Consider the following 72,089-nt stretch of genomic DNA (forward strand, 5'->3'; position numbering starts at 1 on the left):
TTCCAATTTGCCTTGATTCATGGACCTGACATTCCAGGTTCCTATGCAATATTGCTCTTTATAGCATCGGACCTTGCTTCTATCACCAGTCACATCCACAGCGGGGTATTGTTTTTGCTTTGGCTCCATCCCTTCATTCTTTCTGGAGTTATTTCTCCACTGATCTCCAGTAGCATACTGGGCACCTACTGACCTGGGGAGTTCCTCTTTCAGTGTCCTATCATTTTGCCTTTTCATACTGTTCATGGGGTTCTCAAGGCAAGAATACTGAAGTGGTTTGCCATTCCCTTCTCCAGTGGACCACATTCTGTCAGACCTCTCCACCATGACCTGCCCATCTTGGGTTGCCCCGCGGGCATGGCTTAGTTTCATTGAGTTAGACAAGGCTGTGGTCCTAGTGTGATTAGATTGACTAGTTTTCTGTGAATATGGTTTCAGTGTGTCTGCCCTCTGATGCCCTCTTGCAACACCTACCATCTTACTTGGGTTTTTCTTAACTTGGGTGTGGGGTATCTCTTCATGGCTGCTCCTTACCTTGGATGAGGGGTATCTCCTCCTCTCCCCCCCCCCCGCCCCCACCCTTCCTAGGCCCCTGGGCAACCACTCCTTGGGCATAGGGTTGCTCCTCCCGGTCGCCACCCTGGCCTTGGGTGCCACCCCTGGCCTCGGACAATCTGCTTATCAAATTCTTGCCCTCCAGCTATCTCCACACCCTCCACCCCCACCCACCTGCACACCCAATAAAAGAAACAATCATTTAAGTAGTCCATACCAAACCTCTGTCAATCCTGTCTACCTTTTATTCCTCTAAAGTACCTGTGAGTGAAGTGGGTGAGAGAAGTCAAGTCTCTCAGTCCTGTCCAACTCTTTGCAACCCCATGGACTGCAGCCTAACCAGGGTCCTCCGTCCGTGGGATTTTCCAGGCAAGAATACTGGAGTGGGTTGCCATTTCCTTCTCCAAAAGTATCTGTACCACCCACAATTATCCTCTATGTAAAACTCCTCTCACTCAACTTATTGCTATATAAGGAGAATAAGGAGCCGGGGGGGGGGGGGGGTGGTGGCTTCCCTGGTGCTCAGCAGTAGAGAATCCCCCTGCAATGCAGGAGACCTGAGTTCAAATCCTGGATCAGGAAGATCCCCTGGAGAAGGAAAAGGGAACCCACTGCAGGATTCTGGCCTGGAGAATCCCATGGACAGAGGAGCCTGGTGGGCTACAGTCCACGGAGTCACAAAGAGTCAGACAAGACTGAACGACTAAGCAGAGCACATAAGGAAAATAGAACTAACCAGCGGTGAGTGCACATTCCATTTGTTGCCATGGAAATGCGTATGTTGAGAAACTCCAAATAATTTCAAATGTATGAGGTTATTGAAATAATTCCAAACACCCACCTGTCTTTCATGACTTGCTGGGTTAGAATAAACCACATATATTATCCATGCATCCAACCTACCAACAAATATCCCAAGCTCTGCAGAGGCCCAGGGGATACACTGATAACAAATGTCTGCCCTCCGGGGGTTCACCTTCAAATGGGGAAGACCAACCAAACCTGCTCATTGTGATGCCAGTCAGTGCTGAGTGATGCAAAGAAAAATACCACCAGATCCAGAGACGGAGGGGGCTGGAGACCCGGGGGTCAGGGACGAATGAGCAGGTGAGTGTGGACTACCCGGACGACTGAGGAAAGGTGTCTAGGAGGCTCCGGAAGGAAACCCGAGTCCCCTGTGTCTGCCGTAACCGACGGGAAGGGCTGGGGAAGCCACTCAGGAAGAGAACAGAGCCACGGGCAGGCTTGGGTTTCATTCTGAGTCATGTGAGGTCACTGGTGGTTCGAGCAAGGACCGAGGTAGCACTGTCTCTCTCGGGAAAAGACAGGTGTGGCAGCACGTGGAGGCGAGGCTGAAGGGGAAGAGGTTAAAGTGGGGAGGGGGCGGCTGGAAGGAGGGTGTCCTCTGGGTGTGGTGGCGGCCTGGCTTAGGGTGGCAGTGATGGGGGTGCCTGGAGACAGCCCCGCGTCCGGTGTGTTCTGAAGGGAACAGAAGGAGCAGGCTTGCTCTTGGATTAGACAGGGATGAAAGACGGGCACAGAGGCACTGAAAGGGCTTGGTCCCTCCCTGAGTGGACCACCAGGGGGTGCGTGCTGCGCTCAGATGCCAGCGGGGGCTCTGGTGCAGACGCGAGAGGCAGTGGGGAGGGACACACCTGGCTCGGAGCAGAGCCAGGGCGAGGCTTGGGGCGGGGCCAGTGTGGACAGAGGCCTGAACACTGGGATCCTGCTGCTTCCTGCCGGGTCGGAGGCATGGAACTAAAAGATCCACCTGCTCTTGCCGGGGGTCCTAGTGAAAAGCCCTGGGGTGCTGAGAAGGTAATCAGTCTACTGCGCATGCTGCCTGTGGAGCAGGAAGCTCTTGGCTCAGTTAGCGACAAGGTCAAGGGTTCGATCCCCATGTGGGCCGCTCTTTGGTCGCCTCTGCAAGGAGGCTGCCCACTGTTTTCGGGCTTCCCAGGTGGCTCTGCGGTTGAGAATCCGCCTGCCAGTGCAAGGGCGCGGCTTCCATCCCCGGGTCCTAAGATCCCCTGGAGTAGGAAACGGCAACCCACTCGTGTTCCTGCCTGGAAAATTCCATGGACAGAGGAGCCTGGCAGGCTACGGTCCACAGGGTCACAGACTCGGACACGACCACAACCGAGCGAGCGTGTGATGGGATCCCTGCTGCCCTTTTGAGGCTCTTTTTGGTCCCTCCGAATTCCAAATAGTGTCTAGGAGCCTTAGCTGACTTCTCGCTCTTTTGAGTTGAGTCACCTGGTGTACTCCGGAGGCCCTCAGCTTTCTCCTCCTACTCCCGAGCCTGCGGGACAGGAGGCTGGGGCCATGCCAGACGGCTCTGCCCACTGCAGCCTGTGGGACCACAGACATGCGGCAGTTTGATGTGTGTACAAAGGTCACGATGAAATTTCAGTGACAAGGCGAAACCACAGAAAAGAAATGTGATTTTTTTTTTCCTTCTCAGGTACGACTTTTCACAAACTCAAGAGGTTGGAAATCTTTTCACACAAGTATGTCCCATTCAACGTGGGATGGCTCCTCTCGGCCCTCCAGCGCCTGCAGAGCCACCGCTCCCCGGGTGGCGCCTCCCGGCGCCCCTGACCTTGGACGCAGGGTAGCTCCTCTCGGCCGCGCTTAGTGAGCCGCAATCTGATCAAACTAGGACCACAGGCTTGTCTAACTCAATGAAACCAAGCCATGCCTGCGGAGCCACCCAAGAAGGGCGGTCATGGTGGAGAGGTCTGACAGAATGTGGTCCACTGGAGAAGGGAATGGCAAACCACTTCAGTATTCGTGCCTTGAGAACCCCATGAACAGTATGAAAAGGCAAAATGATAGGACACTGAAAGAGGAACTCCCCAGGTCAGTAGGTGCCCAGTATGCTACTGGAGATCAGTGGAGAAATAACTCCAGAAAGAATGAAGGGATGGAGCCAAAGCAAAAACAATACCCCGCTGTGGATGTGACTGGTGATAGAAGCAAGGTCCGATGCTATAAAGAGCAATATTGCATAGGAACCTGGAATGTCAGGTCCATGAATCAAGGCAAATTGGAAGTGGTCAAACAGGAGATGGCAAGAGTGAACGTCGACATTCTAGGAATCAGCGAACTAAAATGGACTGGAATGGGTGAATTTAACTCAGATGACCATTATATCTAGTTCTGTGGGCAGGAATCCCTTAGAAGAAATGGAGTAGCCATCATGGTCAACAAAAGAGTCCAAAATGCAGTACTTGGATGCAATCTCAAAAATGACAGAATGATCTCTGTTCGTTTCCAAGGCAAACCATTCAATATCACAGTTATCCAAGTCTATGCCCCGACCAGTAACGCTGAAGAAACTGAAGTTGAACGGTTCTATGAAGACCTACAAGACCTTTTAGAACTAACACCCCCAAAAGATGTCCTTTTCATTATAGGGGACTGGAATACAAAAGCAGGAAGTCAAGAAACACCTGGAGTAACAGGCAAATTTGGCCTTGGAATGTGGAATGAAGCAGGGCAAAGACTAATAGAGTTTTGCCAAGAAAATGCACTGGTCATAGCAAACACCCTCTTCCAACAACACAAGAGAAGACTCTACACATGGACATCACCAGACGGTCAACACCGAAATCAGATTGATTATATTCTCTGCAGAAAAAGATGGAGAAGCTCTATACAGTCAACAAAAACAAGACCAGGAGCTGACTGTGGCTCAGATCATGAACTCCTTATTACCAAACTCAGACTCAAATTGAAGAAAGCAGGGAAAACCGCTAGACCATTCAGGTATGACCTAAGTCAAATCTCTTATGATTATATAGTGGGAGTGAGAAATAGATTTAAGGGCCTAGATCTGATAGATAGAATGCCCGATGAACTATGGAATGAGGTTCGTGACGTTGTACAGGAGACAGGGATCAAGACCATCCCCATGGAAAAGAAATGCAAAAAAGCAAAATGGCTGTCTGGGGAGGCCTTACAAATAGCTGTGAAAAGAAGAGAAGCGAAAAGCAAAGGAGAAAAGGAAAGATATAAGCATCTGAATGCAGAGTTCCAAAGAATAGCAAGGAGAGATAAGAAAGCCTTCTTCAGCGATCAATGCAAAGAAATAGAGGAAAACAATAGAATGGGAAAGACTAGAGATCTCTTCAAGAAAATTAGAGATACCAAGGGAACATTTCATGCAAAGATGGGCCCAATAAAGGACAGAAGTGATATGGACCTAACAGAAGCAGAAGATATTAAGAAGAGGTGGCAAGAATACACAGAACAGTACAAAAAGGATCTTCACAACCAAGATAATCACGATGGTGTGATCACTAATCTAGAGCCAGACATCTTGGAATGTGAAGTCAAGTGGGCCTTAGAAAGTATCACTACGAACAAAGCTAGTGGAGGTGATGGAATTCCAGTGGAGCTATTTCAAATCCTGAAAGATGATGCTGTCAAAGTGCTGCAGTCAATATGCCAGCAAATGTGGAAAACTCATCAGTGGCCACAGGACTGGAAAAGGTCCGTTTTCATTCCAATCCCAAAGAAAGGCAATGCCAAAGAATGCTCAAACTACCACACAATTGCACTCATCTCACATGCTAGTAAAGTAATGCTCAAAATTCTCCAAGCCAGGCTTCAGCAATACGTGAACCGTGAACTCCCTGATGTTCAAGCTGGTTTTAGAAAAGGCAGAGGAACCAGAGATCAAATTGCCAACATCCGCTGGATCATGGAAAAAGCAAGAGTTCCAGAAAAACATCTATTTCTACTTTATTGACTATGCCCAAGCCTTTGACTGTGTGGATCACAATAAACTGTGGAAAATTCTGAAAGAGATGGGAATACCAGACCACCTAACCTGCCTCTTGAGAAATCTGTATGCAGGCCAGGAAGCAACAGTTAGAACTGGACATGGAACAACAGACTGGTTCCAAATAGGAAAAGGAGTACATCAAGGCTATATATTGTCACTCTGCCTTTTTAACTTCTATGCAGAGTACATCATGAGAAACGCTGGACTGGAAGAAACACAAGCTGGAATCAAGATTGCTGGGAGAAATATCAATCACCTCAGATATGCAGATGACACCGCCCTTATGGCAGAAAGTGAAGAGGAGCTAAAAAGCCTCTTGAAAGTGAAAGAGGAGAGTGAAAAAGTTGGCTTAAAGCTCAACATTCAGAAAATGAAGATCATGGCATCCGGTCCCATCACTTCATGGGAAATAAGATGGGGAAACAGTGGAAACAGTGTCAGACTTTATTTTTCTCTTGGCTCCAGAATCACTGCAGATGGTGACTGCAGCCATGAAATTAAAAGACTCTTGGTCCTTGGAAGAAAAGCTATGACCAACCTAGACAGCATATTAAAAAGCAGAGATGTTACTTTGCCAACAAAGGTCTGTCTAGTCAAAGCTATGGTTTTTCCAGTAGTCGTGTATGGATGTGAGAGTTAAGACTGTGAAGAAAGCTGAGCGCCGAAGAATTGATGCTTTTGAATAGTGGTGTTGGAGAAGACACTTGAGAGTTCCTTGGACTGCAAGGAGATCCAACCAGTTCATCCAAAGGAAATCAGTCCTGAATATTCATTTTAAGGACTGATGCTGAAGCTGAAACTCCAATACTTTGGCCACCTGATGGGAAGAGCTGACTCACTGAAGACCCTGATGCTGGAAAAGATTGAGGGCAGGAGAAGGGGATGACAGAGGATGAGATGGTTGGATGGCATCACTCACTCAATGGACGTTAAGTTTGAGTAAACTCCAGGAGTTGGTGAAGGATAGGGAGGCCTGCTGTGTTGCAGTCCATGGGGTGGCAAAAAGTCAGACACAACTGAGTGACTGAACTGGACTTCCGTGCAGGGTGTGTGGATTCAAACCCTGGTCAGGGAGCCATGATCCCACATGCCTCAAGGCCAAAAAACCAAAACAGTATTGCAGCAAATTCAAAAAACAAAAACAAATTCAACAAGCCCACATTCAATTAAAAACAAAAATCTAAGCATATATATATTTTAAAAAGCTGATATGCAGAGTCTCAGTGAATGGCCATACAACTGATCGCCACCCCAGACACTGGCACAGACGTCCACCCCCGGGGCACCACAGCCTGCCCAGTGCTGAGCAAGGAGCAGACTCACGTCTTGCCAAGTCTGAAAACGCGCCCGAGACGCTGCACTTCTCTCTGACCCTGAGGAGCGCAGACTGAAACAGGAGACCCAGCCGCTCCCTCTAATGCCCGGCAGAGCTGTCTGGCCTTGGGGACGCACGTGGCCTTCTCGGACCTCAGGCTCCTCTTCTGTCCAAGGAGAGGGTGCAGTCGCCGGGAAGTTAGGCTCTCTTACCCTCTTGACATTTCACAGCCACAGTGCAGGGAGGGCCCTTGCCGTATTCCTTTTCCAGCATTTGTCTGAGCCGGGCTAAAATATGGTCAGTCTACCCACGCAAAATATTCTGAACTCTAGCCAAGTGAGAAACTGTACAGAAGGAAAGTCTTGAATACAGGGAAGTAGCTAGCAGTCACACACTGTACGTGTCCAGGAGTGAGGGGGCAGAGCTGAAATAGGAGCAGGAAGCCCTCATCTCCCCAAAACTGAACTCAAAACCAAGCCTCCAGACTATTTACCCGCTTATAGGATCACATACAGAGGCTGGAGAAAACAGGTTAGATGAAACCACAAGATCCAACAAGCCCAAAACACGGAAGCGAGAATTTCTATAGGACAAATGACCCAGTTTCTTCAATAAATAAAATGTCATCAAGTGTGCGTGTGGGTGTCACGTGGGAGGAGGTTAGGATTCAAGAAACCTCTCAACTAAACTGAGTTAAATGGATCTTGTTTGGATCCCAGGCTTCAGAAGGCGTTTCTGACACAACGGGAGATCGGTTATGAGGAATCCTTGTCCGTTTAGTTAGACGTGATCAGAAAAAGCCCTGATCTCTTACAGATACTCACTGAAGCATTTGAGGCATGAAATTTAAACATGTCAAAGATTTGCTTTAAGGAGGAAGGAGGGCTGGGGAGTCAGAGCCTGATGCTGCTGCTGGCAAGCCCACAGGGATTCAGCGCACGCATCTCTGTCACTGCGTCTGTTTATAAAAAGGTAACGTCAGAAACCAGGGACGCAATAAAGACCAAAGCCCAAGACTGCAAAACACCAAATCTATATTTACATCCACATATAATAACATAACTTTAAGCTGAAATACATCATAAATAAAACAAGTAATGTCTACTGTTTGACAACGTAAGTATCAACAATTAAAATAAATCAAACTGGAATGAAATAAATACATAAACAAAAATCCAACAGATTGTACCTCTAGTATATGTACTGTTGTCTCAAAGGGAAAAAAACACATAAAACCAGTAGTATTCCCAATAATTAATACTGATGGACAAAAAAAGGAAAAAAAAACACAACATTTTGGAGTACAAGGGCTGCGGAAAGAAAAAACAAAACTGTATTTTTAAGGAACCAGAAATGTGGTAAAAAGGAGAAATCTGAAAGGCCTCCAGATTTCAGCATGACATGAACTGGCTTGTTTTCAAATAGATTTGGTGATTTTTTTTTTTTTAATACAGATTTCAATTTCAGCCCTCTATCATCGTGTATATCCCCTTTAAGATTTATATTTATCGTCACAGCAAGCTTTCTGTAACACTCATTGGATTAGGTAAGGATCAGGTCAATCATCTTTGTCAATGTGTTAATCTTCAAAAATAGGCTATAAAAGTGCAAAACTAGGAAAACAAACTCTAGATTATGTACATATGGCTCAGCTTGTGAACAGAAAGAAAGGTCAATAGTGTACACTTTCCTGATACAAAGCACTTCATCACGATGCCAGCAGTCAGCTCAGAGAGGTCTCCCTTCTCATCTGGGAGTTAAGACTTTTCCATCAAGTCAGCGTCGTGTTGCATAATGAGAACAAACAAACAAAAAATCAGGATTCTTTGAGGACATTACCCTTGTTCTAATGGAGAAGGGCAAGGCAAGAAAAATTAACAGTGCAAATTTATTTCTGAAACAGTTTTCTTAATAAAGTGTGTTGTGGTCACTAAACCTAGGTGCTGCTGAAAACACTCAGCCATGGACAGTGGATTAAGGGAACAGAAGTGTAATAAAACATTTAGTAAGCCAGCTGGGGGCTAGTCTCTCTTTAAAACCCAAATTGTCATGTACACTGAGAAAATGGTGCTGCCTCCAAACCACCAAAAATGGGAAGACAACTGGGGTCTCAAGACCAGTGACGTCCCTGGAGCACCAGGAGCCTCAGTGAGCACTCCTGCACAATTCACGTGTCTGTAATTAACCTGAGTGTGTCCACAGTCAACCCAAGCAATGCGCCAGACACACCAAGACTACCAGAGGCAAACCTAAAATTTACCCAACTTTCATTTCTTTTAAAAACTGCTTCCAATATATAATTCACATGTATAATTTAGCCTTTATATTTAACTAATTCAGGCAAACGCCAGAATTTTCCAACAAAAATGATTCATTGGATAGAAAACTAAGTAACTCCACAAATAATCTGGTATGTTTACTGAGTGTGTGGCTGGCCTAGAGGAAATGCTTCTCTATACATACACACACTTAAAACTCCCCCTCGCCAGTCCCCCGAGAAGAGGATTCCATGGGTCTGGGTCTGCCTCAGACGACCTTCCAACATTTGCAGTAGAAGGGCACCAACTACAGAAAGGCTGGTCTTGGTACGTGCAGCACATATCCATTCATAGAGGGTCGGTGTTTCCGTTAACAATTCCATCAAGACAATAGACAGCGGAGGATTTAACATAATACAAATCATTGAGATTAAAAAAAAAACAAACCGTACATTTTAGATGAAAGAGGACAAATAGCAGAAAAGAGCTCCAAGTGATGAGCAACATTAGAGGAAAAGAATACACACAGTATTTAAACAAGCAGGTTTACAACATATATTTACAAATTTTTTACCTGAGGTGCAAGCGTTATATACTTTCTCCCCACCCCACCCCCCCCAACCCAAATGATTTCTTTTCAGCAGCGCTCAAGTATGCAAAAAAAAAAAAAAAAAAAACTCCATTTCTTATTTGGTCAATTCTAAAAATCATATTTTTCGGGGCAAAACAGATGATGTCCAGTCTCCATTTGTGTACAACCCAACTCTTCCAACTATAGTTTTTATTGCTATTTGGTACAAAAGTTAACAACTTTACAAAACCGTAGTGTTCCTTTATGTGTTGTATATACAGTACAATCACAGCTTATTTCAGTAGCTTTCAACATTTGCTTTTTCAAAGGATGAACTAATTTAATTTCATGGAGAGTACACATTTATATCCATCAAGACCTAAGGGGGAAAAAAAAGGTTTAAAACATGATTAGAATAAAACTAAATACAGTTTACAAAAGTTTTTTAAAAGTGTAACAAATACACAGAACTAAAAAGGTCTAGAAATGCAATGAGTTCCATTTAAGCTTAAATTTTTAACCAAGTCTCAGGAGTCTGAATAAATAAGCTGCACCATTTAGGAGATGCTCACATACAATGAACAGTGATTTAATGAAGATGATTTAACCAGTAAGAATTTACATCAGATACAGGTGTCAAGTCAGCTGCCTCCTATAGGAAACTCTGGAAATTTATACCTAACAAAAGGAAAATATATGGCACAGACCACAGGTATTTAAGACGAGACTCAACAGAATAACCTCCTCCATGAGAAGGACAGGGCACAAAACACGTGTAACACTGTTTGGCCAACATCTATGGAGTTTTACAGCTGAAATTCCCAGCCCTGGGCCAGGCACCACCTGAGCACTGCTCAGGGTGGAAGTTGGGGACAGAGGTCAGGTGGGAATAAAGGTATGAACCACAGCACAGAGGCAATATGAACAGCGAAGGCCCAGCTCCCCGCAAACATGCTACAGAAATATGTGAGCTTAAGCACCAGAACAAGGTCGTTTGGCCAGCAGGGTGTGGAAAGGATGTTCCAGAGTAGAGAGAAAGGCAAGCAGAGAAGCCCAGAGGCGGGAGCTGGTCACATACACGACAGTCCCCACTTGCCGCTACACACAGTGCAAATAACCACCCATAGATCGTGTTTATGTTTCAAGGCAGAGTGGATCTAATCCCATTTCTGCGATGATGCCAGCCGCATACCACTGGCATCACCTGAGCGGGAAAGAAGGATGCAGAGAGACAGGCCCATGTGCCCCAGGGAAAACCGCAAGGAGAGACTCTGCCCTGGTCCACGTGTCTCTCTCTCTGAATCCAGATCTAGCAGGCGCTGGGTCAAGAGTCTGCTCCACGAGGATATGGTAGTGATTAGCAGAACAAGAGCTGTCTGGGAGGGGATGAAATCTGTCCATGAGCCCCCGTCTTTCCAGTCACTTTACTGTTGGCTCTCACACAGATGCCATGCCCTCTGCCCAAACCTGGAAGGAACTAAATCAACGTGTGCACAACTCCAAGAGCACCACCTGAAGCTTCTGGGTAGCCGCCACTAGACAGACCTGCCATGTGAACCAAAAGTCAAAATAAACCTCCTTGCTCTGTCCTGCTGCTGCTCCTGCTAAGGGTTTATAAAGGTTTTGAACAAGCACTTAAACTGGAGGGGTGGGGCCCAGGCCTTGAATTTTGCAGACCTAGGACCAAAAAACAGAGGAAGGCGCTGGGCAAGTTACATAAGCCAAGTCTCAGTCTCCACATCTGTAAAGGGGGCACAGAGTCTCCTAACTCAGGGATCAGCAAACTTTTCCTATAACTGGCTAGACAGCTTTCGGCTTTGCAGACCATGAAGTCCCTGTCACAATGATCCATTTCTGCTTTTGTAGCCCCAGGCAGCCACAGACGATCTAAAGGAAGATCTAAAGGAAAGGAAAGGAAGTGACTGTGTCCCAATAGAACTTTATTAACAAAAACTGATGGCAGGCAGTTGGCCTAAGGCTCTAAGAAGGATTAAACTAGCTCATGACGATAAACAATTCATTCAACCCCTAGCATGAAATAAACCCTCAGTAACTTTCAGTTGCTTTGCTACTTTACCATGATCACCACTGATATCCAGATACCCTGAGGGCTCTGTTTTAAAAACACTTCAAAATTCAAGGTAAAAGCAATTTTACTTTGTGGTATTATACTGGGTAAGTTAGATGGTTTGTTTTCAATTAGGTAAAATCAATACAGTGTATGTGCTCACCTTTCATCCCCAAAACAGGAAATCAAGTTTTTTTGTCATTTGGTCGATAATGTGCGTTCCCAATAAAATTCTCATAGTTCCTCTTTTGTAGCATGCTGCTACATAAGTGTTGATAGGATACAGGCCTTTTTCCTGATTGGAGGAAAAAAAAAAAAAAGCGTAAACAGACATTTAGAATTAAGCTCAACAATGTGTGTGGGTTGTCAGAAGTCAATTTTCAAAATTCCTGATAAAGTGACCAGAACACAAATGATCCATATGTATTATAAAGTTAGTTACAAGGTAAAATGTTCTTAATTGCCAGGAAGACATTTCTTAGCTTAGAATTTTAGTCACTAAATGGTAAAATAATCTAAGTGCTACTAAAAATTAAAAGCCAAAATGGCAACATATTTTAAGCCTTTGTGTATCATGAACCAAAACTGTGTGGAGGAGGGGAAAAAAAGACCGATTTACTTGCAACACACAGTCTTTTCTCTCCAAGTGAAAGACACAGTTATGACTCATGTCCATTTTAAATGCAGAGTCGGGGGAAAGGGACACTTCTAATCAAAAGGCTGCAGAGATTATTTTCATCAAAATTTTTATAAAAGTCACTGGACTGTGTGAAAGCGAGTGTTTTCTAATTAGCTATCCCCCAATCAACTGACATCAAGCCATCTTTGATACAGACTGTCACCACCCACAACCTTTCATTTCAAATTAATACAAACGGGGATGTTTAAAACGGATGCGTCCCTTTGGGCGCAGAAACCTGCAGAGCTTATAATCAGGGAAGGCACTGCGGTTTCACCGAGTAGGACAGGTCCCCACACCTGTCTCACCTACTCTCACAGACTCGGGTGTGTGCTAGACACGTCCGGTGCAGCAAGGGCTTTAAAACCGCCTCTGCGGGGACAAGGACCTTCAAGGTACCTGCGGGCATCGGGGGAGCAACACGCGGAAGACTGCGCTTTAACATTCCCTTAAGGCTGAGCCCTGGCCAACAGCGGCAGCGCGGTTCCCTAGGTCTGGACACCACAGGGACCCAGCAGCCTGGGAAGGGCCCGGCGCGCCCGCAGAGCGCTTCCGAGGGGCCCCGAGCCCGCTGCGCGGCCGCCCGACCCGCGCTGATCACAGGGGCGGGCAGGCGGCGCGCCCTGCAATGCACGCGGGCGAGGCGTCAAGGACACCTGACTCGGCACTGCGAGGGGGTACAGCCCCTGGGCCCCGCTGCCCTCGGCCCAGCCCAGGAGGAGCTGGAAAAGGGGCCGCTGCGCCAGGGCCCTCCCCCTGTCCCCCCAGGGTCCCCCGAGGACGCCCACCTTCCAGCGCGGCGGCAGCAGCGGGCGCGCAGGGTAGCAGCGCGGCGAAGGCGGGCCCGGGCGCGGGGCGCGGGCGCGCGGGGGGCGCGGGCGGCGCGCAGGCGCACTCGGGCGGCAGCAGGGACGCCAGCCCGCGCACCACGCGGTACTGCGGCAGCTCGGGCGGCCGGCGGCACGGCGCGCAGGGCGGCTCCGGCGCGACCCGCGGCCGCTTGGGCAGCGGCTCCCCCGGCTCAGCGCCACCGCGGCCGCTCGCGTAGTCCCGCGCGGGCGCCCAGGGGCCGTCGCTCCTGGTGGTGTCGGCGGCGGGCTGCGGCTCCGGCCGCCGCGCCTTCTCCAGGCCTGCCTTGCAGGGCGGTGCTTCGGGCGGCGTGCGGGCAGGACCGGGCCCCGGAACCCCGAGGCCGGGCGGTGGCAGCGGGCGCAGCGCCTTGAGGTTGCTGGGGGCTAAAGTGCTCTCGGCGCCCGCGGGCGGCGGGGGCAGCGGGGCTCTGCTGGGCCCCTGGGCGCCGGGCGCGGGCCGCTCGGCCGGCGCGGGCTTGGGTTGCGCCGGGGCGGCGGGCCGCGGCTTGGGCCTGAAGGCACCGGGCAGCGGGGGCACGTCCTTGCCCAGCAGGGCCGGCGGGCAGCCCGTCCGCCGGCTGCGCAGCGCAGCCCTGCCCCGGCAGCTCTTGTGCGCGTCGGGGTGGTACTTGTGCTCCAGCCTCTGGTGCATCGTCAGCACCTCCGGGTAGAAGGTCTTGAAGGTGCAGAACGGGCAGGTGCTGCTGGCGGTCACGCTCCTGCCCAGAGGCGCCCGCGCGCCCCCGTGCGGGGCGCCGAGCGACAGGTTTAGGGGCTTCTCCTGGCAGCCTGCGTCGGCCGCCCGCTTCTCCCGGGGCCCGAGCTGCGCGTGGCGGGCCGCCGTGGCCGCCTCGGTCCTGCACACCAGGGGGCTGGCCTGAGGGTCCGCGGGCGGCCTCTTCTTCAAGGCGTCCAAGTAAGCGGGGCCGGGGGCCTTGCTCGGCTTCTCGGCACCGTCGTCCACTGCATCCCCGCTGAAATCCTGAGGTTCCCTGTGCACTGCCGCCAGCAGGGCGCCGCCCAGGACGCTCTGAGAGGCGGGGGCCGTCCCCTTCAGTTGCTTTGCGGGTGGGCTGCCTTTAACATCTTTGGCACCGTCGAAACATCTTTTCAAATTTTTGGTTTGCGCGCTGTCGGCGGTTAGGAGCGCATCCTCCGCCTCCTGGGGTCTCCCGTCGCTCTTGCCGTCTGCGGCAGCGTCCGTCTGCTTGTCCTTGTGATGTCTCTCCAGGTGATACCGCAAGGAGGTCTTCTGCGCTGCAGCGTAGTCACAGAATTCACATTTGTATGGTTTTTCACCTAAAACGAGAAGTGTCACTTTACTACACACGATTATGAAAAGCATCAACACACGAGAGCGAGCAGATTCTTCCCTCGTCCCTTGTCTGTGAATCTTCTCATCCAGAAGCTCTCTTGAGTCGTGGGGTTATGACTCTTTCTACCCCAAATAGTTGAAAATGTGAACATGTGTCTTCCATTTAAAAATTTAAAAGCACACCTTAAAATGATCTCATTTAATCTTCGTAACAGCCCTATGCAAGTGAATATTATCCCATCTTTACAGCTGAGAGAATGAGCGCGCGGAAAAGTTAGTCTGCCTGCGACTGCACAGCCAGTGAGAAGAAGAGAAGCAAAGTCGAGTCCCCATGGCCTCCCAAGCCATTACGCTACAGCTGCTTCCACAACCTAAAGAAAAGACGACTGAGAATTCTCCGGTGGTTCAGTGGTCAGGGCTTCACGCTCTCAGTGCCAAGATCATGGTTTTAATCACCTGCTGGGGGAACTAAGATCCCCCAAGCCAGGCAGAGTGCCAGAAAGTAACAGTAATAAACCAAAGATGATTAAGTATTATTAACTTCATTCTAAAACATAATAAAGCTGTGACATTTAAAAATATTAGAGATTTTAATAAGATGGGAGTGAGAATAAAGGAATCAGACATTAAACAAGAGACCAGCTTCACAAGAAAACAGCTGAAGTTACAAATGAGACTAAAGGAGGCAAGGCGACAGCTGCAGATCAGCAGGCTACAGGTCTGTTCCTAAGCTGCCCCGAGCATCCAGAAGAGCGTCTGGACAACAGCAAAAACCAGACACAGGGCTGCATCGCAATCCTGAGCCGACACGTGCAGTGAACAAGCCTAAGGGGTGCCTTACCTGTATGCGTTCTGAGATGAATGTTGAGGTAATAATTTGAACGGAAAAACTTTCCACAATAACTACATTCTCTTGAGGATGTAAGATGCTTCATTTTCCCTCCATCATCATTTTTATCTTAAAACAGAAACAAAAATATTCATGTAAGACGATAGCTCAAGGATGTGAACAGGGCAAGCTGACTTAAAGGTTCTTGGTAGAACATTTTTGGAAAATCTGAAATAACTCTTACATTAGGCACTGGCTAAAAACAGCCAAGTGCTGCTCTGAGGCTGTGTGCAGCATTAAAGCCTGTGTGCAAGTTTTGTTTTGTGAGCACAGCAGAGTTCACTGTTGACGAGTCCCTGCTTCATGGCCAGTTACCACTAGAGGGCAGCAGGCACAACTTAATCTTTAAAAGTTTGGCCCTGGGCAAACACCTAGGAAAGTTTCTCAAAATTCAGCAAAGCAGATTTTGGAAAGCAGATCATATTATTCGCAAGTGCTCACATGGGCAACCTTGACGAATCACAATCTGTACCCCTCTGTCCACAATCAGGACAGTGGAGCAGACACAGGTCCCCTGAGGCAGGCCCAGGCGCTACAGTCACACCCCAGCTTGTCCAGCAGGACCCTGAGCTCCGCATGAACCTCTGTCAACGCTGGTCAAATTACACCCATCAGTGTGGCTGAAGCAGAAGATGGGGCATCTTTAAATTCACCATAACTCATCCTTTTGCCTGGAAACCCTGGAATTTCCAACTGAAGGGCCCCTACCTGGCTCTGTCCACATTCTGAAGTCTAGATTTATAGACTTCACTGATTTTAAAAAGCAGCTTGTAAGAAGCCTCGGTGAGCTCCCAGGTACCATAAAGACGGGAGTAAAGAGAGAATTCCCCAATGGTCCAGCGGTCAGAACTCCACACTATCATGGCCCAGGGACCAGGTTCAATCCCTGATGGGGGAACTAGAATCCCATGAGCCTGGGGGCATGACTTAAAAACACAAGAGACAGCACCACATAACTTCTGTCACCCCTGAACTTCCATGAAGACAGTATGATGCTGCTGCTGCTGCTAAGTCACTTTAGTCGTGTCCGACTCTGTGCGACCCCATGGACCACAGCCCACCAGGCTCCTCCGTCCACGGGATTTTCCAGGCAAAGAGTACTGGAGTGGGTTGCCATTGCCTTCTCCAGAAGACAGTATAGCCACCTCCAAATACTGGAAGATAGCAGAAACAACCTTTGGTCTAAAAAGGTGTCACGAGGACTTAAAAAATCAACTTACGTGAATCACTATTATTAATCCAGTTTATGAAAGTTGGAAACAATAAATCATTTACTTTGCTTTTTGACCGTGAAAGTAAACGTACAGAAAGGCAGGCTCGCAGTGGACCACAGCGAGGTCAGTCTAGACCAGAAGGCCCGTCACAGTGTGGGTTCAGGGGACCCAACCCCTCACAGAGCGCCCGGCTCGTCCTCTGACACTCACACCCAGCTCGCCAAGACTTGAGCTGAGCTTGCATGTCACAGCAGTTTGCTGCTTCCAGCTGTGCGTCGGGATTTATGGTGCGCTGCGTCACATCCAGAGTTACGAAATGCCTTTGCTCCAACACAAAGGGTGTGAAATGTCCTGTCTGCCTGGTTCCTGCTTCTCTCTAGCTTCACCAGTGACTCTTGTGCTGTCCTTTATAAAGGACTTTTATAAATAGGCAGCTGAAATCATCCTTGGGAGGTGGAAGATAAGGGTTGATGAACCAATTGTGTGTAAACAGGAAATCGGGCAAAGAAAGGTTAAGCAAGAGGTAACCAGACCCAACGCAAGTCTTGGTGCTCCCAGCTATTATGGGCCATCCTAGCCGCCCACCGACAGGGCCCAGGTTTTCCACTCGGTCCCGCCCACGCCACCTACGGGCAAACGCAACCGTCCACTTGGTCCTGCCCACACCGCCTACGGGCAAACGCAACCATCCACTCAGTCCTGCCCACGCCACCCACGGGCAAGCGCGACCACCCACTCACAGCTCTCGGGCACCGGGGCGTCTCTTTCACCACAAGCAGCAAAGCACTGCCGCTGTTCCTAAGGAACCGCTTGGAAGACTAGAAGGCTATGTTTAAAGTCATTTTTATGATGTCATCAAGACGTCTAACGCATTTTCTAGATTTCTAAACCTGAAGATTATAAGCATGTGCCAAGTGCTACGTTTCCTGTCTCCAAGGAAACTCAAAACACGCTGAATATTTGCTATGAAAACTACCACCCTCAGCCCCATCATGTGATCAGGACAGAAACTGGGCATCGGCTTGAGAGAAGATGTATTATCCGGTCACGTTCCCGCTGGGTCTCTTAAGAGACATCAACACACAGCCAACTCACCACACGAAACGCCAGCGTATGTTTAAACCGAGACCACCTCTGTAAAGGACACTATTTTCCTAGGACTGACTCCTATTCTCATCATTCCCCGGCTGACCTGGCATGGGTTTATCAGCTGAGCTCCAGCAGCAGAATCCTCTAATCAATAAAAGATTACTAAAAGGAGAGAAAAGCTGTGTGAAGAGGGGCGAGACCTGAAGCACAAGTGGGACACTCTGCCCTGGACCGGAGAGACCCACCAACAGGCCCTCGGCGACGGCCTCTGTTTCCTCTAAGTGCCATAAGAACGCTAGAATTGTGACTGAACAGATGAGATCTTTCACTGAGCTTTGATGTGTTCACTCTCTGCTGGAGTGACCGAGTTAACAGCAGCACCCCAGGCCTCTGCCCCGCTGTGACGCAGCACACACGCCAGGTGAGCTAACGTGGGGCCTCTGGTAGCAAAACATGACATCGCGTCACTTAGAGCAGGAAGAAACCGCGACAGGCCTTTTAAGACCACCCTACTATTACAGAAAGGAGACGAAGGCCCTGAGAGCTTAGGGACTTTTACAACAGGGTGAGACCAGGAGCCAGGACCCAGACACACCCTCAGTGGGCCGTGCCCTCCCTGCAGGACCGGGCAGGGGGCGGGGGGCGGGGGGCAGCTCACCCAGGTGCAGCCCGTCTGGGAGCCCGTCCTCGGAGCCATCTTCAGACCCAGCCTCCCGGTCCAGGGCCCCGCTGTCCTCCAGGGTGGGCGGCAGCTCCGGGGAGCACGTCCTGGGCTGCCTGGCGTCCGCGGCGGCGGGGGGCGAGCTGGCGTCGGCCCTGCGCTCCTTCTTGTGCACGCGCGAGTGCAACACCAGCTGGTGGTAGGTCCGGAAGGCTTTGCCACACTCGGCACAGTGCGTCGGCTTCTCCTTACTACTGGCCAACTTGGGGTCCGCGTCCGCAGAAGGCACTTCGCCATGGGGGTGTCTGGACTTCTCCTTGTCTTGGGAGAGGCCGGGGCAACCGCTTTTACTCGTCCTGGGCTTTCCAGGGCCTTCCGGCTGGCTCTTGCTGCCGCTCCAGACCTCCCCCGGCTCCTCCTTGTCGGAGCACGACTCGTCGTTGTCGGTGCTGCCCTCCTGGCCCGGCTGCTGCTGCTCCTTCACCTCTCGGCACACGGCCACCTTGCCCTTGGTGGCCAGCTGCCAGGCCTGGTAGGTGGTGAACGGGTCCAGCTGAGGTATCCACTTGGCCGGCTTCTTGGCGACCTCGGCAGGGGACGCGGGTCTCAGGTTCAGGAACTGCAGCAGCTCCGCCCCCGGCGACGGCATGCCTTCCTGCGGGGCTTCGGTCTGCGGGCCGCGGGGCCCGGAAGCAGCTTCTTTGGTGTGCATCTTCCGGTGGTCGATGAGGCTCTCTTTATCTGGAAACAGAAAGCCGCAGACCATGCAGGTCTTGTACGGCGAGGAGACGCCCTCGGCCGCCGGCCCCTGCACCACCTCGTTGATGGTCGCCGGGCTCTCCAGGCCGGGCTGCAGCCTGCTCTTCGCCCCCGACTTGCCCGTATGCGTCCGCATATGGTTCTTCAGAAACCAGGGCTCCTTGAACCGCCGGCCGCACATGTGACACCCGTACGTGAACGAGTCTTTGTGCTTCTTCATGTGGGCCTCGACGTCGAAAGCCACGCGGAACGTCTGCCCGCACACTTCGCAGCTCAGCTCTTCGCTCTCCTTGCAGCTCTTGTCCTTGGGAGGCTCGCTGCGCACCTGAACTTTATCCAGAGGACTGAGATACTCCGCTTCGACGCGCAGGACGGCAGGCTCACAGAGGATGGGCCGGTGCTGCAGCAGGACATGTTTGCTGAGGTCCTCGGAGCGCGTGAAGGTCTGGCTGCAGAACATGCAGTCCAGGGGCATGTACCCCTCCATCTGGATGATGCTCTTCTCCTGCGCGGCTCGGAAGGGGACCGCGGCGGCCCCTTTGATCGTCATGGCGTCATCAAGCTCCATTTGGGTGCCAAGGGAATTGCCAATCACTTCCGGTCCATCCATATACACCAAGAGGGATTGGGTTGGCATGTTTCCTGTCTCCTGAGGATTGTATATAAAATTAGAATCTGCTTGAGGAATCTCTGGAGTTGGAATAAGGCCACTTGTCAAAGACTTGTCACTCACGCACCCAGTAGCCCGAGGCTTCAAAACTAGACCAAATATTTGTTGTAAAAATTCAAAAGAAAGTGTGTATTCCTCTACTGTCGTGTCTCCGCAAGTCCAGGAAGCTCGGTCACAACGCCGATCCCCGGCTCTCTCTAGGACCAGGCAGAGAGACTCCCCGGTGGCGGACGCAGAGCTGAGTCAGCGCTAAGCATGAGTTCTGTCTTCACCGAGCGGCTGATTCTGCTGAGCAAGAAGTCACTTCCAGCAACCTGGAGACAAGGGCCTTCCAAAACCTGGAGGGGAAAAAAAAAGGTGAAAAAGGTGGGCTCCAGTCAGGAAGGAGGGAAGCGGGCCCACGGCTCACAGTGGCCTTCCCCACGAGGCAGAGAAGAGACCCGATTCAGTGGCTTCCCTTTTAGCGAATAGTGCTCTGTAGAGCATCCTGCTACACATGCGCATTACTTAGACCATTAGTGTTTTATCCAATAGTCCTTAACAAACCACAAGAAGTGCACAGTTAAACTGGTGCTTCAATGATTTAAATAAAAAATGTCAAGTTTCAGAACAGAAATGATCAAATTCAGCTTAATATGTTTTAACTGCCACTAAAGTGCATGATGTAGACCCTTACAATCTCTACAAGTTTACAGACTTGTAAAAAAAACTAAAAAAAGAACAACAATGAAAGCACCTGAGGCAAAATCTTAAAAGCCAAAGTTTCACATTTTCTTACAGACGAATACACAAGAAACACAAGCGCCTAAAAGCACACTGGTGGATTACACGTAACCTAAGTCACCGAGAAAAGCACTGAAAAACAGGAACCTTTCCTAAAATCCCCATTCAAGAAACACATCTTAGAACACTTTCTCATCCTGGCCACGCAGAACCTTGATATATTTCGAACCACTGGACACCATGCCCCTCATTCCACTGCCCAAACCATTTGCTTTTAACAACCTTCTGCCTTCAGTGGGCACTGGGGTAAGACTTCCTTGCCCAGACTACAAATAAGGAAATACAGACAAAAAGCTGCTTCATGAATGCACACATTTTAAATAAGATCCTCAACACGGCTGGCAGAACATTGCTTAGGCTTCCATCAGAAAACAGGCCTTCTCATTTCCAATCCACCTTTCACGTATGTGTTGGCCAGGTGCAAAATGGATGACCTGACTGAACTGCAGGCTCTGAGCTGGGAGCAAATCTTCACACTTGCAGAAGGATTAACCTGTGAAGCCAACACCCTCCACCTTCAAGGTGAGCAGTTTTCACACAGTCAACAGGTAACACACACACACAGTTTTCACATCGTCAACAGGTCACACACACACACACAGTTTTCACATCGTCAACAGGTCACACACACACACACAGAGTTTTCACATAGTCAACACGTAACACACACACACACCCCTTTCCTTTCCTTCTCTCCACTTCCTCAAAGAGCAGGAGCCAGTGGGCTCAGAACAGGAGGAAACATTTCTTCCCCTTCTTCACACCCAGAAAAACAAAATCCTTCCACTCCCCATTATCTTTTAGTCAGGAGTAAACTAGGTCTTCAACACTAAGGTTTTCTGCATAAGCCTGCAGATCAAAGTTTAGGGTAAAGAGAGAATGGACTGAAGTGCTCTGTCTTTAGTTTCTTAGCCTTTTGTCGCACTCACAACGGAGGAGAAATACACAGACAGGGCTGCCAGCTGCTGGGCAGCACAGAACACTCCAGAGGCCCAAGTTCCAGTCCTGGCTGAGTTGCAGCCTTGAAGCTGTCACCACCGCATACCCGTCTTCCTCCGTCCACTCACTGCGGGTGGCTGAATCACAGGACCATTTGCAGAGTTCAAAATATCCATGTTCCATGGTCCTGGGGTTAGAAACACTTCATGGGTAGACGTAACTCTGTGATCATGCTCATCAAGATGTGAGACAATTATTTGGATTTGTTGAGTGATCCTTTAGGTTTCCGTGTAGTCATTTACTCCTTCAGCAAATATTTACTGAACGTGAGTGTCCCAGGTAATACTGTAACTGAAGAAAGTAATAGCACACACTGGAAAAGCAGCTCTCAAACCCTGGCGGCACTCTTCCCTGGCCGACAGCTGAGTGAGAGCGATGACTCGAGGAGGGCACAGCTGCAGGGATCCATCTCAATCTGAATAGAGCCTGCCCTTTAAGACCCTTTCTACTTTTTGGTGCCAAAATGCCCTTCTTATAAAATCGAAGAGTGGCAATAGGAAAGGGTTTGGGGGTTGGGTTTTTTTTTTTAATGTCCTGATTTGGCAAAAATCAAAGCCCTGCATGTCAGACCTCAACTTTTTAAGAAATCTGACAATAATCTGACATTTGTCAGCTCTGGGGAACTCCACTTTTCTGTAAATAATCTTTTACCAAAGACACCAATCCTAAACTCCCAACAACTCTGGATGAAAAATGTCATGTGGGTACACTTCCCACGTGGGGTCGGGGCATATACTGGCAGTTCCTGTCTTCTGACAGTTTCATTTCAGCTTTTATCTTTCAAATGTTCAAATATCTGGGTTAAGTAAGTCACCATCAGCTTCCAACACAAGACCCAAAGGGGTGGTACAGGAGGACACTGGAAAAAAATCTTCAGAAAAAGAAGAGCTTCAGTTTTGCCTGAGAGGGTGGACAGGATGGGGTGGGGAGCTGGGGGATGGACGTCCCAGGCCAGGGGGTCTTTTGGTGGCAAAACCTCCAGCCAAGGGACAGAACCTTACAGTCATTGCTACTGCTAAGCCGCTTCAGTCATGTCCGACTCTGTGCGACCCCAAAGACAGCCCACCAGGCTCCCCCGTCCGTGGGATTCTCCAGGCAAGAACACTGGAGTGGGTTGCCATTTCCTTCTCCAATGCATGAAAGTGAAAAGTGAAAGGGAACTCGCTCAGTTGTGTTCGCCCCCTAGCGACCCCATGGACTGCAGCCCGCCAGGCTCCCCAGTCCATGGGATTCTCCAGGCAAGAGTGCTGGAATGGGGCGCCACTGCCTTCTGACAGTCATCAGCTGTGCCCCACTGCCTGCGGCCCAGGCTCACAGCAATCCTTCTTGTCCTCTGAAAAGACACCCGAGACGGGCCAGCCTTCAGCCCCAGGGCCGGCCCTCCTGCGAGCTGGCTCACTGCTGCCCCCAGCGCCCAGAAAGGGCCACAGGGACGGGCGTGCACCCCGGCTGCGCCGCTCCCTGGCCACTCACCAACCTCACTGGCTTGACACTAAAATTAACTAGAATGCTCATCAAGACTTCTACGTGGCTGTCTGTGGCTGCCGTCTAATGACCATCCTACCTTGTTAAGAGGATGATAAAAAATGAATCACACATAATCACACCATAAAGGTGACGAGCAGAAGCAAACCCGCATCACCTGGACTTATAGCCACTTCCCTGGTGGCTCAGAGGGTAAAGCGTCTGCCTCCAGTGCAGGAGACCAGGGTTCGATCCCTGGGTCGGGAAGATCCCCTGGAGAAGGAAATGGTAACCCACTCCAGTATTCTTGCCTGGAGAATCCCACGGACAGAGGAGCCTGGTCAGAGGGCTAGAGTCTGTGGGGCCGTGAAGAGTTGGACGCGACTTCACTTTCACTTTCTTATTGACCTACCAAACCCCAAATGCAAGGCCTACTAGGGTCATCTCTCACAGCAAACGCCTTCAACTCTTTTCCATTTTATTTACGTATTTACTTTCCGCTACGTTGTGCGGCGGCCGCGTGTGGGACCTCAGCTCCCTGACCAGGGATGGAACCTGGGCCCCCTGCCTCGGGAGTTCGGGGTCTTAACCCCTGGACCCCCAGAGGGAAGTCCCTGCCCTCAACTCTTGACACAGACACTCAATGGAGACAAAACACTTCCTTAAACTATGAATCAGTAACTACCAAGACTAGGCTGCTCACCAAAAATCAAAACTCTTTACAGAGCGCCCATCCTACAAAGACCTGAATAACAACTTATGAAAAGCAGGCATGCTGGCAGCAGCCCCCCACGGAGGGAGTGTGAGCCCACAGGCCCCCAGCACAGGCCCCCAGCGTGCAGCAACCGATGGGGCTGGAGCTGGGTTCGGGGGGAGACGCTCCCTCTAAACGCTAGTGTGCAGAAGAGGGAGCCTTCCGAACACACTAAGCTGAGCCAAAGGTGCTCAGCAAGAAAATTTTCCAGTATCTTAACTTTTCCTCAGGTTAACGACAGCACTCAACCGTCAGCCATTTACTCCTCAGGCACCTAAAGCAACAGGTTATTCAGTATAACCTATCTGGAGAGAAAACTAAGTTATATTGTGATCACGTCAGTAGATACTCTTTTTTCTTAATTTACCACAACATAAGCTTTGAAAAGAAAGAACCATACTGCTGTAACCACCTAAAATAAAATGCAAGTCTGGTGTTCTTTAAGCCATTTTTTTTTTAAAAAGCAGATATTCAATGTGTGAGTAAAGTTACTATGAATTCTGCCAATACCTACAGACCTTGAAATTAGCAACTACTACCCATTCTATAATGCTTAATGAGAAGCACCGTGATTTGTGCTTATCAATGCCACCTTGCTGACCAAGTGACTTGGAAATACTGTTCTTTATGTACAGCTGTTCTCAAACCAGTGACCTCAAAGACAGCACACCCCAGCTGAGCAGGTTACCTAACGTGGAGTATCTACTACCATGGTGTGCAGCAATAAGGTATTCAACGTCCTCAAAACCTGTTAAAAACACATAAAAATTCTATTTATAGCCAAGTAATTTGCAGTATTCCAGCAAGTCATCCAAGCTACCAAGGTATCCAAATGGATGTTGAAACATTCAGTCTAAACAAACTGCTAGCCTCTGGCCCATTCATTTGTATCCTTTAAACTTCAAAATTATCTCCAAGATCTAGTTAGGAAACTGACAGTTTTTCTACAGGTTTTCCTTCTCTATTTCACACACACAATTTTTTTCCTTAGTCTGACAAGTGAAGAGAACTCTGCATAGCAACCGACAGTGGTGACCAAGACCCATTGAATCCTTCAACACTATTTCAAGGAAATCACCAAGGTCACACCCACTGAGCAGATGGTCAACCTGACTTTCCTAATATAGCTATGGAAGGATGTTTAAAAGCTAAAGAGAAAGATTAAAATATTCAGCTTATATTCAACACCACCTATTGGAAAGTGAATGATTATTCAAAGGCAGAGCCTGAGAAGCTGTGAGAAGACAGTCTCACTTTGCTGATATTCAGTGTAGGTGCTCAGTTCTACATGGGAGACGAAGTCAGCACAGAAATACAATCCTGCTAGCACATCTGCAGGTTATGATGATGAACCCAGCCTGATTCCCCCTAAATCAATTAAGGTCAACAAAGGATCTTACTATGAACTTAAAGCGCCACCTATTAGCTTTAGTTTCAGTAACAGCAACATTAACAGATAACTGTGGCCTGTAAACTGGCCTTTAAAAATTCCATCTTGACATGAAAGAGAACTATAAGGGAAATTAATTTTTTTAATTTTTAATTAAGCAAGAAGCATTGCTATCAGTGAGTTTCTATTATTACCGCTTTACCAGTACTACCCTAAGTATTTAGAAAACTGGCCTTTAAAAATTCCACGTTGACGTGAAAGAGAACTATAAGGGAAATTATTTTTTTTAAATTTTTAATTAAGCAAGAAGCATTGCTATCAGCGAGTTTCTATTATTACCACTTAACCAGTACTACCCTAAGTATTTAGAAAAGATTCTGAACAGGACTAACTAAAGACAATTTGAACGAACCAAAAGAAAAAAAGTGTATTTTTTAACTATACACAGAAAATGCTGCACGCACACACAGAGATAACTGAGTGTGTATATGTATATGTATTTGTATTTCTCTATGTGCATATACACACACACAGAGAGATAACTGAGTGTGTATATGTATATATATTTGTATTTCTCTACGTGCATATACACACACACAGAGATAACTGAGTGTGTATATGCATATATATTTGTATTTCTCCATGTGCATATACACACACACAGAGATAACTGAGTGTGTATATGCATATATATTTGTATTTCTCCATGTGCATATACACACACACAGAGATAACTGAGTGTGTATATGCATATATATTTGTATTTCTCCATGTGCATATACACACACACAGAGATAACTGAGTGTGTATATGCATATATATTAGTATTTCTCTACGTGCATATACACACACACAGAGATAACTGAGTGTGTATATGTATATATATTTGTATTTCTCTACGTGCATATACACACACACAGAGATAACTGAGTGTGTATATGTATATATATTTGTATTTCTCTACATGCATACACACACACACAGAGATAACTGAGTGTGTATATGTATATATATTTGTATTTCTCCATGTGCATATACACACACAGATATACAAATCACCGTAACCATTATATTACCCATCACCCCACACACCCACACCTCTTTTTCCACAGAGCCAAATGGTGAGTGTTCTTAATTATACCCAATTTAACCCAACTTCAGATTATATATAAACAAGGGCAATGCCTTTTAAGGCCCAAGATCTTTCTTTAGCCACATTTAAATTTTCCCCTCCCTATCTGTTGAGTAAATACTAAAGCTGTTCGTCTGGCTCTTTCAAATCACCTATTTGCTTTCAAAAAGAAAAAAATGTCTCCCTTCAGTTAATACAATCACTGCTCAGTAGACTTACACACTGAACTGAACTTATCCGCAGACCTAAAACACACACAAAAACGCTTCTTCTGGTGTAACTGACAGTTCTGAGGCTATCCTGATTTGTCACAGGCAGGAAATACAGCAAGAAACAAGCGTTTCTCCTAAATGCTGACTGGGAAACAAAACATACCTGGACTCTCCCTTTCAGCCCATAGAACCGATGCTAAACTGAGGCTCCCTGACACACTGGAAACAAGAGACAGCGCGGCCAGCTCTCCTGGAGCCCATCGAGACCCTGGCAGCTGACTGCAGGCCTGCTCTCCTGCAGAAGCAGGGGACCCTGCCGGCAAAGGCCACAGGATTAAACTCCTTCTCTCGTACACAACTTATTCAGCTGTCTTTTCGGGTTTGGTAATTTTATTTCTCAACTTTATCATAAAATTACCAAACTGGCCCCAGATTTCCAGTAACTCAGTTATGCTGTGACCCTGGGCAGGAAGTAATGAGGCTGTTTGGAACAGCCCGCCAACAAACGCTCAAACTTTCTAAGGGGTTCTGATGAGCGTTCTGCTGTGAAGGAGTGCGTGGTGGCACCTGGCCGGCAGGGGTGCCCCTCCATGTGTTGGGAAGATTTCAGTAAGAATTGAGCTTACTCACCATGAGCTGCAGATTTTAGGAAAGGACGGTTCTCTACCCACCCCCCCCACAGCCCTCCCACTTCCTCAAAGTCAGATTTCTATCTGCCCTCACAGCCTCCATTCCAAATCCTCCGCCCTGCATACCGCTGCAAATCTGCCTAACTATAGTAAAAAGCTGGAGGAAAGAATCCACATCACCTTCCTCCCCAAAGTCACCATTTCACCAACATGTCGGAAGGGTTAACACTGCCCCCTCAAAATCAGGCTATTCAGCTATCAGGATCGAGCTTCCCTCCCCCAAATTTAAGAAATTTCCTGCTGTCTTTGTGTAACTCATCCTTTCTTCCACGTGCATTGAAACCAGTCAGCACCCCTCCCCCAAAGATCTGGAGAGGAGGCAGTGAAGCAGGACCCTTCCGCACTCACCACTTTCATCTACACGATGCAACCAAACCCTTCACTATTTAGAACAGTTAATATGATTGGGGTTCCTTCAATCCACTTCAGTGGCTGTTCTGTAAATATCCTCCAGGCTGGTTTTTTTTCATTTTGTAACACATCTCAGTAATTTGAAAACTACTCAGTGTATTCCACACCAAGTCGTTTAACTTAAAATCTCCTTACGTTTATTTTATTCTAGTGGAACAAATACTCGTCAGTTGAGAACACTGTCTCATGTGCTTCCTTCTTACTGTGTAATTCTTAAGCTTGAAAATATACACCCATTGTTCACTTGTTTGACACCACCTTTCCAATTCATCGATTAAATACACTACTACACAATTAAGCTAAAATAAGAAATTAGAGATGAACAATTTAAAACACAGCCCATAGTGGCATCTGTGAGCTGGAACAATCTGAATTTTTTTTTTTAACCAAATGGAAACAAAGCTTCATGTAAAACAAACAAAAAAAAGGTCCAATCCTTTACAGTCCTAACAAAAGGCCTTTTTTTTTTTTTAAGTAGTAGATTTTAAGCAGTCAAGAGTCATTAAAACTACTCAAAAGTTCTTACCAACCAATATCATGTTTGGAACAACTGTGAGAAGAGAATATAATTCTACAAAGTGGGAAAACAGCACATCTTTTGGGACCCCCGAGGCTCTAATCAAGCGTATCAGAATTAAGAGTGCTCCAGGGTTGGGCAGGCAACCCTGCTGTGGCAAAAACAGGCCATTTCATCATAAATGTTGTTAAAAGACAGAGAAGTGATTAGCATTTATCTGGAATGAGGAGACAGAGGGACCCTGGCCTTGCCAGGCCATTATATTCCTTAATTATTTCATCAGTTTGTAAGTGACTTGACTGAGTTCTATTTTCAGATTTCCTCTGAAAAGGACCACTGGAAGGGGCTTTTATTAAAACAGGCCAAAAATGGAGGACTAGGAAGAGAACTCAGACCAGCTTCTGCTTAAACCTTTACTGGCAAAGGCTAACCCTAACCCTCCCATCTTCCTCCCTTACCTGGGAGGCGGGGGATCAAGCTGTTATCTCAATCAATTCTTCAGGGTGACCGGGGCAATATTTTCTAACAGCTTTATCTGAATGGTGTTTAGTTCCTTTTTTTGATTAAGAAGTGAAAGGGAATAATATGAACCCAAGACAAGTACTAAACTCAGGTCTCACAAATTAAAAAAAAAAAAAAAAAAAACCAGCAAAGGTCAAACAGCAGTGTTTGATGGTGTTGTGAAGAGAAAAGCACTGAGGTTGGACACGAAAGAAAAAAGTGTGTCCTTTACCTAGAAAAGCCATGCGCTTCCGCCACTTCCTCCTGAAGCATGCAAATCATCGCGCAGTTCTAAAGGAGCAGCCTCCCCCTTCTCACCAAATAATCGAAATTCCAGACAATGAGATTAGAAACCCTATTCTACCAAACAAGCCAAATAAATGGTCAATTTGGCTTGTAACTAACAACCACTGAATTTTTAAGTAAGTCACTGCCTCTTGATTTCAATACTTATATAACTGATTCAAAATGGCAGCAATCTGGGGTGGGGGTCGACTTCCACTAAAACACCGGGATTAAACACACACACACACACACCAGTACAGTCTTTAGAATATGAAACAAAACAGTATCTAAAATAAATAGGAGTTCCTCAGAAAAAGTCAAGTCCATTAAGGACACACCTTAAAAAGTCCTTTGCACACGTTAACTAAGCAAGCACAAACTAGTGGTTTGACTGTTATATTTTTCAGACAAAAAGCAATTAGGTTACCACTCTGCACTTGTCACTAGGGCTCTAAAGACTTTATGGAAAATCTAGGTCTATTACTCATTCTCAAAGTATTACCAAATTCAGTATTTTAAATCTTATTTGATATCAATCAATCAAGGCAGTCCATCCATCCCAGGAGGGGCAAAAGTACAGTACGGAACATTTTAAATGTACTTCTTGACAAATACAAAAGAAAAGGTGAAAGGCTTCCTTCAAGACCCCTACCTACTGGCCAGGCCCGGCAGGCAGCTGCTGTTACCCTGCCTTTTCTTTTGTTGAGCTTAATCTCATGTCAACTCATTCAACCAACTCAAAAGCGATGAAGACATAATTGAATCAACCTGAACTAAATCAGACCTAGGGTTCTTAAAACATACAGCTTAATGTTCCCAAACGATCTAGAAAACTAGGCAACCAGCTAGCCTGCACAGGGCTCAGTCACAGGCCCCCAGACCTGCCAAAGGGTCACTGGACCCGCCATGTCTTCAACAGACGATTAGGAATGTTCAAGCTCAACACTCCAAGGCCTACAGGCTGATCCAGAAAGATAAATTGAGGCTGAAGGAATTTCAAAGGGGAACCAGCGCACCAAAGCCTCACACTCTGAAGTGACTATTCTTTTCTTGGAAAACACAACAAAAAGAAAAGTTTACACTGCTCCAAATGTGAACAGACTACTTGGGGGCCCAGAAGTAGCCAGTGATGGCCTTTTCCTGCTCTTGGTACTAAGCCTTGCTCGAAAACTTCCCCTCCCCAACCCCGGCCCACCCCACCCCCACCCACCCGCCCAAGAATGCGGCTTCCCGTCCTCGGTGGCCCTACCCTGAATCCTAAAACGTGGGCTCCAACCCCGGACCTGGACATCTATCCCGACCCCGGGGAGCCGGTCCCGGCCTGTGCACCCCGCAGGCCAGGTCTGGCCCGTTCCGAGCAAGACCGCCCGGGCCTCCCCAAATCCAGCCTTCCGGAGCCCCCAGCAGCGCCCTCCCCTCTCGCCCCCTGCCCACCCCCTGGGGCTGGCCTTTTGGGGCCAAATCAAGAGTGAAGAGGGCTCTACATCTGAAACTGAGCGGTTTCGCCACTCAGCGCCTCCTGGCAGAAACTTCCCTTTTAAAAAAAAGAAAGAAACACTTTTAGGCGAACATTTCAATCCCTCCTGCCCTTTAGAGTTCCTAGTTCTGCTTGCAGCTGGCTTTTCACATCCCACTAGAATTGAGTGATACAGTCTTAAAACGTTTAAGAGTTACTTTTTTTAAGTTGCTTAAAAAAAAAAATCTTTTAAAATTAAAGGGGGAAAAAAAACACCGTATCACACACATCCAGGAAACGCGGCCCGGTGCACCGCCTGCTCTGGGATGGGCAAAAGCCCGGGACTCCCGGGGACCGGTCTGGGGGCGCCTGGGGGGCTGGCCGGGGTGCGCGCCCGGGTCGGCGGCGCGGCCAAGCCCCTCCCTCGGCCCGGTAGACGCGCCCTCCGCCGGCCCGTGCGCTCGGTCCCGGCCATTGTCTGCGGGGGACGCCTGTTAGGACGCACTGTTTTGCCTGTGCCCAACTTGCGCCGGCCCCTCCCGGGCCATCGCCGGGGACCCCGCGCCGGCCCGCCTCCCCCCGCTCGCCCGCCCCCCATGGCCGGGCAGGCCAGCGTGGGCACCCGCCGGGCGGAGCCACCTAACTTTTCATGGGAGCCCCCCGCGGGCCCCGGGCTCCCCCGCGCCCCCGGCCGTGCTGAGGCTCCCCCGGAGTGAGCGCGACGGCCACACCGGGGGTGCACACCCGGAGCTCCCCGGCACCGCGCCGGTGGGATCGCGCGCAGCCGGGCGGGGAGGGGGCGCCCGAGAGGGGCGGGGTGGGGGGCGGGCTCGGGGGCGCGGCGCCCCTTTACCTGCGGCGGCCGGGGTCCGCGGGAGCGGGGGCGGGGAGGCCGGGGCGGGGGCCACGGCGAGCCCCCCTCGGCCTTTTGTGCCGGCACCTCCGGGCCCCGCGCCCGCACGGGGTCCCCCGCCGGGCCGGAGCCCGCGGGCGAGACCGCCTGGGGACCCCGCACCGGGGAGCCCCCCCACCGAAGGCGGCGGCCCCCACCCCAGCCCACCCCCGCCCGGAGAATTTGGGGGCCGGGCTCACCTCGGGCGCGGGGCTAAGGTGAGCGGGGCGGGGGTGCTCACGGGGGGCCGAGGCGCGGGCGCCCCCTACTCGTCCGCGCGGGGACAGTGCAGGCGCGGGGGTCCCCAGGGCCGCAGGGCCGCGGCGCGTCCGGCGCACGGGGACTGTTGGGTCAGAAAGTGCTCGCGGAGCAGCTGTTGCGCCCGCCCTCGGCCCCGCGGCTCCGCGACGCCCCGCCCCGCCCCGCCGGCCGCCGGCCCCGCCCACCGGCCCGCCCCCGGGCCACGTGATGCGCGCGGCGCGCCCCCGTCCCGCCCCCGGACGTGGGCGCGCTCCCGCGGGCCCCGCGCCGCCAGCGCGCGCGCGCGCGCGCCCTTCGCCGCCCCGCCCCCCCCTGCCCCCCCCCCCCGCCCCCCCCCCCCCCCCGCTCCCGCCATCCGGCCTCATGCGGCCCGCGCGCCGGCGGTTCCCTGACAGGTACGCGGGGCGGGGGCCGCTAGGGCCGCGCGCAGGCGCAGTGCCGCCGCCCCGCCCCCGCAAGGTGTGCCCGGACGCCCGGTCAGCGGCGCTGCCCCCGGCCAGGACGGGCCTTGACGCCCATCGCGGGGGTTCACGAGGCAGCTGGGCACGTTTTGTTCAGGTTTTCCTCAGGCATGAGAAAGGCCCATGAGATGAGATGATTAAATGTCTCTCAAATGTGCTTCTGCACAAAACTATCTCTTAACTGTCACTTTTTCTGAAAGGGCTGAGCTTCCGCTGCTCCAACTTGAAATTTCTAAACTTGGCCTAGGTTCCAAGAATCATCTTGGCTTTGATAGAAATCCACATGGGTGAAATGAGACTTGAAGCTGGGGACCAAAAAACAAAATAAGGCTTCTCCCTCCCCTTAACTGAAAGCGTTTCCCAGCTATTCTTTTTATTTGTTCACACACACGCACAAAGGTTATGATTCCGAAGGCCAGGGATATTCCCACCCCCCCATTACCCCCCCCCCAGTTTACGTAAATCCCAAGGAGGAACCACAGAAGCAATATTCACATCCACCAAGTTCTCTGCCTCAAAATGCAAACGAATGCAAAAGTAAAAGCTATACAAGTCGCCACAAACGAATAGCTAAGTGGGTTTTTTTTAATTGCCCTTCAATGTATCCAAAATGGAAAAACTTAACACGTGTCAAGAAAGGCCCTTTAAGTATATATTTAATAAATCCGTACCCCAAAAAGCCCTACCTAAATGCTCCGCTGGTGAGCAATCCTTAATAAAATAGGAAATGGAATTTGAGACAATTACTTAGCAAAGGGGAAGAATTTGCCCAAGTGTGATGTTTTGCTGTCATTTTATATATAACTATTAACCCCACATATGGTCTGGTTAGTCTTTTTTTAAAAGGAAGTGAACCAATTACTTACTCATACCTAATTAATTAGCAGTGCCAGAAGTAGAGTCTTAAGCCAGAACTTTTTTTTCACTCGAGTACACTGATATTGATCACTTCATCACTTCTCATACTAGAGTTCCTTTTCTCAGGAAAGATGAATATCATTCTTTAAAATTTTTTTAAAGTCTTGATGGTCGCATCCCAAAACACAGTCCAAAGACACACACTCTTCCTAAACAAGAAACTTCATTTAACTTATCAAAACAAATGACTCTGGGCAGAACTACAAAACAAAGAACCATGAACAAGTGAAACCAAATTGAGTCTTCACCTAAGTGCAGCCTCACTCTCCATGTTAATGGATAACCTTTGAACTCTGAAACCTTGAATGCCGTAAACACAATAGCACCGATAGTTAAAACTCCGAGTGTCAAAGCGGAGCAAAAAGAAAAGCCCAAACATTTCAGCAGGGACAGGGAAGCAATCAAAATGTTTGACAAATAATCGTTTCACTAAGAACAGTGAGGCTCCCGGCTCTCAGACCTTGTTGCCACTAAATTATTTTCTGAGCAAAAAAAAAAAAAAAAGGGGGGGGGGCTTTTCCCTATGCCCTCACAGAGCTGCTACTTTGTAAGCCTAATAGCATCATATGGTTTGTTAGTTACTGGTTTGTTAGTTACATCATATGGTTGTTAGTTACTCCCCCCTCCCCACACTCCGGCCTGGCCAAAACAACAACAACAAAAAACCTTATTATGTTGTGGCTTTTAAAGCTGAAAGATAATTGTATTAACTAAACTGTCCGCTAAGAGTTTTATAGGCGATCCTTATGTTTGAGCAAAGAATTACAAAGAACCTTGTTCCTGGAGACGTGCCAACAAAACTGGGAAGTCGTTGCAAAATTCTGCCAGTGTCTTGAGAGCTGGGTTGCAAACACGGACTGCGTTTTTAAATGGACACAGAATGAGCTGAATGCGCCGTAAGGGCTTCTCGTGAGTCACATTCGTCCCTTATAAAAGGTGGAGACCCACACTTCGTATTTCCTTGGAAAGCATGTATGGTTAAAACAATAAAGAATGAAAACTCCAGAAGCAACAGGAGGACACTGGGAACACTCGGTTTTGTAGTAAAGCTAAAAACTCATTATTATCTTATGAAATGAAAATCGAAAATCGAACGTTGGGCTCCATATACTTAGCTCCGCCCACGCGTAATCCTGTTTTGCCATCACCACCCCCCAGCTAGACTCTCTGTAAACGAGTCAGGTGCTGCAGAGACGCAGGCGACACAAACAATGGAGCCAGAAATGTCCCTTCCAATGTGAGCTGATGCTCCTGCTCACACGTTATTCGGGGAGAGAGGGAAGACGCCACTTCACCCCTTCTTAATGCCACACACATCAGCTACACCTCATTTTTCACAATTATCCAAACAGACCAGCCTTCCTTAAGATCTGTTTCCCAATGTATGCTTATAAAATCGCACCATTATCTCTGATCTAATCCTCGTGATAGGAGCCCTCTGCCTTTAGCTAACTTCTGATTTTCTCTCCAGCTCCTCCTGCCTGCCACCGCATTCTCAGCTTTCTAACAAAACAAAACAAAACCCCTTCTGATTTGCTATGTTTAACATCCATTGGAATCACCATTTGAGTTAGCCTTAATGAGAAGAAGAGAATGCCAGTACTATCTTCTTACTTTCGCAAGTATTTGTTTTACTGTGGAACTATTATAGAGAAGCGATTTGGAAACAGTATGTAAATCCAGGGGCTGAAACGGTGCCAAGACAGACTTAAAAGAATTCAGTGTTCAGAGCAGGAAAACCTGAAAAACTGCAGTGAGGAGTTAGCAGGAAAAGAAAATGAAAAAGTTAGGCAAACCCTTGCCAGCTCTGCAAACTACAAGGGACATTTGAGAAGGAAGCCGGGGCAGCTCTTTTAACAAGACTGAATGCGCTAAAGGAAGTAGGGATCACCAACCACTCCAGGGAACACGGAACTTCTCTTTTCTATGAAGTTTCTTGATCCCCTTCAGTCATCTCACAATTTTAAATGCCCTCTAAAACCTCACAACAGTACATGATAGAAAACAAATAGCAGAAATTACCTTTGAGAAGGGTAGACAGGGTCTGGAACCAGGGGGGCCTCTTTCTCCCTGAGTTGGCCCGTCCACCTGACTCGGAACAATACTGGAAGAGATGTGATTGCTGGTTTTTATAAGCAAACCCAGAAAAGGGAGGAGCCAAGAATAAGGCTCAATATAAATAGAGATTTAGATGCAATCCCGACTTGACTAACCAATCATGACTGGTAACTTGACTGAAGACCCTCCCCCACCCTACAAGCGCAACTTATTCACACCCCCCTCCACTATCCTGCACGATTGGTCCAAGGAGGTCTCCACCCAAAGTGTCAATTAAACTTTCTTGACAAATTACACGGGTCACAAATAAAACAAACTAGAGGATATAGCAAAAAAAGAAACACTCAGATATAGACAACGAACTGGAGGTTATCAGTGCGGGACCGGGAGGGGGAGGGGGGAGGGGCAAGACGGGGGAGGAAGAGGAGGGCTACAGACTACTCCGCAGGAAAGTAAACAAGCTACAGGGATGCCGTGCACGAGGCAGGGGATAGAGCCAGTATCCTCTAACCACCACAAATGGGCCTTTAAAAGTTTCGAGTCACTTTGTATACCTGAAACATAATCCTGTACATCAACTATACCTCGAATATATGTATTAACATATATATAAACAAGTGCTAGGGATATAGTATGCACCATGATTGATCTAATTAACACGACTGATATAATTAACATAATTGATGTAGTTAATGTTATCTATGAAAGCCAAACAGTAAATCCTGAGTGCTCATCACAAGAGAAAATCTGCCTGTGTGTGTCGGTAGAGATGATGGGTGTTCACTAAACTTACTATGATCACTTCATGATTGTTTTTTTAAGTCAACCATTACACTATACACCTTAACCTTACACAATGCCGTGTGTTGAATATATCACAATAAAACGAGAAGAAAAATAGATTACATGGGTCACATAACATTTGGAGCACCTCTTTAAAGCATTTGTCCTCATCGAATATTCTAGATGGGGACCCGTGGGGTGAGGAGGGGGTGCCGACAGGAGAGGAAGGTAACTGGCATGTCCTGAAATCCAGTTTTCATCATCATCTCAAAACAGGGAACCATCTTCTATCTGCCCACTTATGCCAAAATCTAGAAATCAAACTGCGGTATTTCATCTCCATCCCCCCCTACACACACACCCCCCCTTTATCCATCAACAGGGCCTGTAGCTTCTATCTTAATATATCTCAAGCCTGCCCACGGACCTTCATCTCCAACACAAGGCTACCCCGCAGCCCCGTGGGTGCTCACTCCTGCCAATATACCACGGTGTCTGCAAACTTCTTCCTTTCCAGGTTTGCCTTAATATGTTCTCCACCCATAGCCCAAGAGATCTTTTTACAGTGTAAATCAGATGGTGTCACCACCCTGCTTAATGGCTTCCTATTGCCTCAGGAAAAAAGAACAAACTCCAGGGCCTGCCTGCCAGCCCTGCCGATCTGGGCCCTGCCTGACTCTCCAGCCTCAAGTCTTGGCAAGCCCGTCGCTCAGAGCTCTAAGCTTCAGCCTTCTCTCTGACCCAGAGTCTCCAGCCCTGTGGTTCCCTTTGCCTAGTTCTCTCTCCCGAGCCTTTCAGAAAATCAGCTTCTGTTCCTCCAGAGAGATTTAAACTCTCTCTGGGCAGGGAGCTGTGGCAAGATGTTGGAATGTCTTCTCTCCAGTAATCTGACCTTGGGCTCAAATATTCGTTTCAACCTCTAGACAGTTGCATTAATCCTAGAATACTATTTCATCTCCATGGGTTTCCATTCCTGATCCATAAAATGGTGTGACAGAGGGAGAGGGGGGAAGTAAATCTTAAAAAAACCTTTTTTTTAATTGAAGTATAGTTAAGGAATTCCCTGGCAGTCCAGTGCTTAGGAGCCAGAGCTTTCACTACAGTAGCCCAGGGTTCAATCCCTGGTTGGGGAACTAAGACCCTCCCTAAAAAAAGTATAATTGATTTACAATATTATGTTAGTTTCAGGTATATAGCATAGTGATTCAACATTTTTATAGGTTATGTGTGTCTGTGTGTATCTGTTCAGTCATTTAGTCACATCCACTCCATTTAAAGTTTTGAGATGTTGGCTATATTCTTATGGAAGTAGACCTTTCTCATCACAAGGAAAAAATATTTGTAACTATGTGAAATGGTACATGTTAATTAAACCTATTGTGGTCATCATTTCTGAAATACATACATATACTGAAATATGTACATATATCAAATTACTATATTGTACAATTTAGGCTTATACAGTGCTATAATGGTAATCATTTGGGCTTCCTGGGTGGTTCAGTGGTTAAAAAAAAAAACCTTCCTGCCAATGCAAGAGGCACGGGTTCGACCCCTGGGTCAGGAGGATCCTCTGGAGAAGGAAAGACATCCCACTCCAGTATTCTTGCCTGGAGCATTCCATGGACAGAGGAACCTGGAGAGCTAAGGTCCACGGGGTCGCAAAGGGTCAGACATGACTGTGCACCTGAGCACAAAATAAATCTGGAAGAGCTATATAATAATATCATTATTTATCTAAATGTTTCTGTTCATACGAGACTTGAGGGAGTTGAGACTCTGCATGAAGCTTGTAAGCCCAAAGTCTGGCGGGCCTGGCACTGCTGTGGGCACCAGAGCCCGAGCTTACAGTAAACAAAGCGGATGAAGCTCTTGCCCCCTCTGGAGCTTGTTTTCTAGAGGGAGGCAGACAACACAGGCTCCGTGGAGACGGGAAGAGCCTGCTGTTTTTTGGACTGGGGCTCCTTGAGGAGCAGACCCCACCAGGAAAGCTTTTAAGATGAGGCGCAGAAGGTGAAAAGGCTCAGGGCGGAGGACAGGCTGCCTTGGGGAGGCCACTGCAAGGGGCCCAGCGAGTGAGAACAGGGAAGCAAGGAAATAATGAGACAGCGGCAAGGACTGGCTTCTTTGGGGTTTTTTGGTGGCACCGGGTAGCATGCAGGACCTTAGTTCCTGGACCAGGGATTGAACTCGTGCCCCCTGCAGTGGAAATGCAGAGTCCTAACCACTGGACCACCAGGGAAGGCCCAAGGCCTGGTTTTTGGACCTGGTAGCAGATCAGAGACGGTCAGTTCTCTGCTCTCACTTTACTTTATCTCATCTGCAGTCCTGACAAAGTCAACCCCTTCCTCCAAACACTTTCTCCTCTGACTCAGGGCACGGCCTGCCCTCCTGACTTCCACCCGTCCTCACCGGCAGCTCCTTCTCCATGCCCTCGCTAGCTCTGTTCCCCTGACTCCAGATCCTGAAGTGCGCCAGGGTCCAGGGCGGGAGCCTGGTCTTTTTCCTACTCATTCTCCAAGTATTTCATCCTGTCCAACGGCTCAAAATACCATCCACAAGGCGCCTAAATTTGTATATTTCCCACCCCGGCTTCTCCCCTCAAACCCCAAAATATATTTCCAGCTGTCTACTCCAGCTCCATTTAGATGTCCAGAAATTATTTCTGGATTTCAACTCTCAGACCTTCTCCCACAATCCCCCACCACTAACGAATCCGTAAGATCACAGAATCATATGAGGCTCTCCAGGCAGGGAATGCAGATGGAGAAGAAAGATCCGGTAGTGAGATGGGGCAGCCACGGACACCGACACTGGGTCACGCGTCCCTGCCAGCTGCCCCAGCTCAAACCAGTGCCCTCATACTCACCATTATAGCAATTACGCCTGCCTCGCCCCTTCCCACTAGAGCTTTAACTCCATAAAGATACTTGACACTGTGATTTGTTCTCTGCTGACATCTAAGTCTTAGTATGATGTCTGTCTGCAGCAGCAATCAATACATTCCAGACAAATGAATATAGAAATAACATTAATGTACAGAACTCACATGATTCAAAGAGATGACTCATTGGAAAAGACCCTGATGATGGGAAAGATTGATGGCAGGAGGAGAAGGGGACGACGGAGGATGAAATGGTTGGATGGCATCACCTACTCAATGGACGTGAGTTTGAACAAACTCCAGGAGACAGCGAAGAACAGGGGAGCCTGGCGTGCTGCAGTCCATGGGGTCGCAAAGAGTGGGACAGGCCTCAGCGTCCAAGCAGCAGAACTCAGCCGCAGTGAGATCCAGCCAAAAGGGACCTGAAGCTTGAGTGTTTAGGCCACTCACAGGGGTCTGGGCTGTTTCCTCATATGTACAAGGGGGCTTCTAATCTCTATTCAGCCTGCCCAGCTGGATGGTTGGGTTGCCCTGTGTCATACCAGAGGGAACTTATAACAGCGAAGGATTGTTACCGTAACTCTTATCTTGACTGCTGAGTATCAATTTGGCAGGGGGCTCCGCTTTTGTCTGGACTCAACTCTGAATATTCTTGGAACTCAGCCCCCCTGACGGCCTTTCGTTGTCCGGTCGCTAAGTCCTGTGCTACTCTGCGACCCCATGGATGTGGCGCCAGGTTCCTCTGGCCTCCACTGTCTCCCAGAGTTTGCTTAAATTCATGTCCATTTGACCTGAAGCCCAACAGGCCCTGTACTTTGCTAGAAGAGCATGCGGAGGCTCTGAACTCACTTTCCTCTGGTTTGGATGAGATGATCGGTGTAGTAAATGGTTTATATAGTTGGTTGGTTATGAATCTTATTTTCTTTTATGTTTTTGGTCTGAATCAGACTGTTAACTCCATCAAAATGGGGACTTGTCCAAGCTCACTGCCAGGAGAGCCACCTGCATGCCTCTGCCTTGGGATGGGCTGTGTGGACTAGACCGCCAAGACTTAAAGAGCTGCCATGCCAGAAAAAGGCCAGCCCGCCGAGAAGCGCTAACGTTAACGGGGCTCACGTGTGCTCTTCACTCTGCAACTCATTTAACCCACCTAACAATTCTGCGAGGCAGGGCCTGTGTTTTTCCATTTGTATAGACAAAGAACCTGGCACCAAGCGATTAATAGCTGGTAATAAGCAGCAGAGCCAGGTGTCTAAATTCAGCACCTGCCTCCAGGGCCTCTGTCCTCGTCCACAGACACAGGGCCTCCCTCAGGGGGTCCCCTGCCCGGGCTGCCCCTCAGCGCCGCTCCCCTCTCCCCCTCCGCCCAGTGTCCATCACAATGGCCTCTTTTTCCTGCGCAGACACCAGCAAGGCCTCACCAGCACCTCAGGGTACGTCCCCGGGGCCCTGCGGATGTGCTACCAGAACAGAGTGAGTGAGGGAGTGAAGCCGCTCAGTCGTGTCCGACGCTTTGCGACGCCATGGACTGAAGCCTACCAGGCTCCTCTGTCCATGGGATTTTCCTGGCAATAGTACTGGAGTGGATTGCCCTTTCCTTCTCCAACCAGAGCAGAGTAGATGTTCCCTAAACGCTAGATGCAAACTGAGGGTGAATGCCGCGTGCCAGGCGCTCGCCACCTACTGTCTCACCACGTTCTCCTGGTAACAACGAAACGCTGATTCCATTGCTTTCAGTGCAGATGTTTAACACGTATTCAGCCAATGGCGCACACGCTTACTGTGAGCCGGGCGTTCTCCCCACGTGCTGGGGAAACAGCTGTCAGGGAAGTGGACGCCGACAAGCACACCTCTGCCACACCCCAAGCTCCTTACGACTCAGAAGTCCAATCGGGGGACTTCCCTGGAGGTCCAGTGGCTCAGATGCCACGCTCCCAGTGGAGGGGGCCCAGGTTCAATCCCTGTTCTGGGAACTAAATCTCACATACTGCAACAAAGAGGTGGCACACCGTAACAAGACCCAGCACAGCCAAATAAATACATAAATAAATTTTTTTAAGTCAAATCTGATCATATCTAGGCCCTGCCCCGAAATCCCCATGTCTCTGAGAAGACAGACTGAATTTCTGGTGAGGCCTAGTGGGCCCTCTGAAGACTTTGGACTTTGTTCTAAGAGTGCTAGTCTGCCACCAAAAAAAAAAAAAAAAGTAAGACTGGAAGAACTACCGAAGTTCAAGCGTTTCTTCCTCCAGAGATTGTCTCCCAAAGGATCTCATCCCACTTGAAGAAGCGGCAAAAAGCGAAGACGTTACAGTCCTCCTACTTCAAGACCACGTTTTCCTCCCCTTGAGGGTAGGGGCTCAGAACCAGCCCTGCCTCCCTGATCACCACACCTGGCACCAGCCGTAATCTGGTCAATCTTCACCCCTCGAGTTATTACTGCCTTTCCTTTTTTCTTCCCCACCGCCTTTTTTTTTTTTTAATTATCAGATAGATGCTCTATTTATAAAAATAAAATTTGATTTTTACATGACACTGAGCAGAGTATGATACAGTAAGTCCTTATTACTTAACCATCTTATGCCTTTCTTTTAAAAAAGAGGAAACTGAGGCTCAGGAGCCTTGAGCAGGCTGTCTGAGGTCACACAGCTAACAGTCTGATTCCCCATCTTCCAGATGAAGGTCAGTGGACCATTTGAACCCAATGTCAAACCCCAGCTCTGTCACCAACCTAAAGCTCCTAAAAATGAACCCTGATGCACACTGTTGACACTTATTTCCTGAACGTTCAGCCCTGCACGGCTCTGGGGCAAGGTTGAAGCCTCCTTGCCCAGCCAGCTTCCCCTCCCCCGTTCTGGACCGGCCTCCTTTCTCTGGCTGCCCCTGGGCTGCTCCCCTCCCACCCTGGCGTTCCCTGTCCTGTCGTAGCTTCCCTACCAGTCCACAAGTCTCCTGCGAGGGTACTGAAGGTGAGGAGGAAAGGTCATGCAAACCATGTCCCAGCAGCAATTAGCAGAGTGCTTTTCGCAGAGCTGGGAGGCAGTATATGTTTGTAAGATGAAGCCTCAAACTTCCATGCCTCCCTTTTAGGGTGCCTGTCAGAAAAGTCTTACAACTCCTACCATCTCAGAATCTCTCACATGCACCCTTTTCCTTTTTTATTTCCACAGTCCTTGGTTCTTGTTTCATTCTGATCTGTGTAACAGTCTCATAACTGATCCCTGCCTCCTTAACCGAGATTACTTGTTCCTGAGCCCCACCAATAACCTCCCTGCTGCTGCCTCATGCAGTGGAGATTCGGCAAAATCTCCAGTTTTACCAAAATAAACCATAGTTCCCTCTCTCAGGGAACAAAACCACACGTGGCCCCAGCCGACCTTTCGACCAGATGCATTCCAGAAGTATTTATTTGGGAGCACTCCTTGGTCCCAGGCGCTTAACTAGATAGTACTTAAGCAGTGAGATGCAAAACGGACTGGATTCCTACCCTTGTGGATCTTATATTTTAAGAGGAGAAACTGTAAGCAAATTAAGACATAAGCAGAAAAGCGTGTAATTAGAATACCTACTCTAGAGAAAGAATCCCTCAGTTACATGAAGAAGCACGCACAAGGATGCTCACCGCAGTATTGTTCATAAGAGTGAAAACTGGAAGCAACCCGTGTTCATCAGAAGGAAAACGGCTGGTGCACTGTGCTCTAGCCAACGCGGGAATGCGGACCGCAGGTGGAAGAATGGAGCCGAACGGCTAGGTTGCCAAGACATGGGGGAATAAAAGGACGGAGCTGCTACCTGCTGCTGAGTTATGTTCATGTTTGACAGAAAACAACAACATTCTGCACGGCCACTATTCTTCCATTAAAAAATAAATCTTTTTTAAAAGTTGCAAAAAGTAATGCCCTACTTAAAAATATATATATATATACACAGGAATGTATTTTCTAAAGGAAATACATGTATATTGTATATTTATGTGTGTTATATAAATATGTATGTTTATATTTACATATGCATAGATACACACATTTACATATACAGTATATTTAACGATGTGCATTAATATGTGTTACATTATGTATATGTACACGTGTATACATATACACATGTATATTTGTATATGTAATGTGAATATATTTATGAACACACACATCATAAGATATATCCATGCTGATCATTTCTCAATATACATAAATAACCAAATCATTGTCTTGTACCACCTGAAACTAATACAATGTTACACGTCATTATATCTCAATAAATAAATATATGCAAATACACCACATTTGGCTAATTCTCAAAAATGGGCAAGGACCCAGGGCACTTTGGTGATAGCTAAAATTTTAATCTCTTTACATGTAAAGCATACACACATGCCTACTAACAAGAAATTCCAAACTGTGTGGAATAACCTCAGAAATTTAAAAAAAAAAAACAAACCAGGCGATGAAATGTTTCGTACCCCTGAACAGGAGATGCAGCGCTTTCCTCTTACCCGCCTCCCCGCTCCGGCCGCCTGCTGGTCCCGCCCTCAGCCTGAAAGTCTCCAAAGGCACGTGCCACCCCTGTGCACAAGGCCCTCCGCAGCCCCCCTGCCCAGCCCCCAGGGCAGCTCCAGAGGCCTCCACCCTCTTTGTTCAGTCACCCTTCACCCGCTCCTTTGTGACACCGGAGGGGACCAGGCGGAGCCCACCTGTGTAAACTGTAGGCCCCTTGAAGGGAAGGCCGCTTTCCTCCATGTCGCAGTTGCTGGCACACAGGAAGTGGCTCAGTATTTAGCTGTTCTATTTAATTAAAACTGGAAAAGTAAACGGCAACCCACCCCAGTATTCTTGCCTGGAAAACCCCATGGAGAGAGGAGCCTGACTCCATAGGGTGGCAAAGAGTCAGACATGACTGAAGCGACTGAGCACATCGCACGTTTAATTAAAAGAATGTGCTCTGAGCTGTACTATTTAACTAAATAAACATGCTCCCTAGGTTCCTTCATTCACTCATGCATTTTCTCTCCTGCTCAACAAACATTTATTAAGCACCTACTGTGTACCAGGCACTGTTTCAGGTGCTAGGAACGAAGCTGGGAAGCACACCAGTCAAAACGCCTGTCGTCGCAGAGTTAGCATTCAACATTTCACTGTGTTCCACCAAGTGTGGTCCGGTGGTTAAGGCTCTTCACTCCCAGTGCAGGGATGCGGATTTGATTCCTGGGCAGGGAATTAAGCTCCCACGTGGAGAAGCGGTCAGGAGATGAAGGGGGGAGGGGGTGTTAAATAAGATAGTCCGGGAGGACTTCATGGGGGCAGGCATCTGAGTAGAGATCTGAGCAGGGTGGCAGTGGGGCCCCTGGGGAAAGAGTCTGAAAGGCTGGCCCTGCAACGACCTTAAAGGGTATGCCCAGTGATTGAAGGAGCAGAAAGAGACAAATCAGAAATTGAGAACGGTGGCGGTGGCGATGATGATTATCAGTTGCCTGGGGCCTCTGGGGTTTTGAGAAGATAGGATTTTATCTGAATGTGCCTGAGAGCCATTGAATGGTTTGAGCAGAGGAATGATGACTGGGTACTAAGAAGCTTATTAAAGAGATGGTAAAAATTGAGAACACGCCTAAAATAGTCAAGCAGATAGTCTCCTTTGCCAAAAGCACTCAGATATTTGTGTGTTCATATTTTCAGGCGACTTTGACAACAATAGTCAAAGAAGACGTCAAAAGGATAAGAAGACAGGAAAAATGAAACAAGTTATTGAGCCCCTGCTACGTGCCAGTCTTAACTCCACACCTAATGCACCCAATCAGGCTGTTACTGAGTTCTCCTGATAACCTATCTATATTTATGTAATTATACATGAATTTATATATAAATTGAGTATATTTAAATTCATTTGCCAGATGAGGAAACTGGAGCCAGCAGAGATTTGCTTTCTGACGTACTAGCTTCTTTAACTTCCTTGAGGTTCAACAAGAATAAAATGAAATTCTACCCCGATTTCATTCCAAAGCCCACACTGCCACATGCCATCCTTTCTTATCCTAAATTGTTGGCCTTGGCCTCAGGAGAGCAGAGGATGATGAGAAGGCTCACTGGTGGAGCACTCACTATGGTCCCCGTACATCGTATGCATGTTTGGATACCCAGGCCGACCTAGTACCCCCTTCACCCAGATTAGAAGCCTGCAACTCTGAGCCGTCACGTGGATGGTGGTTAAAGGGCTGAGCTCACCAAGCTGGGTTCACACCGAGACTCGGCACTACCCAGCTGTGCAGCCTGTCACCTCATTTGAACTTTCTTTGCCTCTTCTCCCCATTTTACAGATGGAGGTAAGAATACCCACTGACAAGTGTATTTAAGAGAAATGAACAAATCCTCTCCTGTAAAAGGTTTTGGAGACAATTTGTCACACAGCCGGCTTCCCAGGTGGCTCAGCAGTAAAGAACCCGCCCGCCAATGCAGGAGACGCAGGTTGGATCCCTGGGTCAGGAAGACCCCCAGGAGGAGGTAATGGCTCCCCACTCCCGTATCCTTGCCTGGGAAACCCCATGGACAGACCAACCTGGCGGCTACAGTCCATGTGGTCTCAAAGAGTCGGACACGACTGAGCCACTGAACTGGACTGAACTGAATATTATAAAGATTATCGCCTAGGGCCACAGAAGCTCAGCCACTGCAGGACCCTGCCAAGGTGCTTTTCCTTGGGTTAGAGAAGCGAGTGTGTTCACAGCAGGTGAGGGAGAGAAAAGGATTTGGACCCGGACTGCTCTCTCCAGAACTGAGTCGCTTTCAATCATCTTTAGCCCACCCAATATCGACTAAGCGAGTGAAATCCTTTGAAAAATCGGAAGGATACCTGAATCTGGGCGATCTCTCCGAGGTTCAGAGACAACCCGCCTCTCGGCGTCCCCTGGGCATCTTCTCCCAGCGGAAAGTCAAGGAGGCCCCCTGAAGGACGAGGTGGGAGGTGAGGGGCAGCGGGAAGGGATGCAGACAGCCGCCTCCAGACTGGAGGTGCGCCTCTCAGGCCACGCCCACCAGCAGGACAGGGGGAAATGCTGGAGAGGAGATTAGGGCCAGAGCCACACCCTAGCGAGGCACAGAGCGACCAAAAAAATCCCTGAGTCTAGACGAGAGCTCACACAGCTGCCCTAGACCTCTGGAGCTGGTTAATCCCGCCCCAGCTCCTCCACTTCACTTTCAGCAGCTCCCAGCACTAACACTGCGAGTTTCCCCAGAAACCGGGACTGAACCAAATGCCGTCCCCAGAGCCTTCCTGGGTCCACATCCTGAAGTCACTGCCAGAGACCTCAGCCCGACGACTTAGCCTCCCTGCCTCATCTGTAAGATGGGAATGAGTCCCCAGTGCACCGGATACCTTTAAGGCTTAAAGGAGCTGACGGCAATGGGACCTTAAAAGCCTTGAAAGTAGCTGAGGACGCGTCAGCCAGAATGGCATGAACCATCCTTCTCCCTAATCAGCCCTTCGACTGAACTAACCCCCTTGGCCTCTTTGACAACTTTTTTTTTTTTTTCAAATGTGGTTAGCACATTTTGTTGACATATTTTTACAAATACCAAGCCTGCGTGTCCTCTTAAAAATATCTTAGGAGATTATGTTTTGTTCCCACTTGTGGCTTCAGCGAGTGGGATGAAAACAGTGTAAAAGTAAATGAGGAAAAAAGGACCATCTTTCCTGAATTTTTACAAAAAGAAAGAAAAGAAAAGCAAAGAATGAAAGATTCAGATGCTCTTAAAGAGTATCTTTCAAACTATTTTCTTATCAAGCTCCTTTTCTCTTTTTTTCCTCCCCCATAAACACAACAGTAATGATATAGCCTTTCTTTCTTCCCTGTTTAAATTAAAAAATCTGACACATAAATTTCTCCAAACTAATACAATTGAATTTTCTATAATGATTTGTAACTACTATGCTGTGTCCTTTAAATAGTGCTATAAACAGAAATAAACAAGTTTCTCAAGCACTTGTGTCTGGAGTCAAGGAATAAGAACAACGTGTCCCCAAGGAAACAAAGTAGAATCTGGACTCCAAGCTAAAATGGCTCTGCCTTAATCCTCTGTTACCCGGTACCATGGGGCTGCGTTTACAGGAAGCGCCTGCCACCAGAAGTTTTCTGCTAGTTCCCAACCCGATTTCAACCGTACTTTTGCATCATCCCCTCAGCCATATGGAAACAAAAACACTCAGCTTAAAAAAAAAAAAAAAAAAACACCGTAAAGATCGCTGACCTGTTCTCTTCTGCCTTCTCCAGGATGGGTAGAGGCAGGAAGAAATGCGGGGCGCCCCTCCCCCTCCACGGCTGGCTTCCCGGCCGGGTAGAGACTATCTCATTACCACATTTTCAACAAGCAGCCCGTTTCCTCGTTTAATCAAAGTTAGTTTGTGCTTGTTTAGCCGTCTGCGCATGCCAGCTTTTTATGGCTATAGAAAATGTGTATTTATTTATTTCGAGATGGCTCTGACCGTATGCCCACGAGTCAGCCCGAGCCAGTGATTTATAAGAGCTCTGAAAAGCATTGCCTTTATACTTTAATAGAGCCTCTCTCCTCCTTTGTAAGTGGAAGTGTAAATTGGTACAGTCCCTTTGTGAACAACTCGGTGACACAAGTCAAGGGTCTTACAAACGTTCATACATGTGGGTGCAGTAACAACACTCCCGAAATCAACCCAAAGGAAACACATAGCCCCACCAAGGAAAAGGTGTCATGAACAAAGACATGCATGGCAGCGAGAGCTGCTATACGGAGAGGAGCAATACACACACACTCTCCCCACGCCCACGTGGACACACACACGAATAGCTAACCGTCCAAATTACGCCCCACCTTTGCACAGAGCCAGTTTGAAACCAGAAAGTTTTGAAAAATAATGCCATTGGGAAATAGTTAAAATAGCAAATGGAAAAAAATCAAGACGCAAAATCATATTTTTCATACACTATGTCTTTTTCTTAGTAAGCAAATAGCACATAAGAATACATAAAACTGTTAAAATTGGTTTTCTTATCAGGGAAATTTGAGCATGGACCGTACATTATGTGATAGCGAGGACTTATTGTTCACTCATTCGCTGTGATATTGGCATCTTGAGTTACTAGGAAAAAAATATACACTTTTTTTAGAGACATATATTGAAGAGTATAGGAGAATGGCATGATGTTCTGGAATGTATAACGCTTTAGCAAATTTCAAATAGGAGAGAACTGAAGCAAATGTGGTTCACATCCTGAAACTGCAGAACTGATTCTCTCTATTGTTATGTTCATTTCAAAATGTCTTGGTATTTCCCTGGCAGTCCAGTGGTTGAGCCTGCCTTCCAGTGCAGGGTACCCGTTCAATCCCTAGTCAGGGAACTAAGATCCCACATGCCTTGTGGGCAAAAAAACAAAACATAGAACAGAAGCACTACTGCAATAAATTAAAGGCTTTTAAAACGGCCCACATCAAAAAATTTTGTGGAAAGTGTTCCTGTTACACATTTTTTAATGGTTATTTTTTGATCATGGGCTCTGCATGCACTTTTTCTACCTCTTCTTTTCCTCAAATTATTTTTCTCTTATATGCCTGTATTACCTTTGGAAAAAAAACAAATTAACATTTATTTTACCAAAAAGAAATTACAAAGAGTTGACAGTCCCACAGAGATGTTTTTTATTGCTGTGCAGTAGTCATGAATCGTCAGAATACTCTGGTAAGCCTAGGCACCTTAAAATGCGACCCCATAAATGGTCCGATTCCTCTCTGTGGGTTGCACCACTGTCTGAGACGATGCTGTAAATATGATCAGCTGATAACAAGGCCAGCTGCACCGAACCATTTTTAAGATTAGGAACCATTTAAACACACACACACACACACCCTCCTGTCTCTTAAGTGTTAAGTGGCAAGATATTCTGGTTTTATTTCCAAAGTTTCATGCAATAATCATGTAAGCAGCAAGCAGCCCAGAGTTCCACATACCGCCAAGCTGACTCAGAAGGAAGGGCTCCACATTCCTTAATTAGCAGCATCAGAAAAGCACCACTTCCTGCAGTGGAGTTTCCCATTTCACCAAGCTACTCAAGGCTCAACACACCCCACCAGTTCACAGGGAGGATTTCCATAAAGTCTGGAAACGTAGAGTGTTATTTCTTTTACTTTACTTACTTACTGTTTTTGTTTTGTTGTTTGATTGTACCATTCTATCAGTCTATTCTGTTGCATTCTCTTTTTTTTGCAGATTGAAGAGGGTTCAAGATGGTATTACTCGTTTCCTTCTTTGTTTCCAGACTTCACAGACACTCTGTAAATACTGAGATCAAAGCTGGGAGCAGAATAGATGAACACCACACCAGCTTGAAAATACAGTTCTCTTGGTTATTAATAGTCCGAAGATTCAAAGTACTGAGCCAGAAGTTTCTCTTTTAGTACCGTTTACTTAAATTAAGTTTCTGATTTGTATTAAAGTTCTCTAGCAGATCTCTTACTGGGGGCAAGAGCATGAGAGAGGGTTCCAAACAAGATTACATGGTTTTCCAATGTGATATATTTGATCATCTTTGAAAAGGCGGGGGTAACACTATTGCAATCTTAATTGAAATGTCAGAGTCTCAGGAAAAAGTCTCCTTGTAAATACTGGACTTAACTGTTGTAACAATTATTTACTTTGAACTTCAGAGATCTTGAAGAAATGGGAAGTAACCTTAAGCAGGTAATTGACAGATTTGACAGACACTTGAAAAACTATTTGGAAAACATTATTTTGCACTTTGTAGGAGCCTAAATCTGCTCTATGACATCGTATTCCATTTTTCTCTTTCAGACCTCTCTTTCCTAAACTGTATCTTTTCAAAGACTTCTCCTTGCCCACCAGTGTGATAGATTTATATTTCATTTTTAATTAAGTACCTTAGCTGTAAAGAAGAAGACACGTAAGAAAAGCTCACAGTGTTAGAATCCAAAATAAAGCAGGTGATTGCCTTCATGGAAACCTTCCTTCTCAGGAGTCTAAGAGGGAGCAAAGAAGGCCTACTTAGGAGTTTTACTTCTTCTGAAGGCATCTTCCGGCATTTGAGAATGTCTGGGGCTATTTAGTGGGTAAACTAACCCTTGATTGGGTCTCTTAAGAATGAAAGCCTTTGTTTCTGGCCTCGGAGAGTAATGAACTACTTCTAACACTATATGATCTTGATGAAAACTATTTTTTAAAATTCATGTGCTTCAAATAACCATGACGCCAAGTTGAGTGGAGAGAGTCAAGGACATGGACTGCAGTTAAAGACTTTGGGCCTTTGGTTCTTGGCTCATGTAAGAGCTGCAGCTTTGATTCCATAGTTCTCCTTGTATCACAAGACACTGGAGGGGCGCAAGAAAAATGCCCAAGACTATCAGATTGTCTTTTTTTTTTTTTTTTGCCACGCCACACGGCTCACATGATTTTGATCTTAGTTTCCTGACCAGGGATCAAGCCCCTGCCCCCTGCAGTGTAATTATGGAATCTGAACCACTGGACTGCGAGGGAATTCCCATACTGTCTTATTGGAGACATCAAGGTGTGATAGATTACTTTTTTTTGTCTTGAAAATAATGTTTAAAAACACAGTACTTTGTAAGAGAATCCTAAACCCAAGAAGTTGTCTCACCTTTAAAGAAATCAAAATTGATATAAAACTGTTCTTATAAACATTTTAGGGATATTATTTTTATCTGAGAGTTCTGCTTGTGAAAAAAGATGACATCCGAATTCACAATCAAGCTTTGTCTCCTTCCATCTCTGTGCGTTAAAAAGGAATTTCTGCCCTTCTCTGCACTTTTCAAGTTACCACAGATGTTATGTCTTTCTGGGTTTTCAAGTATGCAGCTCAACACTGTAAATTCATCAGAGGAACCCTGGAACTTCAACCTGTAACAGTTCACAGCTGCTACTCGGAACACCGGGCACCCACCACTCACCCGTATTCTACAGTGTTCTGGTCATGGAGAATCCAGGGTGAATGGTCTCTACCTGAAGTTGTCCAATGGACTGAAATAATCTTCGCAAACTTGCAATGCTTTCGGTACAACCACTGCTCCTCATCAACCAGCTGGGCGTCTGCCGATGCCACCAACCGTCAGATAGTGACCTGGGGGGCCTCCTGGCCTGTTGATATTTCTCTGCCTATCAGCGGATCATAAGTCAGAGTATTCCCTTAGTCATACAGACTGGCCGTTTATTGGGATGTTTGCAGGGGGAATACAGTTGAAGATAACAAAATTAAACATGAATGTGAAAATATATATATTCTTTTTTTTCTTGGAGGCTCACGATTAGTTTTGCTATTTTCTGATTCTTAAACTGTTAGTTGTTTTTAGGAGTAGAGATCTGATTTTTTTTTTTTAACTCTTTCCTATGACATGAGTGTTTAAGTTTTTTTTAAATATTTACATTTTCTGACCCAGCCTGCATAATCTCTTCTACGGTTCCTAAGATGAAGAAAATAAGAGAAAACTAAAGAGATGTGGCAAGGAAGTTCTGTAATAACCTGGCAAAGAAATTCTTGAGCAAGAGTATATGGGTTTGAGTTTATTGGAATATTTGAAACCAATTAAAATTATCCCCCCCAAAAAACTTACTTTTGTCCTTCTTACTTTAAACACACACAGGCATACAACTGAAAAATAACATTACAATATCAATGAAACATCAAGCTGATCAAGCCTCGCTGCTACAGCTGCAACTAGAACATTACAGCCGTGTCTGTAATCCATCTTCAGGTGTTAAGACCAGCTCTTTAAGAAAAGCTGACCAGATCTTCAGGATTCAAGTTTAATTTCTATTTGTTGACCTGATACAGACTATCTTGAATAGTGTTAAAAATACCAACTTCCAAACTGCAGGGATAGCTGCTGAAATGCTATCTGTCTGGTGAAAGTCTATGTAATAACATATGTTGGACAAATGTAACTAGGAGAGGGAAGAGCCCACAGGAGATGAATCAGAATTATTCAGGATAACCCCACCATAAGCTAGAAGAATATTGTTACTAAGTCTATGCACCTGCCATACTTTAAGCTCTCAAATTTTACAAGGTCACTGAGAAAATACTAGAGGATACGTTCTAGACACAAATACAATACACAAAGGATAGTTTTGAATGTTTATGATTAGAAAGACTTACTGTTCATGATAGAGAATTTGAAAACGGAAGAAAACACGCGTAAACCCAACACACGACCCTCAGACACAAGCACGGTTCCTAAACTGGAGGGTTTCCTGGCAGCTTCTGGAAACGGCCCGGTGCTTGGCTCTCTTCCGCTTTCCCTTCCCCGATCCTTTACATGACGATTTTTCTCATGTGTCCAAAATGTTAACTTCTTAACTCATGCCTTGTTTTCTGTCTCTTACAAAGATTTTTAAAACGCAAATGCCGTACAGAACACCCCCTTCCCCGCACCCCACCTCCAGCTCCTTTTGGTCTGTAGGATGGGGCAGAATATCAAGGGAAACGGAAAAAGGGCTTCACTGATAGTTGAATTAAAACCCTAATAGGTAAAGCCTATCGTACCACGGAAACTCTTTTATTTCCCTCCGTATGTTAAGATATTTCAGAGCAAATTATCCAGGAATAAATACCACAAAGAAGGTATTTACGTTGTAAAGGAAAACCAAATGGGCAGGGTAATTCTCTCCTTCGAAAAATCTTCAGTCTGGTCATAGTGGTGACCTCCAAGGAGGGGGACATAGTAAAAGGGCGGAGGGGGACAGGCTTTTTTTCTGTCCCTCCCTGTGCTTCCTGAATTTTACATCAGAGGCAGGTATGAGAATGGGACAAAATGCAAACTGTGGATTTTTTAAGTCCAGGAATACACGTGTCTGCATTACAATCTGCAGGCACCACGCTCTGCACGAAGATTCTTAGGGCCGCTCCTGCTTCTCGCTTTCCACTTCAGAATCACACTTTGAGGGTGGGGGGTGGGGGCACAGCAGCTGAAACTAGGCCACCTGCTACATCTTGTCCACGAGCAAACCCTCAGAAGAGCCTCGACAACGCCCCCGAAGCCAGCCTGTCCAACTGTATGAGACGGAAACACCTAAAGGCCATTATGAAGTGACTCTTCACAGCATTTGTGTGTTTCTACTCTGGGGCGTTTGTCACGCGTCCCTCCAGCGCGCCGTGGTCGAAGGCGGTAAACCCGCCCCTGGAGGTGGAGATGCGCGGGGACCCGGGGCGGTCGGTCGTGGGCGCACCCCATCCAGGCGTCCACCTGTGATGCGCTCTGCCCGTCCCGCCCTGCTCCACCGTGGGCGTGAGTCACTTAGCCACGTTCTGCAGCTTGAAATCCATTCTCTTCCTGAGTCAGTGTGAACTTTGCCCAGTCTATTTCCTTGAAGTGTTTCCACCGGCACATGGAAGAGGAATTGCATGCGAGCGCGTTTCTTCCGGAGCACGAAGTGGCTCACATGTGCCCACACAGGTGGACGAAGATGGACAGGTTGAGCTTTTCTTGCAGAATGAGGACGAGTGATTCTGGCTTGAAATGCACAGCATTACACGCGGCAAGATTTGTGATTTGCGGTACAGCCTGAGACTCTGCTATGGGGCCCCTCTGCTGTTTTGTCCCGTTCGCCCTTCTGCTGGCATGGAGCCTCTCTCTCTGGCCTGGGGAACTAGCCAGGGACCCACGCAGTGATGAGTCCACAGGCGGAGCAGGGCCCCTAAAACCAGGGCAGCCACAGAATCAGCCCCGGTCTAACCCACCAGACACGGGTGACTGAAAAAAGTTTGACGGTGGAATTTTCTCTTAAGGTGTCCTGAGGCCAGTGCCTTCTTTGCCTTCTGCATTCTAGAAAATGTTTCTGATGTGTAGCATTCTTCTACGTTAAGCACTTTTCTCTCTCTCTCTTTTTTTTTTTTTTTTTGCTTGTTAATGGGGCCTGAGCTGTGGTGCCTGATTATAAGATTACATTTTGAGAACATGTGGCGAAAGTTAGGATTTTTCCTCTCCCTCTTTTTTTCTTATTGCTTTAAAAACAAGATAAGCCTGTATGCAAATGGAGTCCACAGTAACCACAGTAACATTCTCAACCTTATTTATTGAATTGCAGAGTCTTCCTTCACCGATTAAGCTCTATTTGCATACCTTTAACATTAGAAACATTTATTCCAGTAATGAGTCATTGGAGACTTCTGGGTTTATAACTCTGAAGCTGGATTCTACAGTACTAATGCCAGAAAAATGGGTGTCTTCTGTGTTAAAACTTCAGGATTTTTTCTGTGTTGAGAGAGACAGAAAGAGAGAGAGGTTTTTGTTGTTGGGGTTTTTTTTTTATTCTAAAACTGAAATGTGCCCAAATGAAATAAACATAATATCTGAAACATAGTTTGTTATTTATTTCATATACTAAAGAAATATACTGTATGACTTTCTCATTCTGTGAAGAGATAAAGAACTTGCTAGTCTCTTCTTGTCTGAATAGAATTAGTCTTATAAAGAAGGGTAATAGCTTTATATTTTGAAATCTTTTCCCCAGTCCAGTGATGTATAACTGACAAACAAGATAATGTAAGTTTAAATTGTACAACGTGTTAATTGATACTTCATGTTTTGCATTTTTTAATGGGAAAAAAAAAGGAAAGAAAGAAAAAGACAACTTCAATGCTTTTCTCAAAAAGAACAGGAAGCCTGAAGGAGGAAGTATGTGGCAGTTTATTTTTCAACAAGTACGCGTTATCAAGTGAATGAAATTCCTCTGGAAGCTATAAAAATGAAGATTGGAGGATGGTTGTGTTCAGATAGCACAAAGGGCTCCTGGACATTTAGAACCTTTTTTTTCTTCATTTTAGCTAAGTTATTAATGAATGTCAATTATTGCACTTTTCCAAAAGGAAACACTGAGTCATTCATGAAATGATCTAAGATTTCGAAACTTGCTTACAGCATTTTTTTCTCTCCTTTCCTACCTTGCCAAAAGCAGACTCAGAAAAGCCAACCAGTAACCATGGCCTACATCCAAGGAGCCGACACCAAATTAGCACAACACTGCAGTCATTTCACAAAGGCTCCTGCTGCCCCCAAGGGTTACTGCCCCACCAGAAGGCCTCTGCAGCCTGCCCGGGGCCAGGCTGGAGGGGCTCCGGCCCCCTCCCCTGCTCTGGAGGGCCTGAGATTAACTCATTCTGGCACAGTCATTATTTGGCCATAGCCTGGCCTGCCTCCAAGTTTCATGTGGAACAGCAGATGGGTGTGGGCCCGCAGATAGGCAGGCCCGTGTTCCTAGGAGGCATTACATATTTACGGCCAGAGCCCTACAGAATTTGGCCAGAGATGGGGTACAGATGAGAATGTGTTTGGCGAGGAAATACTGCCTTCTCGATCCATTTATCAAGAGCGTTTCAGCTTAGGCCATTAAACGGTGTCCAAAAACAGTCAACAAATGTTCAGTCAGGAATAAGCTGAGAGTGAGGTGGTTTTAACCTCGGGACAGCTGAGGAAGCATATTTCTAGATACTTATTTTTAAAAACATGACTTTAGATAAATGTGCAAAGAATTAAACCACCAGAGTTTCTGAACAGGCCCTGGGGAGCCAACTCATTTCATCTTTACAAACAACTGGAAGTCCATGTAGGTAAATAATGTAGACAAGGAAATAATGCTTTGATCCAAACAATACAAAACAGCTTGGAATTGTGCCTTCTTAACAGTCTGTTTGCATTGTGCTACTGAAGGGATTTTTCAGATACATTATCTTAATATGACTCTGCAAGGGAGAAAGAGGAAGTGTATGGTCCCATTTCTCAGATTAGGAAAGAGTGCCTCAGAGAGACTTTGACCTTTCTAAGGTCACCAAGTTAGTTAATTGCAGAGCTCAAACTTAAATCCAGGACTTCTGGCAAAGAGAACTGGCCTTCCTCTGACACACCCTGTCCCTTGTAACTTGGCTCTGCACGTCCAGTTCTGTACAGACAGAGTCTGTCAGTTCCTATGCCTGATGCTGTTACATTAAACCCGTGCTTTTCAACTCCTAGGATTCCCAAGGAATTTTCTTGCTTCTGCTGCCTACCTTGAAGATTCTGGTCCCATTTCACAAGGAGGAGGATGCACTTATTTGAAAAGGAAGTGGTCTCCCATTCTGGCATTTGTGTAGAATAGCTTCCTCTTTCTCTCCCTAAATTTATTTTGGTCTTATTTCATCCCCACACCTAAAAAAAAAAAAAAATCCCACATACGAGGGATCTTTAACAAAACCCTTTCTCGTCCACTAAGATGTTGTTAATAATCAGCGGTAATGTTTAATTTCTTCTCTGTATGGGTGTTTATTTTTCGTATTTTTTAAGACAGTGATCACTTTGTTGGTTATTTAGAGAAAAATCATTTTTAAAGACTGTCTTATCATTTTTGTGTAACTCACGTGGTATAATTCACACAATGGATGTTTACTGCTAACACAAGAAAGACAAGTACAGAGCTTCATGACAAGCCATTAAGCAGTTGTTTGGGTTTCACTTATTTAGAATATGCCTGGTGAGCACTGGCCAGAAATTGATGATTAGGGGGCAACCTTTCTCAAGTGACTTTTGTAAAATACCTAGGAGACCTTGAACGTTCTGTTTTACGATCACGGGGAGGGTGGAGGGTGGAGTTCGAGAGGAATATTACTTTATTACTCAGCTAAAAGTCCCTGTGGCTCTAAAAGTCCCTCCTTCCTGATGCCACGGGCTGGAAGAAGTCCGTTTTCTTTTCTTTACTGTGTTCTGTGAAGGATCCCATTTTCAAAATACATAAAAGAAAACTTTGTTCTTGTAGTCGATGACTTTCCCCCAGTGGGTACAGATCGCTCCCTCCTGAGTACACTCTTATTTGCCAAGCTGTAGCCTTTGGGCAGGGAGGGGTCATCACCAACTCACACCACAGTAACGCAAACACTTTCATACAGCTCACCCCCATGTCTGAAAGTGCTGTTCTAAGCATTTTGTCTGGGCTCTGTGGATCCTTACTACTGCCCCAGGTGGGGCAGATACCATCTTGCAGAGGAGGGAAGAGGCACAGGAAGGCCAGTTCACAAACGCCCTGGATCACACAGCCAGGTGCCAGGCTCAGACCCACTACCCCCAGCGGCCTTCAGGCGTTAAAGCAGCCTGCAGACCTTCAGTGAAGCTGGCTCACTGACCTTTGTCCCAGAGACAGATTTTTTTTTTTCCCCTAAAGTCAAAGGAGTGTAGGTGAAAGGTGGGGAAACCTTACTCCGGAGTCTGGGATTCCGTAGAGCGCTTCGACCCTGAGAAAGAGCAGGGCTATGGCGTGGACCTGCAGCAATACTCTGTCTCTTCTACCCATTAATATTCCCTTTAAACGCTTGAGTCAATCATTTTGTTGCAACATCAGTCAGTTGTGGTTCCCTAGCAAAGTCAGATTGGTTAACAAATAAGACATATCTTTCTAATGAGCGCTAGATACCTTAGCTTTGAACAAGCAGATGCATTTAAATTCATTTTAAATACTTATGAAGCAAACTTATGAAGAATGTTAAAACATAGAGGATTTTATTCTCTAGCTGAAGGACTCAGAGTTAACTATCTTAAAAAAGAAAAAAAGCAATCAATAAGCAAACTAGAAAGAAACCAGCAGGAAACAAACAAGACCAAGCAAACAACCAGTCCAATCTTGCCATGATGCCTGAGAAAATGCAGAACTCGTTTAATTATATTCTCCAGCTACTCAGACGTCCATAAATAAAAGTTTTGTTTCAGCTTTTACATATTCTAAATACATACTAAAATATATTTATATGTATATAAATAAGTATTTCTTATACATTTTTAAATGTACAGGAAAGATTTTCCAGCCTTTAAACGTGTAGTACAGGAAATATAACATCTTTTATGAAACAAGTTTGGATATCAATAAAATAAACCACAGTAGAAAGAAAGAATTGTGGATAATCCATAATAATTCTTCAGTAATGCTTCAGTACTTTCATTCTGAATTGACTAATCATTCATGATGAAATTAGAGGTGTCTTAACTTTTACCTACATGGACTTCACAGCATTCCCTGGAAACTTCTTTTTTTGGACCACATTCCTAATATGAGTTCTGTTCTCATGATTTATCTCTTCCTCCTTCTAAAGGGGAAGTGAAAAAAAAAAAAGGTCTCCATTTTTACACACACACACACACACACACACATACACATTTTAAGTGCAGAACCCTCTTTATGGGTATTGCAGTGCAATTTTAACAACAGGAAGAAACGCTATCTCTGGGACTCAACTGAAATATACAGAATTTATACGGGTCATTAAAACTTATTATTATCAAGTTGCTAACCACTAAAGAACACACACAAAAGCTATGACAAGTGTAACTGAATTAAGCTCTCCAATCTGTGGTTAATGAAAAGACCTGAAGATTCTCATCTTAAAGTGAACTCAATGTAAATCCCACAGAGAAAGCTGAAATGATTTTATTGCATGAAAGAGCTCAGTGAACTTTTAAATTCGTATTCACATGAGAGAGTTATACTGCAAAAGCCAAATATTGTGAACGTAAAAGGCTGTGTCGATCCCTTCTCTGCGGAGAAGGAGCCTTCTTTCTCTCCGCCACATGCAGGACGTTCCTCATTCACCCAAACCTCAACCAAAAGCAAATGCAGTGAGCAGCTCAGCCAAGCGAGTCACCTGCGTGAAATCCACGGCTTTCCTGCGTCTCTGGCATCACAGACCTCAAGCTCAAACAGATAAAGGAGACATTTACGGAACTTCCATGGAGGTCCAGGGGTTAAGACGCCACACTCTCAATGTAGGGCACATGGGTTCAATCCCTGGTCAGGGAACTGAGGTGGCACACAATGAGGCCGAAAAAGAAAGAGGAGAGAGACTGATGAAATGACTGATGTGTAATCTGGGTGAAATCATGAAGTGTGCAATGTGTGAGATTTTCACACCCCTGGACTACCTACCATTCACTAGGCCATCTACTGTAGACTGTTCGGCCAGGCAGGATTTTAGGGGAAGGAGGTACGCTGATGGATCAGGCTCACAGGTCCCTGAAAGCAGAGGTACCTTCCTACAGCCAAGGCAAAACGGGAGCCTCGTGAAATATGTCCAGGTACACTTTTTTCCCTTAGTCAATTTTGAAAATTTATTGAACACCTACTAGGTACTGGGACCTGTGCCGGTACACACCTGCACACTCACAAAAGGGTCCTAACTCGATTCGAAACTTTAGCCAGGTTAACAGACTTAAGCGCTCCCCCGGTGGCGCAGACGGTAACGAATCTGCCTGCAATGCACAAGACTTGGGTTCGATCCCTGAGTCGGGAAGATCCCCTGGAGGAGCGCATGGCAACGCACTCCAGTATTCTTGCCTGGAGAACCTCATGGACAGAGGAGGCTGGAGGGCTACAGTCTGAGGCTGCAAAGAGTCCGACACGGCTGTGAGACCAAGCACAAGCACCCAGCAGCCTTACACAGTGAGTTACAGTGGGCCACAGTCACTTGAGAGCATTAGCATGGCCACAGGCTTGACTGAAAATGCAGGGTGGGCTTGGCCCCCTGCAAAGGCCCTTCCCTGGGACACTAGAGGTCTCACACTCCCAGTGCGACCCCCCGGGGGTTCAGACGTAGGTGTTCCGTGCTTTGTTTTTTTGGCCCCATAGCTTGGGGACCTGAGTTCCCTGACAGGGGATCAAACCGGGGCCCTCAGCAATGGAAGTGCAGCGTTCTAACCACTGGACCACCAGGGAAGTTAGAGATGTAAGCTTCTTAGTCTGCACCTCACAGAAACAGCTAACAACAGCTGGGATATGCACGCAATAGAAAAATTACACCTTTGCTGTGAAGGCCAGATTCTCTGTGTGGAATAGGGGAACAATACCCGGGGTCTATGATACTTTTAGGAGCACACAAAAATGTCTTTATTTTCACTTCTTTTAAAGTCAGAAGAAAAAAAATGAATATAATAATCATGAATATATCATAATAACTCCAGCTTGGATTACCTTCAACTTTATTCATTTATGTATCTGAAGTTGCAAAATACAATTTTTAACATCCTTTTATGGAAGAAGTGACCCACACAGGCAAAAATACATCGGACCCACTACAGTCATCATTCAGTTCAGCCCTGGCACTCTGGGAATAGATAGATAGATAGATGGATAGATAGGTAGATGTGAGAGTTGGACCATAAAGAAGCCTTCGCGCTGAAGAAATGATGCTTTCTAACTGTGGTGCTAGAGAAGACTCTTGAGAGTCCCTTTGACTGCAAGGAGATCCAACCAGTCTGTCTTAAAGGAAATCAGCCCTGAATATTCATTGGAAGGACTGATGCTGAAGCTGAAGCTCCAATACTTTGGCCACCTGATGCAAAGAACTGACTCATTGGAAAAGACACTGATGCTGGGAAAGATTGAAGGCAAGAGGAGAAGGGGACGACAGAGGATGAGACGGTTGGATGGCATCACTGACTCAATGGGCATGAGTTTGAACAAGCTCCGGGAGTTGGTGATGGACAGGGAGGCCTGACCTGCCGCAGTCCTTGGGGTCACAAAGAGTCTGACATGACTGAGTGACTGAACAACAACTGTGTACATACATATATATACAAACACCTGGAGGTGGTGGAAGTTGGAAACTGGTTAGGGCTTCCATGTAGGAGGGGCAGTTGAGCTGAGACCCGCAGGGTGAACAGAACTCCTCTATATTAAAGTCAGCATCAGGGCAGCGTTAGAGAAAGGAAGGGATCCTAAGAAAAGGGACTCAGTGGTGCAAAGCCCCTGGGGTAGGGAAGCTCATGAAAATAGGAGGAGCCAAAAGGTGACAGTGGGGTCAGGGAGACTGGCGTGGGGAGGATGGTGAGCACTGTGGTGCGGCCAGTCAATGCCAGGCATGGACGGCGAAGAAGACGCTGCCCTGTGTCTCCTCCGCCCCCACCCACCCCCGCCTTCGCCTAATTCCTAGTTTGCCTCCAAGAGGACGTGAACCTTTCCCATGTGTTGGCTTCTGTCTTACTGATTTGCAGAAGTGCATGTGTATCTATCTCTAACCATTGCCTCTTTCTCTGAATTCTATTTATTAACCTTTGGCTGTGCGGGGTCTCCCTGGGGGCTCGGGCTTCTCTCCGGTTGCGGAGCTTGGACTTCTCCTTGCGGCGGCTTTTCTTGGCGAGGACCAGGAGCTCTGGGCTGCAGGCGCTTCAGTAGCTGCGGTTTCCGGGCTCTAGAGCACAGCCTCAGTAGTTGCGGGGCATTGGGCTGAGTTGCTCTGCCCCGATCCCAGATCAGGGATCGAACCTGTGTCTCCTGAATTCTTTACCACTGAGCCACCAGAGAAGCCCTAATTATTATTTTTCAATGTCAAATAAGCCTCTAGATTTTTGTTGTTAGGGGTTGGGGATTCCTTTGAAAAAAGAAGAAAACAGTCCTGTTTTCTGCGCATAGAATGAACCAGCTTCTTTGTCTTCTAGAAGTCTCCTTGATACTTGGATAGCTACGCAGGACAGCCAGGTCGTCATTACTAGTGCTACAGTTTGGAAAGCTCTCAAAAGCTTTGCGTCAGATTCTAAGAATATTCCAGAAGATTTGGGTTTCAAAATACCGGCTGCTCTGGTAACTGGGAGGAGAGAGAGAAGTAAGACCGTGAGCCCGGTGGCGTTCGCTCCGTGCCTGCAGCATGGGGCGCAGGGCGTTGACCGTCGCCTCCCGCCCCGCAGGGCCGCCCATAACCATTCTCCCTTGTACCGGGGCTAGGAGGCGGGCAGCTGTGCCAGTGTCTGCCCGATGCCGAGGCGCAGACACGCTGCTCTAATGTTGATGAATATTTCGCTTTTGAATATTGATGAATGAACCGCTTTTGGTTCTGGAAGGAAACAAGTATCTGAGTTTTTACTTGATATTTGTGAAGTCTCTCAACTTTCTAAACACCACTAGAGTGGGTTGCCATTCCCTTCTCCAGGGGATCCTCTCGACCCCAGGATCGAATCCGGGTCTCCTGCATTGCAGGCAGATTCTTTCCCATCTGAGCCAACAAGGAAGCCCTCTAAACATCTCATTTCAACCAATATGCATCTGCAGCCACATTCAGCCTGTGAGCCTCAAGTTCAGGGTCACGGCAGCAGGTTTACACAACTCCAGGGGGCGCCATTCGTAGAGCCGTGCCTTGGAGTTGCGCGACATGGCAGCCTTGCCTCCCAAGCACAGCTGGCTCTTCACATCCTCTAGAATCTAGGCCCCAGGCTTGCTCCATGCTCACCATGAATGGTATCTGACCCGCAGCAAGCACCCAACAAATACTTGTTGAATGAATCAAGATCTTGTCTTCTTTACAGATTTGCCAGCTAACCATAGCTGCTTCTCTCCTTCTGAAACCTTCCTAATCAATACCATCTGTCTGTCCTCTCTCCCAGTTTATAAGCTGTCTGACCCTGGACAAGTTACTTGGCGTCTCTGGGCTTCTGTTTTCTCAGTTGTAAATGGGAATGATGTTAACTCTCAGTCTCGTTTTGAGGACTAAATGTGTGTGAAGTGCTTAGGGCAATATCTGGCACACAAGAAGTAATCGACAGGCGCTAACTAGTAATAACTATTTAATCGTATCTTAACTGAGACTTCCCAGTTGGTGCAGTGGTAAAGAATCCACCCGCCAGGGCAGGAGATGCAGGAGACACGAGTTCAGTCCTTAGGTTGGGAAGCTCCCCTGGAGAAGGGAATGGCTACCCGCTCCAGTATTCTGGCCTGGGAAGTCCCATGGACAGAGGAGCCTGGTGGGCTGTAGTCCACAGGGTCACAAAGGGTCAGACATGACTGGGTCAGACACGAGAAACTAAGCTTGCATGCATATCTTAATTAATCATCTTATGTTTCATGTACCTTTCTCTCAATTAAATTGAATTTACAACTTTTATCTTGTTTCTCTCACAGCAATTAACATGATACAAACTATAAAGTAAATAGCAAATATTAGGGACTCAAAAACTATTAATTATAATAATTAGGTATGTTAATATTATATATTAATTAACTATATTAATTAGGATCAGAACTAGTTCTGAACAACAGAAGCACGGGGTAAGAGCTTTGTTCTCCTTCATGAAAAGTGAATTGGAAGCAGTCTCGGGCTGCGTGGCAGTCCATCATGCCAGCAGACGGACTCTTACCTTATTCTTCCACCGTTCTTTCCTGTAGCTTCTGACTCGAGATCCAACATGGCTGCTCAGGCTCCAGCCATCAGAACACGTTCCAACAAGCCGGAAATGGAGGGGAGATCAGAAAAGGAGACATACTTCTTTAAAGATACTTCCGGGAAGTCATGTATACCACTTCCCTTTAAAAACCTTTGGTCAGAACGTAGTCACACAACTATCCTCAGGTGTAAAGGAGGCTAGGATAATGCTCTTTTGCCTGGATGGCCATGTGCCAACTAAAAGTTGGACATTTTATCGCTGACGGAGAAAGCAATACAGATATTGAGGCAAGTAGGGTCTCCGTCCTAGCCTGTTAGTTTGACATGTGAATATCACAAATACAACTGATCTCAGTCCTCTTGAAGGAAGCTGGTAACTTGGGCTTAACTGTGAATTTTGTAAAAAGCCTGACCCTATCTTCTACTTAAAACTCTTTAATAATAATTTTAGAATGGATGGCTTTTCATTTATAAATGTCAGTGTTCACTTATAATGGAGCTCCCTAAGAAAGAAAGGCATACATGTAAAACCGATTGATTAAGTGGTTTTTATGACACTTTTCTTTACTATGGATAATGTCAAGCAAATATTAGGTAGAGAAAAGAGAATAAGGGACCTCCTGCTGCTGCTGCTGCTGCTAAGTTGCTTCCGTCGTGTCCAACTCTGTGCGGCCCACTAGGCTCCCCCCTTCCTGGGATTCTCCAGGCAAGAACACTGGAGTGGGTTGCCATTTCCTTCTCCAATGCATAAAAGTGAAAAGTGAAAGTGAAGTTGCTCAGTCATGTCCGACCCTCAGCGACCCCATAGACTGCAGCCCACCAGGCTCCTCCATCCATGGGATTTCCCAGGCCAGAGTACTGGAGTGGGGTGCCATTGCCTTCTCTGAAGGGACCTCCATCTTCCTGTTATACAGCTTCCACACCGATCAAGCTTCCATTGAGGGACCACTTACATCATCTGTACGCCACTCCCTCCACTACGTTAAGATAAAAATTCTAGATACCATGTAACTTCATCTATTGATATTTTAGTATCTCTAAAAGATAAAGACTTCCTTAGAAAGCTTAACCACAGCGTCATTATCACAACTAGCAATGTCTCTAATATCACCACAGTTTTTGTCAGTGTTTATGTTGCCTCATAGATTTCTATTCTTGAAGGTTCATTTGTTTGACTAAGAATCTAACCAGAGCGTTTGCGGTGCAGTTGCTAACATGTCTCTCAGTCCCTTTTATTATTATTCATTTTAAAATTTTTCTTGGAGAACAATTGATTCACAGTGTTGTGTTAGTCTCTGTTGTATAGTAAAGCAAATCAGTTATATATATATATACACATGTGCATATACCCCCTCTTTTTTAGACCGTTTCCCCATCTAGGCCATTATGGAGTATTGAGTAGAGCTCCCTGTGTTATACAGCAAGTTCTTATGAGTTATCTATTTTATACACAGCAACGTGTATTCATCAGTCCCAGTCTCCCATCTTATCCCCCACCAGCCCCTTTTAATCTATAGCTGCACAGTGCTGCATGGTAGCCACCAGCCACACGAGGCTATTTAAGTTTAAATTAAGAATCCAGTCCTTTGGGTGCCTCACAAGTGTGAAGGAGCCACACACACAGAACACTGCCATCAACACAGAGAGTTCTGCGGGAGCGCTCTGCCCCTGCGATGCTCCTGACCTTTTCACCCCAGCCGTGTATTTAGGGAAGAAACTGGGGTGTTTGTCCTGCAGACATGTCCACAGTTCAGACTCTGCCGATTCCAACCCCCTTGTCGGTTAACTTGCTTCTTTGTTCTCTGGACTCGCTGTAAGCCAGGAGTTAGACTTAGAACCTTGATCAGAGTCAGAGTTGATTCCTCTATGCTGTTTAAGATGACAGGCAAACCAGTTCTCCGTACTGGGAGATCAGAATTTAGAAGGACATATGCCAGAAGAAAACAAAAAAAACTTATCTGTAGTTATTTCGGGAAAGCAGAATGACCTTATTTTCTGTCTTATTTTTGCTCATCCATCTCTCATTATTAATTCCCCCCATGAGGATGCCTTTCTCACGAAAAGTAAATAAGAGCTGCTATTTATTGCAAACAATGTGCCAAGCACCGAGCAGACAGACTGGCTCGCCGGAGCTCATGGAACCCTCGTGACAATTCCATGAGGTAATTACGGTCCCCACGCTGCAGTAAACACTCGGGAAGATTAAGTAACTCGTCCAAGGTCATTTGGTCAGTATTTGGTGGAGTCTGGATTTAATCTCTCCATTGTCTGTCTCTCAAGGGATTCGGATTTTGGTGAGCATAGCCTGTGGCCGGAGAGACTCCATTTCTGGAAAACTGTCGGGTTATTCGGAGGCAGACCGGGTCTGGGAACCGAAGTCCACCCCTGCCCGCTGCCCCGCGTGGTGGTCGCCCGCAAACATCTGGCCTCCCGCGCCAAGCGCTCTTCTCAGCTGGAAGGTGTCCCACGTTGCATCTGGAGGAAGCCTGCGCCCGGTGCCTGCACAGAGCGTGGGCCTACCAAAGGCGGCCTCTGCACCCCTGCCCCCGGGACGGGCGTGGGAGTCTGCTCGCCTCCAGTCTCGGCTGCTCACTCCGCAAACGGCCTCCTCGCCCTGAGCCCCACCTCCCCGTACAGGCCAGGACCTCCGGGATGTCGGGACACATCGGTGTGCCAGACAGACAGAAACCCCTGCCCTCATGGAGCTTGTAGGTGGAGGTTTAGGAGAGACTACAAAATAATGACCATAAACAAGATAGTAAGTTAAATATAGAGAAAACCAGATGGAGATAAGCTAGTGAGAGAGAAGGCTGTGGAGAAGTGTGTGTGTGTGTGTGTGTGCGTGCGTGTGTGGCAGGGTGCACGCCTAGCATTTTGGGGAGGATGGGCAGGGAAGTCATCTCTGAGGCGGGTGGATGCACCAGGAAGGAGGGCCAGTCCAGCCCACTGCCTGTTTTCATACAGCTGGGAGCTAACAACGGCTCTTCCATTTTTAACTTGTTGGAACAAAAATCAAAAGAAGAGCAACATGTGTGAACACATGAAGATCATATGAAGCTCCATCTCACTGTCCATAAATAAAGTTTTTTGCGTCATAGTCCTGCCCATCTGTTCACTGCCCATGTCCCCGCTGCACGGCAGTGGCCGGAGCACTGCCACTGGGCACCATGTGTCCCGCAGGGCCTGAGACTGACCGCCTCACTTTTCACAGGAGAGAAAGACCTGAAGTAGGAGAAGGAGCAAGTCACACATTGCTCTGAGGGAGGAGCCAAGCAGCCGTCACAGCACGTGCCAAGGCCCTGAGGCAGGACCACAGCAGGACGAGGGACGCGCCGTGACCGAGCTGAGTGGACGGGCTCAGAAAGCACGGGTCACGGCGGGAGCAGTCTACCCCAAGGCCCTTAGCCCCCAGCCTGAGCGAGACGGGAGCCACGGCTGCTTGGTGGTGAGGGATGATGTGGTCTGTTTTAACAGAGTTTCTATCCTAAGAGTAAAGTGGGGTGGGGTAGGGCAAGAATGAAAACAGTGAAAACAGCTTCAGGTCATTGTAACAATCTGCGTAAGGGATGATGAGGCGCTGAAGCAAGGGAGAGAGAATGGCTGAGGTTCATCTAGTATGTTCTGAGTAAACGTTGAACGCAGTCGACAGGATTTGCTCAGGAGAACAAAGAGTAGCTGAGCGATGGGAGCAGTCAAGGCTGCTCCCAGGTTTTGGCCAGAGCCAACAGAGGCCTGGAATTTTCTTTAACAGAGCTGGGGTGGACATCAGGAACAGTAGGGTGAGTGGAGAGGAGATGAAGTGCTCTGCTTGGATTCTACTAAATCTGAGATTGTTTCACTTCATTTTTTGGCTGTACCGCAGGACCTGTAGGATCTTAGCGCCCTGGTCAGGGATGGAAACTGGGCCCTCAGCAGTGGGAGTGCCGGGTTCTAACCACTGGACCACCAGGCGATTCCCAAAAGGAATGCTACCTTTTTTTCCTCTTTTTTTTTTTGGCTTACAGGAAAGTGCAGACTCCTAACCACTATGCCGCCAGGGAGTTCCTTGAGATGTTTTTAAACACTTATGGGGAGATGTCAAGTGAAAAGCTGGATCAGGGAGGCAGGAGCCAGGGGGAAAGCTGGGGTTCAGGACACCTGTTTGGGTGTCAGCAGTCTCTGGTTGCTGTGAAGTCTGGATGAGACAGAAGAGATCTAATAGGACTCATGGGATCTCCCCGTGCCCCACACCATCCAACAACAGCCTCCCCAGCAAGCTCTCATCTTTTTCCATAATAAAATCCTAAATTCTTAGAGAGCCAACACTTTCTGAATGATACTCCTATCAGCTTTCTCCTCTTCCAGTTCCATCAGCTCTAACTGCATCATTCTTACCTTTGCTCCAGAAGATCCGGCCTATGCAGTCTAGTGGAGGTGATGGAATTCCAGTGGAGCTATTTCAAATCCTGAAAGATGATGCTGTGAAAGTACTGCACTCAATATGCCAGCAAATTTGGAAAACTCAGCAGTGGCCACAGGACTGGAAAAGGTCAGTCCAATCCCAAAGAAAGGCAATGCCAAAGAATGCTCAAACTACCGCACAATTGCATTCATCTCACATGCTAGCAAAGTAATGCTCAAAATTCTCCAAGCCAGGCTTCAGCAATACGTGAACCATGACTCCCAGATGTTCACGCTGGTTTTAGAAAAGGCAGAGGAACCAGAGAACAAATTGCCAACGTCCGCTGGAGCATGGAAAAAGCAAGAGAATTCCAGAAAAACATTTATTTCTGCTTTATTGACTATGCCAAAGCCTTTGACTGTGTGGATCACAATCAGTTGTGGAAAATTCTGAAAGAGATGGGAATACCAGACCACCTGACCTGCCTCTTGAGAAATCTGTATGCGGGTCAGGAAGCAACAGTTCGAACTGGACATGAAACAACAGACTGGTTCCAAATAGGAAAAGGAGTACGTCAAGGCTGTATATTGTCACCCTGCTTTTTTAACTTATATGCAGAGTACATCATGAGAAACACTGGACTGGAAGAAGCATAGCTGGAATCAAGATTGCTGGGAGAAATATCAATAACCTCAGATATGCAGATGACACCACCCTTATGGCAGAAAGTGAAGAGGAACTAAAAAGCCTCTTGATGAAAGTAAAAGAGGAGCGTGAAAAAGTTGGCTTAAAGCTCAACATTCAGAAAACGAAGATCATGGCATCTGGTCCCATCACTTCATGGGAAATAGATGGAGAAACAGTGGCTGACTTTATTTTTTGGGGCTCCAAAATCACTGCAGATAGTGACTGCAGCCATGAAATTAAAGATGCTTACTCCTTGGAAGGAAAGTTATGACCAACCTAGACAACATATTAAAAAGCAGAGACATTACTTTGCCAACAAAGATCCGTCTAGTCAAGGCTATGGTTTTTCCAGTGGTCATGTATGGGTGTGAGAGTTTGACTATAAAGAAAGCTGAGCACTGAAGAATTGATGCTTTTGAACTGTGGTGTTGGAGAACACTCTTGAGAGTCCCTTGGACTGCAAGAAGATCCAACCAGTCTATCCTAAAAGAGATCAGTCCTGAGTGTTGATTGGAAGGACTGATGTTGAAGCTGAATTGAAGTGCAATATTTTGGCCACCTGATGCAAAGAGCTGATTCATTGGAAAAGACCCTGATGCTGGGAAAGATTGAACGCAGGAGGAGAAGGGGACGACAGAGGATGAGATGGCTGGATGGCATCACCGACTCGATGGACATGAGTTTCAGTAAACTCCAGGAGTTGGTGATGGACAGGGAGGCCTGGCGTGCTGCAGTCCACGGGATCAGCAAAGAGTGGGACACAACTGAGCGACTGAACTGACTGATGCAGTCCCCGGCCCCCCATTTGCTCCCCCTTCTGCCTGGAATTCTCCATTTGCAGACTTTTGCATGCCTGCCGGCCCCCTTCATTCACAGCTCCACAATATACCAGCTCTGCAGGAACCGTCCCTGACTCACCTAACCAAATAGCTCCCTACTCACCACGCCCTGGCTTTTGTCTATCAGTTCCTAGGTTCGGTATTTCTCTCCTATGATCCAACCACTGGTGGCTCAGACGAGACAGTAAAGTATCTGCCTGCCATGCAGGAGACCTGGGTGTGACCTCTGGGTCGGGAAGATCCCCTGGAGAAGCTACTGGCTCCCCACTCCAGTATTCTTCCCTGGAAAATTCCATGGACAGAGGAGTTTGGTGGGCTATAGTCCATAAGGTCGAAAAGAGTCGGACACGACTGAAGCACTTTTGCACAATGAGACTAAGCTCCCCGAGGGCAGGAACTTTGTCTTGGGCAGAGCCTGACACATGGTAGGCACTCGAATACTTCTTGAATACCAAATAAAGCTTTTCAACTGTGGTGCTGGAGAAGACTCTTAAGAGTCCCTTGGACTGCAGGGAGATTAAATCAGTCGATCCTAAAGTAAATCAACCCTAACTATTCATTGGAAGGACTGAAGCTTCACTACTTCAGCCACAGGATGCAAAGAGCTGACTCACTGGAAAAGACCCTGATGCTGGGAAAGATTGAAGGCAGGAGAAGAAGGTAGCAGAGGATAAGATGGTTGGAGGGCATCACCAACTCGATAGACAGGAGCTTGACAGGGAGGCCTGGCGTGCTGCAATCCACAGGGCTGCAAAGAGTCAGACACGACTCAGTGATTGAACACCAAAACAGTAGCAACAAGCACATAAAGGAGAGGATAAAGAAAGATAATTCTCTACTTTATATACTCTGCGTGCTCTACCCTTGTTCAGTAGGTTCCTCTACCCTTAGTTCAGTTCAGTTCAGTCGCTCAGTCGTGTCCGACTCTGTGACCCCATGAATTGCAGCACACCAGGCCTCCCTGTCCACCACCAACCCCCGGAGTTCACTCAGACTCACGTCCATTGAGTCTGTGATGCCATCCAGCCATCTCATCCTCTGTTGTCCCCTTCTCCTCCTGCCCCCAATCCCTCCCAGCATCAGAGTCTTTTCCAATGAGTCAACTCTTCCATGAGGTGGCCAAAGTACTGGAGCTTCAGTTTTAGCATCATTCCCTCCAAAGAAATCCCAGGGCTGATCTCCTTTAGGATGGACTGGTTGGATCTCCTTGCAGTCCAAGGGACTCTCAAGAGTGTTCTCCAACACCACAGTTCAAAAGCATCAATTCTTCGGCACTCAGCTTTCTTCACAGTCCAACTCTCGCATCCATACATGACCGATGGAAAACCATAGCCTCGACTAGATGGACCTTTGTTGGCAAAGTAATGTCTCTGCTTTTTAATATGCTATCTAGGTTGGTCATAACTTTTCTTCCAAGAAGTAAGCGTCTTTTAATTTCATGGCTGCAGTTACCATCTGCAGTGATTTTGGAGCCCCAAAAATAAAGTCAGCCACTGTTTCCACTGTTTTCCCATCTATTTCCCATGAAGTGATGGGACCAAATGCCATGATCTTCGTTTTCTGAATGTTGAGCTTTAAGCCAACTTTTTCACTCTCCTCTTTCACTTTCATCAAGAGGCTTTTTAGTTCCTCTTCACTTTCTGCCATAAGGGTGGTGTCATCTGCATATCTGAGGTTATTGATATTTCTCCTGGCAATCTTGATTCCAGCTTGTGCTTCTTCCAGCCCAGCGTTTCTCATGATGTACTCTCCCTATAAGTTAAAAAAGCAGGGTGACAATATACAGCCCTGATGTACTCCTTTCCCTATTTGGAACCTGTCTGTTGTTCCATGTCCAGTTCTAACTGTTGCTTCCTGACCTGCATACAGGTTTCTCAAGAGGCAGGTCAGGTGGTCTGGTATTCCCATCTCCTTCAGAATTTTCCAGCTTCCCTGGTGGCTCGGGGTTAAAGCATCTGCCTGGAATGCCGGAGGCCTGGGTTTGATCCTTGGGTCAGGAAGATCCCCTGGAGAAGGAAATGGCAACCCACTCCAGTACTCTTGCCTGGAGAATCCCATGGAGGGAGGAGCCTGGTAGGCTACAGTCCATGGGGTCGCAAAGAGTCGGACACGACTGAGTGACTTCACCTCACCTTATTGTGATCCACACAGTCAAAGGCTTTGGCATAGTCAATAAAGCAGAAATAGATGTTTTCTGGAACTCTCTTGCTTTTTCGACGATCCAGCGGATATTGGCAATTTGTTCTCTGGTTCCTCTGCCTTTTCTAAAACCAGCTTGAACATCAGGAAGTTCACGGTTCACGTATCGATGAAGCCTGGCTTGGAGAATTTTGAGCATTCCTTTACTCATGTGTGAGATGAGTGCAATTGTGCAGTAGTTTGAGCATTCTTTGGCATTGCCTTTCTTTGGGATTAGAATGAAAACTGACCTTTTCCAGTCCTGTGGCCACTGCTGAGTTTTCCAAATTTGCTGGCATGTTGAGTGCAGCACTTTGACAGCATCATCTTTCAGGATTTGAAAAGGCTCCACTGGAATTCCATCACCTCCACTAGCTTTGTTCGTAGTGATGCTTTCTAAGGCCCACTTGACTTCACATTCCAGGATGTCTGGCTCTAGGTGAGTGATCACACCATTGTGATGGGTCGTGAAGATCTTTTTTGTACAGTTCTTCTGTGTATTCTTGCCACCTCTTCTTAATATCTTCTGCTTCTGTTAGGTCCATACCATTTCTGTCCTTTACCGAGCCCATCTTTGCATGAAATGTTCCCTTGGTGTCTCTAATTTTCTTGAAAAGATCCTCTACCCTAGAGCCCAGTAATATGCCTCTTAATCTTTCAGTTTGGAAGTCAAGCTTAACACCAGCCAGGCATGTCACAGAGGAGATTGGGAGCAAGATGTCACATCTTCAAGAGATGGGCAAGAATGAATAGATATCTAAAAAGTAACAGTGAAATGAGGTGAGTGCAGGGCAGGGTCAGCACACACCCCTGCCAGCTCTTTGCCTGACTGCTCCACTGTCTCTGGGAAAGGGGCTTCCTCTTGGGTACTTGGCAAAGCAAGTTTTGGTATTTTCCTGTACGGGCAAAAACACCAACACCAGGAGGGGAGATTTTCCAGGGATATGTACGTTGCAGCCAAACAAAGTGACTTTCCGTGGGTCTCTGCCAAAGAAGAGAATCAGCTCTCTTCTATTCCTAAAATAAAACCCCCTTGGAGAGGGAAAAAAAAAGGGGAAAAATAGCAGTTTTGTTGAAAGTACAGAATTTAAAAGTGCTCCTTGCTAGAACAGAAAGGGGGGTTTTTAGGGCAGCGAACGTCCTCTGTATGATGCTGTGGTCGTGAACACAGGTTAGTCTGCAGAAATGCATAGAACTGCACAACATAAAGGATGAGTCTTAAGGCAAATGATGGACTTTAGTTGACAATCACATTTCAGTTGCACTCTAACGCAAGATGTTAATGATAGGGAGATTGCATGGGAGGCGGGAGGGGAGTATATG

The 72,089-nt window shown here is 47.1% G+C and overlaps 1 protein-coding gene across 2 annotated transcripts; it reads right to left on the bottom strand.

The window, feature by feature from the left end:
• Positions 1-7,679: 7,679 nt before the first annotated feature.
• ZNF217 (zinc finger protein 217) lies at positions 7,680-34,917 on the bottom strand. Of its 2 annotated transcripts, none has more exons than XM_069547061.1 (6): positions 34,834-34,917; positions 18,255-20,024; positions 15,246-15,362; positions 13,027-14,388; positions 11,723-11,854; positions 7,680-9,870 (listed from the first exon to the last, which is right to left on the bottom strand). In XM_069547061.1, the coding sequence occupies exons 2-5, from the start codon at positions 19,651-19,653 to the stop codon at positions 11,745-11,747; spliced, it is 2,988 nt and encodes a 995-aa protein (XP_069403162.1). In that variant the 5' UTR covers positions 19,654-20,024; positions 34,834-34,917; the 3' UTR covers positions 7,680-9,870; positions 11,723-11,744. The 2 variants fall into 2 exon arrangements, with proteins under 2 accessions (XP_069403162.1, XP_069403161.1); XM_069547060.1 differs by lacking the exon at positions 34,834-34,917 and adding an exon at positions 31,372-31,583.
• Between the last annotated feature and the right edge of the window lie 37,172 nt (positions 34,918-72,089).

This window comes from Ovis canadensis, chromosome 13, assembly GCF_042477335.2.
Source record: "Ovis canadensis isolate MfBH-ARS-UI-01 breed Bighorn chromosome 13, ARS-UI_OviCan_v2, whole genome shotgun sequence".
Taxonomy (NCBI): domain Eukaryota; kingdom Metazoa; phylum Chordata; class Mammalia; order Artiodactyla; family Bovidae; genus Ovis; species Ovis canadensis.

Coding starts and splice junctions, on each gene's coding strand:
- ZNF217 (XM_069547061.1), bottom strand. CDS start 19,653: ATGCCAACCCAATCCCTCTTGGTGTATATGGATGGACCGGAAGTGATT. Junction 15,363..18,254: donor CCCAGACGGGCTGCACCTGG/GTGAGCTGCCCC, acceptor TTCTGTTTTAAG/ATAAAAATGATGATGGAGGG. Junction 11,855..13,026: donor TGCTGCCGCCGCGCTGGAAG/GTGGGCGTCCTC, acceptor TCCTCCAATCAG/GAAAAAGGCCTGTATCCTAT.